The 72,089-nt window shown below is 38.4% G+C and overlaps 1 protein-coding gene and 2 pseudogenes across 4 annotated transcripts; 1 reads left to right on the forward strand and 2 right to left on the reverse strand.

Annotated features, from left to right (window-relative positions):
* Positions 1 to 7,970: 7,970 nt before the first annotated feature.
* LOC308413592 (vomeronasal type-2 receptor 116-like) lies at positions 7,971 to 30,659 on the reverse strand (the record flags this gene model as incomplete). 2 transcript variants are annotated; one of them, XM_080908651.1, is made up of 6 exons in its annotated part: positions 7,971 to 8,725; positions 11,335 to 11,458; positions 19,402 to 19,629; positions 20,985 to 21,794; positions 29,769 to 30,057; positions 30,463 to 30,659. In XM_080908651.1, 6 exons carry the CDS (start codon positions 30,657 to 30,659, stop codon positions 7,971 to 7,973), a joined length of 2,403 nt encoding a protein of 800 aa, XP_080764777.1. The 2 variants fall into 2 exon arrangements, with proteins under 2 accessions (XP_080764777.1, XP_080764776.1); XM_080908650.1 differs by having other exon boundaries at positions 7,971 to 8,875.
* Positions 24,757 to 25,664, forward strand: LOC308413599 (acyl-protein thioesterase 1-like; annotated as a pseudogene). The gene has a single exon. The product of its transcript is annotated as an acyl-protein thioesterase 1-like (transcript).
* Positions 30,660 to 34,429: 3,770 nt separating the features above from the next.
* On the reverse strand, positions 34,430 to 41,649 carry LOC308414122 (vomeronasal type-2 receptor 116-like; annotated as a pseudogene). The gene is made up of 3 exons: positions 41,404 to 41,649; positions 37,779 to 37,902; positions 34,430 to 35,146 (listed from the first exon to the last, which is right to left on the reverse strand). The product of its transcript is annotated as a vomeronasal type-2 receptor 116-like (transcript).
* Between the last annotated feature and the right edge of the window lie 30,440 nt (positions 41,650 to 72,089).

Genomic DNA, 72,089 nt, shown 5'->3' on the forward strand with positions numbered 1-72,089 from the left:
CATACTCATTATAATTGGTAATGTGTTATCAGGAGAGGGTGACCAGTTGTGAACCTTCTTAGGCTTCCAATGGAGAGGAAAGTCCTTCTCTTTAATGGTTAGAACCACCTTGGAAACTGCCTGTTTCATCCCTTGACTGCCATGGAGACTAATAGTGCTGTATTTCTCCATCAACCACAGACTTTGGTTATACTTTTGCACCACTAGTTGCTTTTTTCACTGTACTTGTAAATGTGCCCCTTGTAATAAACACCAAATACCCTGAATAGTCACTGTATGGAATCAGCTCACTTCCTCCAAATTCTGACTCACCCAGTATTTCAGGGCATGAGCACAATAAGAAAAATTGGGGCAAAAATATCAACCAGATTTCTTCCAGCTTAATTTTTGCTGGAGTGTATTTAAGCAGAAATAATTTGGCCTTGAAGTACTCTACCTCCATTATTATCAACTCTCCAACTATCCATGTCATGAAGAACAGCCAAGTAAGCTGCATGTCCAACTTGTCTTTGACCATCTAAAGTCCTGCTTTCCACATCTACCCGGGAACAAGATCACTGTTCAGCTACATTTTGTCCTAATTGAATCTCTGCTGTTGTGATTAGAACCTCTAACCATAAACAGCTCCTGCAATAAATGGGTTCGTATGGACAATTTCCATCAGATCACAGTTCATCACTTTGGGAGCTTAGGACAGAAATTCAAGCTACAAAATGAAGGAACCAAAACCATGGGTAGACATTGTTATCTGGGTTTCTCTCTGCTTTGGGAACTGCCTCATGCTCAGGAATCTGTATAATCAAGACCAGGACCACTTAGAGATATTTCCAACCTCAGTAGAACAGTCTTTCCACACCCATCACCAGTCAACACAAGTTCTCACAAACACAGCAACCATTCATTATGATGGGGATACACCTTCAATTGAGGCTCCCTCAGACAAAATGTTGACAATTGAAGCTAATTAGGACAAAGAGACAAAATATGTTTAAAAATGTTTTTTTAAAGAATCAAACCAACGTGTTGAGCATATCAACGACTTCAAAAGCAAAAACAGAAACATTGAAGGCTGTGGTGACTGAAAAACATAGATGTCCCAAGAACAAAGAACAGTAAAGCCTTTATAATCAAGAAGAATAAATTAAAACTTTCTCTGTAGAAAGTGCCCGAACCAACCAAAACTGAAAAAACTAATAACACAATACTGCAAACTTTCAAAGAACAGAAATAGGTAAAGGTCTATCGTTTTTTTTTTTTCCAGAGAAACAATACTATAATTAAGTTGTAGTTAGTAAAACATGTTGTATACAACATCACTGATAAAAGGAGACACAAAGGTAGGCCTATAAATACAATAGTCCTTTAACAACAACAACAAAAACCACAGGATTATAGTTAAAAATCAAAGTCAAAGAATTCACAGACCATCACTCACCTCATGCACCTCAGTTCTTTCTTATGCCCGGAGTAGATAATGTATGGTGGGTAGAGGGATATTCTGATTGGAGAGATTTCCTTAAAACACTCAAATATTTCAAAACTCTGACGTACCACAGCTGTCCCTGGGAGCCTAGTGGATTCAGAACCCATCACACCCACCCCCCTAAAATCTCCGAATACCACTCCCCTTCTTCCTGGGCCCTTCTGCTGGTACAGACTGCTATCTAGTCAGCTCTTCTGAAGATACCTCATCCTGAGGAATCCCAGGAGCTCCACTATACTCATGGGCATCAGACACCACAGCCTGAGGCATCCTAGGAGATCTACTGCACAGAGGGCAACTGAGAAATGATGCCAGCTTGTCTGCACCCCTGAAGACATCACAGCTTGAAGGCATCCCAGAAGCTCCTCTGTACAAAGGGCAACTGGACAACCACAGACTGAAGACCACCTGGAGCTCTATGGCATGAGGGCAACTGACCCAACAGATTGAAAGCTTTCCTAAAGAGATGGCTCAGCGGTTAAGAGCACTGACAGTTCTTCCACAGGTCCTGAGATCAACCACATGGTGGCCCACAGCCATCAGTAATAAGATATGATGCCCTGTTGTGGTCTGTCTGAAGAAAACTACAGTGTAGTTATATATAATAAATTAATTAATTAAAAAATGAAAGGCTCCCTACAGTTCTGCGGTTCCTAGTACTGACTAGAGAACAAGAGAGTCAGCTTCATTTTTTGTCTGTGCCTTCTGTGGATTGCTAAGATTATCTCTCCATGGACTTTTTTTCTCCCACTCTTCAACACCAGCAATCACAACAGCAAGGTAGGTCTATAAAAGTGGCAACATTCAGCCAACACAGTCTCTGAAACCCAGACAGCAAATATAAACAGAGGAAAAAAACTCTCACCCAAACAAGCACAAGCCAGAAATCAGCACCTACACCTATAATCAACTCGGATGCCTAGACAACAGCACAGGGAAATAGGTCACCAACAGAGCCAAGCTATCCTATCACAGCAGGTCCTAAGGATTCAAAAATAGCTGAAAGCACAAGACTGACATCCTTAAACTAACTATATGGAGATGATAGAGGTCCTTACAGAGGACTTGAATATATCCCCTAAAGAAATCCAGGAAAACATAATCAAACAATTGCAGGAAAACAATAAATCACTAAACTAAAGCCAAGGAAAACCAAACAAACTGTTGAATGAACCGCACAAAAGTGCTGAAGAACTAAAAATGGAAACAGAATTGATAAAGCAGAATCTGAAGGAGTTCAGGAGAAACAACAGAGGCAAGGTTCACCCACTGAGTAGAGATGCCAATTGGAACTTCAGGCCTTGAAGTTAAAACAGGAAAATGGATTAGTCAAAGAAAATGTTAAATATACAAATTTATACTGGCACAAAACATCCAGAAACTCTGAGACATTATATGAAGATGAAACCAAATATCAAAACAAAAAACAAAACAAAAAAACATGAATTACAGGAATAGAGGAAAGAAGAATATCAGCTCAAAGGTCCTGAAACATTTCAACAATATCATAAACAAAAATGTTCCTAACCTAATGAAGAAAATGTCTATCAAGGTACAAGACGCATACAAAATATCAAATATATTTGACCATAAAAGAAAATCCCCTTACCACATAATAATAAAACACCAAGGATACAGAACAACAACAGGAATATTAAAAGCTGCAGCAGAAACAAAACAAACAACATAAAGAAAACTAAGGAACAACAAACACAGCCCTATACAGTGTGTGAACTAAAAACCCAGCCAGAGAAAATTACCTACATACATAAAAACACAGAAAATGAATATTCTTACATTAAAGGACCCTAGGGGCTTTCACCAGCCTTACACCTCCTGGCTTAGGTCAAAGCTAAGCCTAGTGTCGTTCTCACCCACAGTTCTTGGAAGAAGCAGGAACATTCTTGAAAAACACCAGAATGAACTGACTGATAGTCACCTGACCCTTTGGTCCCATGGCCTGTCACATGCTTGCTAGCCAATAGATTCAAAGGCCAATATGCTTAGCCATTGAATTTAAATTATAAGCTTGCTGATGTTTGAGGCTGGTTCTTTGATATGAGGAAGGGCCTAGTGGGTGTTTGTAGATCAGAGCAGTCTCGTTTCTTATGATTTGGAGCACACTTTCTGGACAGTCCTACTGAACAAATATGTGTATCCTAGCAGCCTAAACTCTAACAGGTCTGGCTGACATATGGCTTATCTGTGGAGAGTTTAGGAGGCGTTCCTTCCTCATCTAAGTTCTACTTGGTGTTGCTAACTATCTCCTGATCAAAGTGATTCCTGGTCCGGTCTTCCAGTACTGTACTAGACCTTTTTGAGTTACACAGAGGTTTGCATTTCGGTAGCACTTGGGCCTGACTTTCAGTAGCCTACAGTCAGTCTTCCCATCCAGCACTGAGAAGAACCCACCCCCTCAGCTCAGGCCACTCAGCAGCCTGCTCCTCCCCTTAGTGAACAGTGACCCTGAGCTCACTAAGTTGGGGAAACCAGAGCTTGGTTGCACTCCCTTTACTTCACTCATTAGGCACCCCCACCCCAAAGCTGTCAATGCAAGGTTGGTTATGTAATGTAATCCGATCTTTTCTGAGTTGTTCTCAAATTAACTTGTAAGCATCACCTGCCCAGCAACAAGGTAATTTCCAGGAATGCGGGGAATTGAAGTTCTTTGTGGCAACACGCACTTATGGGAAAGTTCGGTGGCTGAATTAATTATAGCCTAAATCCCTGTAACAGGGGACCGCGGGTTATTCTACCTGGAAATTCCCAGGATTTTTCTGACCCAGATCCATCTCTTGGTCAGTACTTAATATTTAATAAACGGTTACTTTAAATTTGGACCGAAACATATGAGTTTGTTTTTCGTGTAAAATTCAAGAGTAACAGGGAGGCACATAAGGAGATAACTGGCCCAAATCGCCTTTGTTTCTGGATAATCGAAAGGTGGGCTGACCAACCTGATCCAGGGTCTCTGGGAAATGCACTTGAATGAACTGCAGACTTGGAGAAAAGCACTAAGTTCCTTTTGGTTTCTGGGTTCTGGTAAAAGGTACAGTGTCTGATGAACTGGGAGAACTTGATGGGTTTTTACACTCGTTCAGGGAAAAGGGAGACGCCTAATTTTTGTTTGTTTGTTTGTTTTGTTTTTCTTTGGTTGTTTGAGCGATTTCTGGGTAATTGTGAGTTCATCCAAGGCCATCAGTTATTTTCTGATCCATTATTTCCATGGAAATGCCCTCTTGTTACACTGGGAGGCAGAAACTTCAGTGACCCAGCACTTAGTGACCTCATCTGTGTTCCAATGCTTGGCTGCCCAATAAAGCAGAAGTTTCCAAAGGACACCAGACAGTCCAGGGATTAAAAAAGCTGTTTGCAACCTGCATTTTCTCTGACTGTTGTGTCCATGTTTTCTGTGGTGTCTTCTGCACCTGAGATGCTCCCTTTTATCTCTTGTATTCTCTTGTTGATGTTTGAATCTATGACTTCTGATCTCTTTCCTCGGTTTTCAATCTCCAGGGTTGTCTCCCTTGGTGATTTCTTTGTTTCTATTGCTAATTTTATAACCTGAATAGTTTTGTTCAATTCCGATAACTGTTTGGTTGTGTTTTCTTGTAATTTATTTAGAGATTTTTGTGTTTCTTCTTTAAGAGCTTTGACCTGTAAATGTATTTACCTGCGTTTTATTTCTTTAACAGAATTATTTATATCCTTATTAAAGTCCTCTGTCATTATCCTGAGACGTGAATATAAACCTGAATCTTGACTTTTGTGGTATGATGTGGTATCCAGGTCTTGCTGTAGCTGAGAACTGGGTTCTGATTATACTAAGTAGCCATTGTTTCTGTTGCTTAGGTTTTTGTGCATGCCTCTCACATCAGGTTATATCTGGTTTATCGAGCCTTACTGTCTCTGACAGGAACCTGACCCCTTTGTGATCCTGGTGTTATCAGATCTACTCAGAGTGCATCTGTCTCTAAAACTGTGATTCTTCTATCCCGTGATTCTGAGATCTGTGTGTTATAGTTCCTGGGAGTCAAGCTGTCTCTCCGATCCCAAAATTCTGGTGTAAAGAAGTTCCTGAGATTCTATTTTATCTGATCTCCTGAGAGTAAAGCTTTCTCTGAGTATTGTAAGAGTGGGTGGGAAGCCGGAGCTCTAGGTTTTCTCAGGAAGTTAGAAGGGACTCATACCTCTGGCTGTGTGAGGGTTTGTGTTTCCATGGATCCTGTGGGGGTCCCAGATATGCTGAGTGTTGGTAAATATGTTGAGGCCTCAACTGTGATGCGGAGTGTGTCAGAAGTCCAGTGATCCTGAGTGTATTTTCTCATCTGGGAATTGAGCTTTCTCTGTGATTGTGTGAGTTCTGAGCTCAGGGTACTGGGCTATCTCTGGGTGTTGAAGGAGTGGTTGCAGAGCCAGTTCCTCAGGCTTGCTCTCAGTGCAAGTTCACAATGGAATAAATCTGTGCTACTGGCTGGGCACACTGAGGGCAGTCTATGAGAAAAATCTGGATTTGTCAAATATCAGATGTTTTACCAATCCTATCCAGAACTACAGTATAATAGCAGGTTGAATTATCTACAAGCTCATTTTATTTTATTATTCTTTAATGTATTTTTTATACTCCAGTTGTTATTCCCCTAATGGTTTATGGCCTGACTCTTTCACATCCCCTACCTCAATCCTTACTTCCTCTCCCATCTCCAAGAGGACATCTCTTCTCTCCAAACCTCAGACTTTCCCAATCTCTTGGGGATCAAGTCTCTAGGAGATTAGGTGTGTCTGCTCTCACTGAAGCCCAATGAGGAAGTCCCATGCTGCATATGATCAGGGGCCTCATATCAGCTGGTACATGCTACCTGGCTGTCTCAGTGTCTGAGAACTCTTGGCTGTCGAGGTTAGTTGAGACAGCAGGTCCCCCCCCAGGGTCACCTTACCTTCTACTAATTATTCCCTAATTCGGCTGTAGGTGTCCCAGCTTCTGTCCATAGTTAGATATAATATGTTAGTATGTGGGAGCAGAAAAAGAATCTTTCCTCTTTAGACAATGGGCCAATATCTTGAAGAGCAGCTGATAAACCAGACAGTATTTTGTCATGTATGTACTCCTACTGGAAGCCAGTGAATGTGTTCTGATTTCATCTTTGTTGATTCTTTAGTTTATCTGATTTATTGATTGATTTGAGAGATGGTTTTTATGATAAGCCAGGTCAGTCCTGGAAACTACTTTCTGTAAGAGCTCATAGATTTAACAGCTATATCACCTTTTATGTAAATTACTAGGAGAGAAAATCTCCATGAAAGCAACATGATGACTAAAAGTGTAATAATAATTTGAGAAATTGCAATCTCATTAAGTCCAATTTCTTGATCCGTGTTCTTAGAGAACAAGCCATTGGTTCATGAAAATTTCCCCTGTGCCTATGTGTTCTAAGGTTTTCCCCACTTTCTCTTCAAATAGTTTCAGTGTAGTTGGTTTTAAGTGGAGATCTTTGATCCACTTGCATTTGGGCTTTGTACAAGGAGATAGGAAAGGGTCTATTTTCACTCTTGTGCATGCTGTTTGCAAGCTGAGCCAACAAAATTTGTTAAAGAGGCTGTACTTTTTCCGTTGTATATTTTTAGGTCCTTTGTCAAAAAACAAGTGACTGTATGTATGAGGATTCATTACTGGATTTTCTATTTTGATCCACAAAAGAACCAAGATGTCCTTCAATAGATGAATAGATACAGAGATTGTGGTATATTTACATAATAGAGTACTACACAGCTATTAAAAATAATGACTTTATGAAATTCCTAGGAAAATGAATGCATCTAGAGAATATCATCTTGAGTGAGATAACCCAGGCACAAAAGAACAGATGTAATATGCAGTCACTGATAATTGGATACTAGCCACTGAAATCAGGCCATATTAAGCTCAAGAATAACAAAGGCCAAATAGTGAAAGCCTCAGCCCTTCTTAGGAAAAAAAGTAAGTGTATAGCACCCGCTCAGAGTGTGGTTCAACTAGACCTTAAATTATGAATAGCACAAGAACTAGGAAAATAGCACTGTGGCAACTTTTGGTATTCAAGGATCATTATGTTTAATCTATACACACCATGAAGACTCTGACTGTTTTCATGTTACATTCTGTTCTACATGTACTTTATGCTTATGCTAACTAGTGGGATTTCAATGCATGTTATCAAATCTCTAAAAGTATTGACAAATGCTTTTAAAAATCTGTTCATGTATCTCCCTTCTTTAAATAGAGTTGTAAAAAAATAATTTTAGAATTTTAGATCTCCCAGAAGACACTAAACACGTGAAGTAGTGTAAGAGTTTATGGACAGTGCACACAAGATGAGCAGATATGATATTTCCAGACATCACTAGAGGAACCAGTGAGAGGTATGGTAAACTAGATACATGCACTGTATCCCAATATTTGGTGGGTACGTACCAACTTTACATTTGACAGAATTCCTGAAATATTTGTTCAGAAATATGATTTCTCCCTGATCTTTTGTATAGAATTTCTGTCTGGTCTCACTAAAATGATGTAGATCTTTGGTGCAAAGATGCATCCAAGCATCCCTGCACTAGAAGCCAAGATGGAGAAGATCTCCACAGCAACCATGACCTTGCCCTTGGTGCTATGGTACACAGGAAGGAAGGTGACCCAGACACTGCAGAACACTAGCATGCTGAAGGTCAAGAACTTGGCTTCATTGAATGTGTCAGGCAGATTCTTGGCCAAGAAAGCCACAGTGAAGCTTCCAAAGGCCAGGCAAGCCAAGTATCCCAGTACAAAGTAGAATGCAGTAACTGAGCCCTTGTTGCACACAATGATGATGTGGCCATGTTCAGAGTGTTCATCAGTATCAACAAAGGGAGGAGAAACTGCTATCCAGGTTGTACAGAGAATACATTGAAAGAGGGAACATATGGGAATAATGTAGTTGGGAGTCCCTGATACCAGAAAGTTTCTAAACCTTCTTCCTGGGTCTGTGACTTTGAATGCCAGAATCACAGTTACTGTTTTGGCCAGAACTGTGGAAACAGCCACAGTGAATACAATCCCAAAGGTGATTTGCTGTAAGATACAGGTTACTCTGTTAGGATGGCCAATGAAGAAAAAGGAGCACAGAAAACAGAACATGAGTGACACCAGCAATAGGTAGCTGAGGATTCTGTTATTGGCCTTCACAATAGGAGTGTCATGGTGCTTCACAAAGACCCAAAGTACCAGAGCTGTGAATGCAGAGAGACAGAAGGCTAGTAAGGCAAGAGCCATCCCCAAGGGGTCTTCATAGCTTAGAAAGATCACATCTTTCTGAAGGCATTTGTTGTGTTGTGTGTTGGCATAGTGGCCTTCTGGACAATTCACACACTGATCCATATCTGATGTGCAAAGGAAAGTTAGGTTAGTGCTGCTTTAGGAATTTTATCGGCAAGGTATTTCAAGTGAGGGTGTTGAGAGAAGCCTTGCAATGCTGCCTTTGATAATGAGAATACATTTGAAAGACATTATTTCACAGCATTGCTTTAAATTTTTAATGTTCATAAGGTTTTAAGTGAAAATCAAACCAAGCAGTTATTTATCTATTTAATTTGTTGGTTATATCATTTATTATGTTATCAGAATGCAAAGTTTTCTGAAGCATGTGTTGGTTCTAAGTTCATATCAAGCAGATTATTGAAGTCTGAGAAGATATATTCATTAACTACAATGAGGTTGGGTATAATTTCTAACTACAAAACTCTACACAGATTCTTGAGATCATTGAGAGCAATATTATTTCTGTCCCTGTGACATATTGAGACTCTGACTTCTACAGAGACAAGACCTGTAATATGTCCTAGAGAATTTACTAGCTCAATCTCCCTGACATAGAAAAAACACTAACTTGAACAGGTAGGCTGCATGTATGTTTGTGTGCATATGGGTGCATGTCTGTGGGCTTGTGTGTGTGTCTGTGTTTTATGTAAATGTAACAACTGTATTATCAAATTTGTATGATTCCTGTCATAATTCATTAGAAGAACGTAGACAATATAGGTAATATAATATAAATATTTGAAAATTAAAAAACATTTAAAAATGAGTCCTCAGAATATCCTCATCTGGCAGTAAGTAAGTAAACATTTTGGTTATTGTTCATGAGATGCAGTAGCACTGAAGAGGAAAAAAGACCTGTGTAGATACGTTGTAGTAAAAAGTTCTCCTTCAACTCAATTCTTCATTTGGAGTGCTGAGCACTTTCATCCTTGCCTCATCTCCATTCCTAGGGGACTCAGTGTCTGTGAATGCACTCAGAGATGAAATCAGTATTGACAAACAGAATGAGAAACAGAACAGAGGAATTCTCCAGCTAGAGTGGTAACGCAGATGGTTTGTTTAAGCAATGGTACCCCATTCCTAAGTTGTCATCCTGATCATGGCCACAATATGAACTGATTGTAGTTTCACTTCATATTTATGTCATTTCAGGAAATGCTGATGTGCTTTGTTGGTTTTCAGAATTTTTATCTACAGCAGTGCATTTGTGGAGACCTATTATTTGATAAGTTGTTTAAAAGACTAATAAGTTGGATTAGGTATGAGTAGAACATTCTGGTCTAAGAGAACCTGAGTTCAGACACATCAGTCATGTCAGGTGTCTCACAAGTGCATGTAAATGTACATACAGGGCTATTATTTGCTCCTATGTGTTCCCAACATGTGTTACCCGTCCCACATATGTAAGCAATTAATTTAATAAAATACATTAGGAAATTTTTTGTGGAATCCATCAATGTAACTATTAATTCTTATTTGTTTTTACATATAAAACAATTTCAGTGTACTTTAAAAAATTATTTTTGAGTATAGTATATGATCGAGTTCATCAATTCAAAAGACATCTCCTGAGTAGGTTGCTTGGTTCAATGTACCTTGGGAAAAGGCTTAGATAGTAAACCTTAGCAAGGAATGATTCAACTGTTGAACCATTGCACAGGCATGACATGTCTTCTAAGAACTTTCATTCATTACATGGAATGAAGGGCAAAATGAATAAAAAGTTAATTATAAACTTTCTGCATTTTGTAAACCCTAAATAATTATTTTAATTATGGGAGTGGTATGTAATATGCTGATATGATTCTCTTTGTGTATTCTACATCATGGGTCAACTCTTGCCCTTTATATCCTGGATTCAGATCACATCTGGCTTTGAAGATAGTCCTCTGAATAAAACATACTTAGCAGTTTCTCATAAATTTGCAAATACTTTACTCTTCTGTATTAATCTTACAGAGTACGTAGGTCTAATACCTAGCTGTCTCATGATTAGTTAAGTTACTCTATAATAGTTTTCGTTTTTAGAGGCTCCTATATGTACATGTTTCCATAATGTTATGTTGGACAGAGATATTCATGAAATAACACTAAATTAATTCTTTTTTATCTATTGTGAATAAATAGAAAATATATGTAGTTTTATAATAGATTAATTATTGGGGAAATCTTGTGGATAATTGCCTCAAATAGCAGTTTTATTTTCTAAAGTATTTCTTTGTGAAAATGTAATCTTCCATTAATTCAAAGAGTCAGCGTGTATGTAGGGTAAGAAACAAGGTATGTTTGCTTGTATATGTTTTTGGCAGAATTTCATTAATGTTCTCTCAATTACATATGTATATATATATATATATGTGTGTGTGTGTGTGTGTGTGTGTGTGTGTGTGTGTGTGTGTATGTATGTATGTATCTATATAACTAGTAAATTAGAAAAGATGTATATTTTATACTCAATTATTTCAGTGTAGCACAAGAGGAATATATATTTGCAGGATTTATCAGAGCAGCAAACACTCACTTGTCTCATTAGAAATTTCATTTCCACTACAACGGCTACAAAGAAAACAGCAGGCTCCCATTCCCTCCTTCCAGATTCTTTTGTATCCAGGACTACAATCTGCACTGCACACCGAGGATGGCATCTGAGGTAAATTAGACACATGTGGATATTGAGTTTTAGCCATTTCTTTTATGTTTTATATTAGCACATTTTGAGTTCAATAAGGTTTTTTCATGTACAGTAACTGATGGACAGTTCACCTTGTCCTTTGTTTAATGACCACATGAATATTGGAAATAAACTGGATAATGATAAATAGTTTCTGAACACCTACTAACTCAGGAAAAAGAGGTGATAGTGAGCTGTGTGCAAAATCTACAGAAATTGCAACATGATATTTTTTGGGTAATTATTTTCAATGTGGCACTAAGTACTGTGGACCAACGGAGGGAATTTTGAAACATTTTCTTATCCAACACTACCTGTCCTCAGAACTTTGAAGCATTCTCTTAATTGGTAGTTGATATGGGAATGCCCATCTCACTGTGAGCAGTAGTGCCAGTAAGTAGTGTTCTATTATTAAAATAAGGTTCTTTAAAATTAATTAATGATTTGAAGAATATTTCCCATATTTTTGATATAGCTGAAACAGGGTTTTATCATGATGTATCAGTAGATTAATATTCTCAATGAAGATCAGAGTACATGTTCTCCTTTTGTTATCTATAATTTTCTATAAGTTTGTGTCAACTCTGTAATATTTTAAGGACTGTGTTAAGTCATTGTAAGGAAAATGGGCATATTTTTGTACTTGATATTAATGTATTTTCAGGTAGTGTCTTTATATAACTTATGGATGGTTTGGATTCCCATATATGGCAGACTGGTACGAAAGAGATAGAGATTTTCACACCTCTGCCTCTAAAGTGCTGAGATACAAATATGAACCAAAATAACTATCTTACTTTTAACTCTGACAATAATGGATAATACTATTCTCTGCATGTATTGTAGTACTGTCATTGGGTTATTAAAAAAGAAACATCGCCATATCAACATGTTGTTTTGATGTTTTATCACTTGTTTTGTTTTGTTAACTCTGAATGAACCAGTATTGGGCTTGTAAAAAGCTTCTAACACAAAACATCTGAGAAATCTAGGACAAATGAGATCAAAAGTAAGGATAATAGGTATAGAAGAGAGTGAGAACTCTGAAGCCCTCAAAGTGCAAGTGGTTTTATGTCCCCGTGCAAGTGGTTCTGTGTCTCTACCATGAGCTCTGAGGGTGGTGCATGTAAGCTTGGAAGACAGGAAATGCTGACCCTGTGCTACAGTTCTCTGTATACAGACAATGCTTGGAAAAGCTGGTCTTCTAGGAATGCCACCCACCTCAAGAACAAGGAAGACCACCACTTCTGCACTGAGGGGCCCATCTGGAGACCTCAGGACACAGTACCTGAGGAACAGTCTGGACAGGATCCTTCTGGTTTCTGACCATACCTGGAGCTGAACCTGTGCTACAGCTCTTTTTACCCAGACCCAAGTAGGATAAATCTGGTCTCTCAGGAGTGCTAACACATGTAAAAACACAGGAGAGACCAGTTCTGATCAAATTTCTGGCCTAAGAATAACCCATCCAAACATTCAGGACACAGGAACGAAGGAGCATTCTGAGACAGGTTCCTTCTGGTTTCAAGTTGAACCCCGAGCTGCCACAGTAATACAGTTCTCTGTACCCAGATTTTGCTGGAAGAGAGCTGGCTTCCTAGGAGTGCTGTTACACCTCAGAGCACAGGTAAGACCACCAAATCTGCTCTAATGGACCTGCCTTAAACCGTCAGAACACAGGAATCTAAAAGCATTTTGGGAGAGATCTCCTCTAGTTAATGTTTGTGCACTGAGCTGACCCTGTGCCACAGCTCTCTTTACCCAGAACCTGTTGGGAAAGAGCTGGTCCTCCAGTAGTGATGACAAACAGAAGGAACAAGCCACTGTCAGAATCAGCAACACCAGTTAACACCAGAGGTGAATAGATGGTGTTAGGCAAGTCAAAGAACCTAAGCAACAGAAATCAAAGCTCACAGCATCATCACAACCCAGTTATTCCCCGATCAGCAAGTCCTGGATACCCCAGTACACCAGGAAATCCATATTCTGATTTAAAATCACAACTCATGATGATCTTAGAGGGGTTTAAGATGGCCATAAATAACTCCCTTGAAGAAATTCAGAAATACACAGGCAAACAGTTAGACGCCCTTGAAGAGAGCAAGAGAACACACATACACACACACACACACACACACACAGACACACACACACTCACACAGGACCGAAAGAGGAATACAGGACTACACAAAACCCACAGAGAATACAGGGAAAAGAACAACCATCCAGGTGAAGAAATTGAGCAAAACCATTCAAGATGTAAAAATGGAAATATAAACAATAAAGAAATCACAAAGTGAGACAGCCCTAGAGTTAGAAAACCTAGGAAAGATATCAACAGTCATGGACAGAACCATCACCAAAACAAACCTGGAGGTCGAAGAAAGAATCTCAGGGGCAAAAAATACCATAGAAAACATTAATACAGCAGTCAAAGAAAATACTAGATGCAAAAAGGTTCTAACCCAAGATATCCAGGAAATCCAGAACACAAATAGAAGATCAAAACTGAGGATAATAAGTATAGAAGAAAGTGAATGTTTTCAACTAAATGGACAGTAAATATCTTCAAGAAAATTACAGAAGAAAACTTCACTAACCTAAAAAAATAGATGCACACAAGCATAAAAGAAGCATAAAGAACTCCAAATAGATTCTATCCAAAAACAAATTCTCTCCTTCACATAAGAGTCAGAACAACAAATGCACAAAACAAATAAGGATTATGAAAAGCATTAAGGGAAACAAGTAACTCATGAATGCAGACCTATCAGAATCACACTAGACTCTTCAACAGAGACTATGAAAGCTAGACGATACTGAGAATGTGTCATACAGATCCTAAAAGAAAGAAATGCCAGGCCAGGAAACTATCTCCAGCAAAACTCTCAATTAACATAGATGAAGAAATGAAGGATACAGGAGAGTGACTGCTATCAAGACTCAGGGCTTGCCTTCACAAAACTGAGCCTGCAGAGAAGCTTGCTGGAGCTTTCCAACCAGAGCTCATGGAGACAGAATAGAGTCACTGCAGTCAGAACTCACTACCTGACCTCAAAGAGACAAACACCCAGAAGCAATTTCCTTCCTGAGCCTATGGGCCCTTAGATCCACATGAGAGACAGGCTCCAGTCAAAGACAACAAGATCACCTAAAATTACAGACAACCAGATGTGAAAAGCAAAGGAATCTAAGCAATGGAAGCCATATAACTTGAAGCAATCCCATTGAAATCAAGGCTGCCCACTCTTACCCTAACTATTCAAAATAGCACTGGAAGTTCTTGGCAGTGCAATTAGACAAGAAAAATAAATCAAAGTGATTCACATTGGAAAGGAAGAAATCAAAACATCACTATTTGCAGGTGATTTGATTGTATACTTAACTGACCCCCAAAAATTCACCAGAGTACTTTTGAAACTAGCAAACAACTTCCAAAAAATTAACTCAAACAAATTAGCCTCCTTATTCTAATCAATGGATAAACAGGCTGAAAAAGGAATTAGGGACCTGACACCCTTCACAATAGCCACAAAGAATATACAATTACTTGGGGTGACCCTAACCAATGAAGTGAAGGATCTGTATGACAAGGACTTCATGTCTCTGAAGAAGGAAATTGAAAAAGATCTCAGAAGATGGAAAGATCTCCCATACTCGTAGATTGGCAGAATCAACATTTTAAATATGGCTATCTTTCCAAAAGCAATTTACAGACTCAATGCAATCTCCAATAAAATTCCAACTTAATTCTTTACAGAGTTAGAAAGAGCAATTTGCAAGTTCATCTGGAATAACAAAAACCCTAGAATAGTGAAATTTATTCTCAAGAATAAAAACAATTCGGGGGGAGTTTTCATCTTGATCTCAAGCTATATTACAAAGCAATGGTGGTAAACACTTCATGGTATTGGTACAGAGATAGGCAGGTAGATCAATAGAACAGAATTGAGGACCCAGAAATGAACCAACACACCTATGTTCACTTGATCTTTGAAAAAATAAGTAAAAACATCCAATGGAAAAAGCATAGCCTCTTCAACAAATGGCGTTGGTTCAACTGACAATGAGCATGTAGAAGAATGAAAATCAATCGTTTCCTAACTCCTTATACAAAGCTCAAGTCCAAGTGCATCGAAGGCCTTCACATAAAACCAGGTACACTGAAAGTATTAGAAGAGAAAGTAGGAAGAGCTTAGAAAACATGGGCACAGAAAAAAAAAATATGAACAGAATAACAATGACTTATGTTCTAAGATAAAGAATTGACAAATAGTACTTCATGAAATTGCCAAGTTTCTATAAGGCTAAGGACACTGTAAAGAAGTCAAAATGGCAGGCAACAGATTGGGAAAGTATCTTACCAATTCTACATCTGATTGAGGGCTAGTATCCAATATAGAAAAAGAAAAAGAAAAAGAAAAAGAAAAAAACCTCAGGAAGCTAGATAATAGAGAATCAAATAATCCTATTAAAAATAGGGTACAGAACTAAGCAAAGAATTTTCAGCTGAGGCATACAAAATGTCTGTCAATCATCTCAAGATATAAATGCTCAACATTCCTAGTCATCAGAAAATGAATATCAGAACAACCATGAAATTCCATCTTATACCAGTTAGAATGGCAAAGATAAAAGCACTCAGTTGACAGAAGATTTTGGGGTTGATGTGGAGAAAGAGAAACACTCATCCATTATTAGTGTGATTGTAAGATTGTACAACTCTGGAAATTAGTCTGTGGTTCCTGAGAAAATTGGACATATTGCTACCTGAAAATCCAGCTATTGCACTCCTGGACATATACCCCAAAGATTCTCCCACATATAACAAGAACAAATGTTCCACTATGTTTAAATCATCCTTATTTATAATTGCCTGAAGCCAAAAAGACCCAGATATCCATCAACAGATGAAGGACCCAGACAATGTGGTACATTTTCACAATGGAGTACTAGTCAGCTATTAGAAACAATGACTTGATGAAATTTATAGGCAAATGAATAGAACTAGAGATTGACATCCTGAGTGAGGTAACCCCATCACAACAGAACACACATGGTATGTACTTACTGATAAGAGGATACTACCCCGGAAAGGTCTGAATAAGCAATACCCAAGAAACAATTCATAAACATTACAAAGCTCAAAAAGAAGGAAGGCCAAAGTGGGAATGCCTCAGTCCATCTTAGAAAACAGAACAAAACTCTCATGGGAAGAAATGCAAGGTCAAATAGAGGATCAGGGTTTGAAGAAAAGATCACTCAGAAGCCTACTCACCTTAGGATCCACCACATGTGCAGTCACCAAATCCAAGAACAATAGCTGAGCCCCAAAAGTACTTACTGCCAGGAACCAGTCAGACATGCCCCTAAGGAACTATGCTAGAGTCATATGGGTACAGCTGAGGATGCTGGCAGCTAACCATCTCTGAACTCAGGGACCCAATGAGGTTGCTAAAGAAAGGACCTAAGGAACTGAAAAGGGTTGCAACCTCATGGGAAGAACAACAGTATCAACAAAGCAAACTCTCCAAATCTTCCATGGAGTAAATCTCTAACCTTTGTGCACCTATTGATTCAGTTTGGAATGTAGCTGAAGAGAGAAGTGTCTGTCATCAATGTGAGAAGAGGCTTTGGTTCCAGGGAGGACATGTTTTCCCTATGTATGGGGAATGCAAAGGCAATGGGGTAGAGAGGGTGATTATGAGAGAGTGCACCTGTGTGAAGGCAAATGGAGGGAAAGGTAGATGTAAGCAGGGCTGTGTAAAGAGATAACATCTCAAATGTAAATACAGAGGATATAATGAAAAAGACAAAAAAGAAAACAAAACATTTTATAACAAAACCAGATTTACACAATATCTTTAAAAAATCCAGGCATACAAAAATTAACAGATGGAAAACCCCAACACAAGGAAAGAAACTGCACCCTAGAAAAGGTGAGAGAGTGTCTTCTTTCAACTAACACAAAAGAAGACAGCCACACAAACACAACTACACCTCTAGCAATAAAAATTAAAGGAAACAACAATCATTGGTCCCTAATATCTCTCAACATCAATGGATTCAATTCCCTAATGAAAGACATAGACCAACAGACTGGATAAGTAAAAAGAACCCAGCCTCTTTTCTGCATACAGGACACACACCTCCATGACAAACACAGACACTACCTCAGAGTAAAAGGGTAGAAAGCAATTTTCCAAGTAAATGGTCTCAAGAAAGAAGCTGAAGTAGACAGTCTAATATCAAATACAATTGACTGTCAACTAAAGTTATTAAAAAAAATAAGAAAGGAAATTTTACACTCATAAAAGAGAAATTCACCAAGATGAACTCTCAATTCTGAACATCTATGCTCCAAATTTAAGGGCACCTATATTCATATAGGAAATCTTACTTAATCGCAAAGCACACATTTCACGTCACACAGTAATGTGGGAGACTTCCACACCCCACTCTCATCAATAGACAAATCATGGAAACAGAAATTAAACAGAGACTTAGTGAAACTGACAAGTTATGAACAAAACGAATTTAACACACACACACAAATATGTATATAGTATACACATATATACACGTTTATCCTAAAACAATAGAATACACCTTTTTCTAACCACATCATGGTTCCTTCTTTAAAACTGAACATACAATTGGTTACAGAACAGGCCTCAACATATACAAGAAGATTGAAATAATTCTCAGTGGAGTTGATGATTTGTAAGTTGAATTTTAATACAACACCTTTCTATTGAATTTAGAACAAAATAATCATTTATTTCAAAGAATTCCATTGTGAGAAATGTAACCATATATTACATAGAAATATATAAAATCATACATAAAGAACGAAACAACTTTCAAACTGATAAAAAGGGGGGCCATTTCTGGACACTCTTAGAAAATCATGTAATTCTGTGTTGTGTGGTGTTTTACACTTAATGGGTGTGCAAATGTTGAACCTTACTTGCATTCCTGGAATAAATTCTTTCTTTGCCCAGAGACTGAATTTTGTGTTGTATGTTCTGTTTTTATGGTACGTGTTTTTGTCAGGAATGAATCTTACAGAATTATCAAAGAAAATTTTCTTTAATTTACCTTATTCCCTGTTATCGTACGTTATATTTATTTCCACTTCTTTTATAAAGAAAAGTTTTTCTCTTCTATGTGAATGAGCCTCTATATTCTTTGCATGCAACCAAGAAATGTCTTAAAAAATAAATCAGCCTTGTTTTGATTTCATTTTGAGACTGTTACTAAAGTATTTAATTATAACTGAAAATTATTTGCCACCTTTGTCTGGTTGTGGTTATTGCCGATTCTGATGTGTTTTTAATAGTCATTTCTTTGGGTTCTAGTGTGGTCTGTGCGTTCCTTTGTTTGACCTTTTGTTTACCTCACTGACAAGTGTGAAGGAGTTCTTCAAGTTTATGTAAAACTGATTTTCTGTGAATATGAGTTTCTGTAATTGTGTTCATTAATGAATTTTGTAAGTGTCCTTCTATTCTATGGTATGACATTTTGTGTATAATAACAGTAGTTAGCAATCGGGACACTTAGTATTTCATAGCTGTAACATTAACCTCACCCATATCAACATTGGTTCCAGAGGTGTGTGGTAATGGAGGACATTACTGTGTAATAAGGAAGAGAATATTGTTTAGTTTAAAGGAAAGAACATCAAACGATGGTAAAAAAACAATTTTGTAATTATTAAATTTTGGAAAAAGATTTTGATATGACAAAAGTATATTTTATGCATGTATGAAGTCTTCAAAAAATTAGTAAAAGTATGACCCAAGAAACAGAAACCTAATACAGGAGCGTAGGAATTGGTTCCTAATGTGACAATATATTTCATTTCAATATGTTTACTGCTGTGTATTTTGAATCAAAAAGTTAGCATACACTCACCCTTCTATGTCCTGTGGCCAACTCAGTCATTCCTGCAGACAAACGAAGGAGTTGACCATGTGGAAAATATGGGCTGAACTGTCCTATCTTCACCTTAAACGCAACATGTTGTGAGAAATTCCAAATGTGAAAAATGTCATATTCTTCCTGCAGTGTTTCTCTATGTTTCATAATCACCCTGTCCCCTAGAGGATTAGTAAAGTTGACTTTTCTCAGAAAGGAATTTACCTGAAAGACAAGGATCATTCTATACTGTAGTATGTTCCTTCAAGGCACACAATGGATTGTGATGACTTAGAAATGGCAACATCATTTAAAGAATGAAAGAAAAATCATAAAATAAGCAAAGGAAATGAAATGATAATATTCCAAGAATTTCAGTCCACTCAGAGAGACTGTCAAACAAAAAAAAATGCAGAACCAAACACAGATATGCAGCACACTCACACAAACAGTCATACACAAACACACACCGACAAATAAACACAGAGAACCACTCACATGTTTTCTGAGTCACACATATAATACAGCTATACAATTTTTTACACACAAATGTACATAAATGTTGACACATATATGTAAATAATCTGACAAAAAGAAAGCTATATAGGCACTCACATAAAAACATAGATACATAACACAAATTACATACACTGGCACACACACAAAAACATGTACACACACAATCAAATACACAAACACACATTCACAGTGAAACATGGGAAGATGCATAAATATATAAGCACCAGTCCAGAATGATATTGAGACACAGCGATATTTATACTCAAACCTAATGACAGTAATGCAGGAAGGCCAAGGGAAAGACACACACAAAAAAATATAGGCAAACACACCCACAGTACAGTAAACACAAATACAAATGAACACATAGACACACAAAATATTTAAGTTGGTATACAAAGAAAAATACTCAAATAAATGGACAAAGAAATAAATGTGCATACATAAACATGCTTATAAAACAAAGTCATACATAGAACAACATTGTTTCTTACTTCCACAGTTATATAGAAAGGTAAACATATATGTAAAAAAACACAAATATAAACACAGATACACAGAAAGAGTAAAACATATACATTTACTCATTAAGAAAGATAAATTCACACATCTATAGATGAAACTGAATACCAACACTATTTCTTGTTTACTTACTCTGAGAAAACCAAGTATGCTCCACAGAGCCTACATTGGGGCAGAATAACTGGAGACACCTAAAGAAAAGCATTCCTTAAAATAATTTTCTTATAATTGACAAATAAATACAAAAACTCATCTTCCCATCATGAAGAAATTTCAAGAGGAAAGCCTCTATATCCAATATGAGAATATGCTGACGGTTATTCAGGTGCTCATTATGAAACCACAAATGATACCCTGAAGATTCTTTTTCCATTCACATTCATACCAGTCACTAGATTTTCTTTTTCTTTATGAAAAATGTACAGAAACCTATCTATTTTATAAAATATTTCCTATTTCACTAAGTGTAGGCATCTGAGAATCTCTAAATGACTATGCAATTGAAAACAACAACAATCATCCAACAAAAGAAACTCTACCTTCAAGCATGAAGAAATGACTCCATTCCCAATGTCTGTTGCATGATTATCAACTTGTTGCAGATTCATCTCATGTAGTGCATGGGCCACGGCATACACAGCATTGTATATGTTATGACTACCATCACTAAAGACCATGTTAAACTTCTGCTCCATTAGCCATTCCAGTGAGACATTGGATGTAGACTCCTCTAGTATTTTACAGTCAGATGCTGAAGATTCATTGGTAAAGTACTTCCAATCTGGCATTACTAGATATAAATCTTTGTTTTTGGGATGGTACAATGTCTGTACAAAATTTTTAAAGCTAGAAATCTCACCATGGTGGGGCAGAAAAGTAAGAGTCCCATAGAATGTGCCATGAGTTAAGTCTCTGTTACTGGTAGGGAAATTATATTGTTTTGTGGTGACCCATATTCTCTGTATAACTGGAGATTCCCACATTCTGAAGCTCAATTCAATAATACTGTCTGCTTCCCCATGAATGATAATAACATTAGTAGATGACATCACAATTTGTTTGTGGAACAGTTCAGTTTTGTCATAAGCTGAAATAATATAGATTAATATGTTCACAAAAGCAAAGCAAATTCCCTTATCTTCACTCTCTTTTATCATCTCTGAGAGAAACTGATGACCTTGATCATCATAGGTAATGACAAGGCCGACCCAGTTCCAATTGAAGTAAAGTAAGAAGGAAACCATTGCCAATGCTAGAGATGTGTGGCTTGGGTCCATCTGGTAGAGAAAGGGAAATTGTTCATTATCTCTGAAGTCGGAATGGAAAGGTCCATAGTTCAGCTGAAGGAGCTACAACACAGAGAACAGCATGAGGTACAGTGCACATAAAAACCTGTGATCATATTTAACTGCAAACAGTGATTACCTGTGACTTATCCTCTCATCTCTGATTCATATGAGCAATTGTGGAAGCCTAGCACATATTTCTAATGAGAGCAGCAAGCATGGCTGTTTAAGAAAGGTGAAACAAAATGTATTTGCATGTTACAATAACTGCCATTCTGTCTTTCAGCTTCTGTCTTGATATCTGTGTTTTTCAAGTTTGGAGGGATTTTAATATATTTACAACTTGAGGATATTTGACTATTGTTAAAAGGCATTTATTATGACTTAAATCAGAAATAATTCTGATATTTATCAGGAAATTTTTATGAATACTACTGCTTTAGATTTTAAGATAAATATCCGAATCATGTATACTACAGGTTGTGATGCACATAAAGATGCCAGAGTCTCCTTTTTAGAACAAAGCTCCAAAATACTGTGGGATTATCTGCCTTGTACCCACGCAGGAAAGAGAAAAATGAACAAAGTAAAATAAAATTGTAAACAAGTTTTGCCAGCCTAAACTGTTAACAGCAGAACAGATTTAAAAACATCCTACTAAATACCCAAGTATTTTGGGGGCAATTATGTAGAACTCATAATTTGTAACTCTTGAGGAAAATACAGAGGAACAAAGTTAGATTGGATGGGGTTATTTCCTTCAAATGAAGTGTTTTATAATGAAGGAAAAAAAATCATGTGTAAAAATATGAAAGAAGTAGATCAGAACCACCAAACCCTTCCCTCATAAAAAGTTCACTTATGAGGCCTGGTCAGAAGTTTATCTGAGTAGCCAGGGGGCAGAGAGATCTCTGCCGAGTGCGCATGAAAGCACACCGCTGCCCTGACTGATCCAGGGACCATGAATCCAGCATTGGAACCTCTGTTCCCACCCAGCAGCTTTGGGGCATAGGACAGAACTCAGACCATCCGCCACCTGGACCAGCGGAGATCCAGGGACACAGACCAGGTACAAGGGAAAGGCAAGAACATATCACTGAAAACAAGATGGCAAGTGGAAAGTGAAAGAGCATATTCCAAGGAAACCAAGACAACCTGACAACACCAGTACCCAGCTCTCCCATCAGAGCAAACAGAGGAATGCCAAACACTCCATAAAAAGAAGATGCAGACCTAAAATCACACCTCAAATCGATGATAAAGATCCTTAAACAAGAACGGGAGGAAAAGCAAAAAGAATCAGAAGCTTCTAAAGAGGAAACAAGAAAAACACTCAAAGAACTCAAAGAACTAGAGGAAAAGAGAACCAAAGAGATGAAGTAATGGAAGAAGGAATTTAAAATGGAAATTGACACAATATGAAAACACTAAAAGAGACAACTCTGGAGGTAGAAAACCTAAACAAGAAATCAGGAGTCACAGATGCAAGCATTTCCAATAGACTACAAGAGATGGAAGAGAGAATCTCGGGGGCCAAAGACAACATTGTAAACATAGACAAAACAGTCAGAGAAGATGCAAAAACCAAAAAGCTCCTAACCCAAAATGTCCAGGAGATCCAGGACACAATGAGAAGACCAAACCTAAAGATAATAAAAATAGAAGAGGGAGAAGAATATCAACTAAGAGGCAGAGTAAATATCTTCAACAAAATTGTAGAAGAAAACTTCCCTACCCTTAAAAATGAGATGACCACGAGCATAAAAGAAGCCTTCAGAATTCCAAATAGGTTGGACCAGAAAAGAAATTCCTCCTGATACATAATAGTCAAAACACCAAGTGCTCAAAGCAAAGAAAGATACTAAAATCAGTAAAAGGAAAAGGTCATGTAACATATAAAGGCAGATCAATCAGAATCACACCCAATTTCTCAACAGACTATGAAAGCTAGAAGAACCTGGACAGACATCATGCAGACCCTAAGAGAAGACAAGTGCCAGCCCAAGCTGCTATACCCAGCAAAACTATCAATCATCAAAAGTCTCTGAACCAAATAAAGCCCAGGTCCAGATGGGTTCAGTGCAGAATTTTATCAGATAGTTATTGTGGACGTAAAACCAATACTCTCCAAACTATTCCAAAAGATAGAATCAGATGGAATACTACCTAACTCATTTTTTGAGGCTACAATAACCCTCGTTCCTAAACCACACAAAGACCCTACAAGGAAAGAGATCTTCAGACCAATCTCACTTATGAACATTGACACAAAAATACTCAACAAAATTCTTGCAAACCGAATCCACGAACACATCAAAACAATCATTCACCATGACCAAGTAGGCTTAATTCCTGGGATGCAGGGATGGTTTAATATAATGAAATCCATCAATGTAATCCACCATATAAACAAACTCAAAGAACAAAATCACATGGTCATCTCACTAGATGCTGAGGAAGCATTTGACAAAATTCAACACCCCTTCATGATAAAAGTCCTGGAAAGAACAGGAATCCAAGCTCTATACCTAAAAATTATAAAAGCAATATACAGCAAACCAACAGCCATCATCAAACTTAATGGTGGGAAACTTGATGAAATACCACTCAAATCAGGGACTCAACAAGGTTGCCCACTTTCCCCTACCTATTCAACACAGTACTGGAAGTCCTGGATGGAGCAATTAGACAGCAAAAAGAAATCAAAGGGATACAAATAGAAAAGGAAGAAGTAAAAACATCACTCTTTGCAGATGACATGATAGTGTACTTAAGTGACCCCACAAATTCCACCAGAGAACTTCTACAGCTGATAAACAAGTTCAGCAAAGTGGCTGGATATAAAATTAACTCAAACAAATCAGTAGCTTTCCTATATTCAAAGGACAAACATGTGGAGAAAGAAATTAGGGAAAAGATACCCTTCACAATAGTCACAAAAACTGTGAAATAATTTGGTGTGACTCTAACTAAGCAAGTGAAGGACCTGTATTCAAACCTCTAAAGAAAGAATCAAGGGGCTTCCGACGCGCAGTCCGCCAGCCGGTGGATGTGCGGCAACAACATGTCCGCCCCGATGCCCGCCGTTGTGCCCGCCGCCCGGAAGGCCACCGCCGCGGTTATTTTCCTTCACGGATTGGGAGATACTGGGCACGGATGGGCAGAAGCCTTTGCAGGTATCAAAAGTTCCCACATCAAATATATCTGTCCACATGCGCCTGTTATGCCAGTCACATTAAATATGAATATGGCGATGCCTTCTTGGTTTGATATTATTGGACTTTCACCAGATTCCTAGGAGGATGAATCTGGAATTAAACAGGCAGCAGAAACTGTAAAAGCCTTGATAGATCAAGAAGTGAAGAATGGCATTCCTTCTCACAGGATTATTTTGGGAGGATTTTCTCAGGGAGGCGCCTTGTCTTTATACACCGCTCTCACCACACAGCAGAAACTGGCTGGTGTCACTGCACTCAGTTGCTGGCTTCCACTTCGGGCTTCGTTTTCACAGGGGCCTATCAATAGTGCTAACCGAGATATTTCTGTGCTCCAATGCCATGGGGATTGTCACGCTTTAGTTCCCCTAATGTTTGGTTCTCTTACTGCTGAAAGACTGAAGGCATTGGTAAATCCAGCCAATGTCACCTTCAAAATCTACGAAGGCCTGATGCACAGCTCGTGCCAGCAGGAAATGATGGATGTCAAGCACTTCATTGATAAGCTCCTACCTCCAATCGACTGATGTCACAAAGAGGCCTTGAGTAGAAGCTCACCAGCATCACAGTAATAAGAGTATAAACCTTTTCCCATGACTGATCATAAAACTTCTAATGTTTGCAGTGTTAAAATGTTTTGCAAATACATATCAATGATACAGAGTAAATGCTGTTGCCCTCATGGGAAATGTATGATCCTTTTAAGTTTCTATGCATATATTTGTATTATATGGTTCAGAATATACTAGTATTGCAGTAGGTAAGTGAAGCAACTTGCTTCTTTGTCATTCATTTAACAAAATAAGATAACACAGCAGAATTTATTACATCATTTAAAAATTACTATACTCTCTGAAAATTTGTTCAGGTCTAAACAAGCTGCTAAGATGTAAGTGACTTCTTAATTCTCTGAGTTAGACTACAGTTTTACCCCACAGGTGTTCAGTCACCATGCAGTGTGTGTATTTTGGTTTGTGTTCATACATACGTTACTGTAATACCTACAAATCCCATGGTATTACATTATCCCTAATAACAGGGACAATGCTTTTAAGTGTCAGAAAGTAAAACCGCTCTCTTCAATTGATGGCCCTTCTATTGGGGACCAGGCTTTCCCCCCCCCCCCCCATGTATGTAATTTTTCTCCTCAAGAGAAAAAAAAAATAGGTTCTTTTTTGATTTTCCACAGAAAACTAATATTGCCTGTCATTAAAAAAAAATCTGTCCACATATATTATATTGACATTCTTAAACACAGACATACAGTATTTCCAATATAGGTAATGTGAAAAGAAACCAAACATTACTTAAGCTTACATATTTCAAATAACTGCACCTTTAGGCTGTAGAGTTATGAGAATCTTCAGCCCTGGTAATAATTCTGTGGTTTTATTTTTCTGTAAAAAAAAAAACTTAAAAGGGTAAATAATATCTTGGCATGTTTAGAAATACTTGTGACTGAGTTTAAAATATAATTTCTTAAACATCTTATAGCAGAGTTTAAGTTTACATTTTCTGTACATGTTATGCTTAAAACCAAATACTGTTCAAAATGAACAATCAAAGTTTTGTTTTATTTTTATCTGGGTAACATACTAATTAGAAATTTTCATCTTAAGTAAAGGAGCTTTTGATAATCAGTCTCCTGTGCAAACATTAAAATAATAATTATGATTTTAAATCATCTACATATTCAAAATACTGGTGAAAATTATTTAATTCATGGGTAATAAGGACTGGTTAGAACTCACATATATAAAACCCATATTTATAACTGTTACCACACAATTGAATATGTTGTAAAAATTAAGGTTATTTCAGAACGGTTGCTTTCCCTGCTGTTTTCCAACCGACCAAGAAGAAGCATCTTTATAAACAGGTGCTAACTGATGGAGATCATTTGGTATGTCCTGGATAGAATGTTGACAGTAAGGCCAAATGCTTATGTCTGGATTTAAAACAATTTCAAACAATCATTTACTATTTTGCTTTACTTTGAAGAACATAAATATACTTCAGTTATTCTATCTGTAAAGATTTATTTGGGGTAAGAAATATTCCGTTAAATTTGTGTGCTGTAATGTGGGAAAATGTCATGTTTTTCACAGTTTCTATCAATGTGAAATAAAATTTAATTTTGGCTTAAAAAAAAAAAAAGAATCAAGGAAGATCTCAGAAAATGAAAAGATCTCCTATGCTCATGGATTGGAAAGATCAACATTTTAAAAATGGCCACGCTACAAAAAGCAATTCAGTGCAATACAGATTCAATGCAATCCCCATCAACATTCCAAACTAGTTCTTCATTGAGTTGGAAAGAACAATGCGCAATTTCATCTGGAATAACAAAATACCTAGAATAGTGAAATCCATCCTCAACAACAAGAAAACATCTACGGGAATCACTATCCCTGACGTCAAGCTATATTACACAGCAATTGTGCTGTAAACTGCATGGAACTGGTACAGAAATAGGCACGTGGATCAAATGTATAGAATAGAAAATCCAGAAATGAGCCCTCACGTATATGGTCACCTGATTTTTGACAAAGGAGCTGTAAACATTCAATGGAAAATGGACACCCTATTCAACAAATGGTGCTGGTCCAACTGGCACTCAGCATGCAAAAGAATGAAAATAGACCCTTTCTTATCTCCTTGTACAAAGCTCAAGTGAAGTAGATCAAAGATCTCCACATTAAACCAGATACACTGAAACTATTAGAAGAGAAAGTAGGGAAAACCTTAGAACACATAGGCACAGGAGAAAATTTTCTGAAGAAAACACCAATGGCTCAAGCTCTAAGGTCAAAGATTAACAAATAGGACTTAATGAGATTGCAAAGTTTCTGTAAGGCTAAGGACATTTTCATGAAACCTAAATGGCAGCCAACAGAATGGGAAAAGTTGTTTACCAACTCCACATCAGATTGAGGCCTAATATCCAAGGTATACAAAGAACTCAAAAAGCTAGACACCAGAGAATCAAACAACACTATTAAAAATTGGGTTACAGAGCCAAACAAAACGTTCTCAATTGAGGAATATGGAATGACTGAGAAACATCTAAGGAAGTGCTCAACATCCTTAGCCATCAGGGAAATGCAAATCAAAACAACCCTGAGATTCCACCTCACACCAGTCAGCTTGGCCAAGATCCAAAACTTAGATGACAGCAGATGCTGGTGAGGTTGTGGAGAAAGAGGAGCACTTCTCCACTGTTGGTGGGGTTGTAAACTTATACAACCACTCTGGAAACCTGTCTGGCGATTCCTCAGAAAATTGGACATATTACTACCTGAAGATCCAGCTATTCAACTTCTGGGCATATACCCCAGAGACACTCCAATATACAACAAAGATACATGCACCACAATGTTAAAAGCAGCTCCTTGTATAATAGCCAGAAGCTGGAAAGAACCCAGATGTCCTTCAGTAGATGAATGGATACAAAAATTTTGGTACATTTACACAATGGAGTACTACTCAGCTATCAGAAACAATGACTTAACCTAATTCATAAGAAAATGGTTGCATATAGAGAATATTATCCTGAGTGAGGTAACCCAGTCACAAAAAACAGACATAATATGCAGTCATTGATAGTGGGATGCTAACTCCAGAGGCTCGGACTGTCCCAGAAACAACACACAGACTGTGTGAAGCTCAAGAAAAACAGAAAACAAAACAAAACAAACAGAATAAAACATTATGCTCAATCCTTACACACCAAGATAACATTGACTAATTCTGGGTTACATCCTGTTTTAAATGTACTTTTTGATCATTGTAACTAGTAAGACCTTAATGCAGAGTAACAAACCTTAAAAAAAGAAAAAAAAAAAAAAAAGCCAAGCACTGACAAAAATGTATTTGTATACATTTATGCCAAAATCTTTAAATTTTTTTTCTTTTATCTTTGTTTGTTAAAGTAAAGTTTAAAAGAAATGTTCACTTATGAAAGTCCACTCTTGTATCTTATGATGAGGAAACAAAAGAAAAACAAGGTAAAATATAGCAATAATTTCCATGAACATTTGAAATATCATTAATTATAAAATAAAATGACTTATAATAACTATACCAGTACGTTATTGAAATTTTTGCCAGTGTTTCTTCGGACAGTTGGCACTCAGTACATTAATGGTCAGTAATATATTCACTGGTAGTAAAATGTCTAACTCAACAGACTGCAATGGAGGTTTTCATTATATCCAGTGCCACTAAAATATCATGAGCTGCCAGTTTAAGATTAGTCTGCCATGCCTTTGCAAAAAATACACTAGATACTTAAAAGTTGGTTTATTGAGAAAAATTGTAAATAAAATTCTGTTCCATTATAGTTTATCACTGATAACTAAACTTTTAACAGCTCCATGAGTGTAAGTGATCCATGATTGTAAGTGATAACTCTGTTATTTCATGGTTTACCAATGATAATCTAAACATATGACCAAGATAACACATATCTGGGGACAGAAGTAATATTTTCTATGTTTTGGATTGACATGAATAAATCTCTGCTTATTGAGATTTCTATGAATAAAACTCTGAATGCTAGTCTGTCAAGGCTCTAAGATTCTCTCTACCACCAAGCCAGACTCAATTCTTCATGACCTCCTCTATCTCTCCTTTCTAGAAACTGTCAACTTCTGGAGGTGGCCCCTAGCAAAAGGCCTATCATGTCTCTGATTAGTAAGTACTATGGAACTGCATATATTGACATAAGCATGGATCCAGTCTCATCCACTGATTTCTTAATTGATATCAAATTCCCACAAAGAGACGTGACTTTAAGAATTCCTGGCCTAGGAAAACTCACATGTGGAGATATGAAGATGTCCAGGTATAACCCCAAATATAAGGATATCCTCCAATCAGGTCCTGTAAGCAGAAATGAACACATAGTTTCTTCATCACATATATAATTAGGCATATGAATATGTGTTCCATTATAGCCATATAGTACAGGTGTTAGAGTATATCCATCACAGTGGCCCAAAGTGTATTTTATAGTCAAAGTCATATTTGGCAAAAGGTCAGGATTCCTGTTGATTTCATCCACTGTAAAGGCTAATGCCAAAGCATATTTGTGGTATTTAGTTGTTTCTCTGTAAAAGAGAACAGTGTTTATTGTGGACAGATGTCTAGGTATGATCACTTGTACTCAATAGATGCACTGTCCTGTACAGGAAAAATGTGACCAATTTCAATAAGTCATTACTGTCTAGAGTGCAACATAAACTGTTATGAGGAGGGCTTTATGTGAAGGATCCATGTACACAGTCCTGTATACCTTAGCTTCTAGGATTTAGGTCAGGTGCCACCTAAGAAAAGAAAATTTTATATTGCATTAATAAAAAGGAGAAGATTGGATTGAATGTGTAAAAGTATTAAGCTTGTTTTTTGTTCTTCAGACTTAGCTACAGGAGGGAAGATTCAAGGATTTGCCTAATCTTCATCTTCAGAGCACTTAGGAAATGTACATTTACAAGGAATAATATAAATGCACTTACAGGACATTCAGAGTCTGGTTAAAAACTTCTTTCTCCATAGGCTTCTGAACTGCTCCAAGGATGAAGGAACAAGTTGGTCCCAAGTACTTATCCTTGACCTCGTTTAAAGTTATTCTCCAAAAGCACCTGGGATCAACGACATTTGCCATGAGAAGTGGAATGTTGAGGAGGGAGAAGATTATCATCAAAATGAACATATTTCCTATCTGAAATCTGTGCAGAATGGATCGTGAAGTGCCATGCATATCAGCACATCAAATCTCTAACAGCTTTTATTTCTCTGGGCAAAGGAAATGTTAGTTGCATACTCATGATTCATTTGTTTTTCAAGTTGTTCCTGAGCCCTGGAGAAATATTAAAACACTTTCTTCCCTGCGGCTCTGCAGCTGGTCTCCACAGCCCATGTAATAAACAAGGATAGGTAAACACTTAGGAGAATAAAAACTTCTCAGACTCTGTGACATCACTCATGATTTTGATGCCTGGAAGGAAGCTCTTTTGTTCATATTTGGTCCTTTCGTTGTTTCAACAAGGTGATTATATGAACAAGATTAGAAATGATGTCAGTGGATTATATCAGATGATTCCTATGAGACATTAGTAATAGTACAAGCAGAGAATCTCTAGATACACAGCAAAATGTATTACAATGTACAAGTCAGAGAGAGGCAGGACATGTTTATAGTCAGGGAGTGTCACAGACTATGAAGTGTATGGAATATGTCACAAGAGTCACAAGCACAGATTAATTGAGGCCTGTGTTTCCAGTGTTTTGAGAATCATAAACAGACCAATTTAGAAATATATTAAATCCTGTTTTATCAAAAATTATACAATACAGTTCTTAACAGATCCACAGTTAATTTGCATGATAAAGATTGTGTTTAAAAGGTTCAACAAGATCCAGACAGAATGCCATGCTGTGTGCTTTCTTTTCTCTTCATTCTATTGTTTTTATATAATAACATCTTACATTTTATCCTGTTCCCACTTTCTTCTCCACAAACACCCGATTCCCCTTTCTCTGCCCTCTATGAAGTGCTCCCCTACCTGCCCACCTATTCCTGCCTTAGCACCATAACATTCCTCTACCCTGCATCAGTGAGCCTTCACAGGACGGAGGGTTCCCCTTTCAGCAGATATGGAAGATAAAGCTACATATCCAGATGGAGGCATAGATCCCCCCTCTTTGGTTGGTGGTTTACTCTCAGGGACTCTACCTTCTACACTAATGAGAAAGTAATATTAACATTTGGATTCCAAACCATGATCTTCCTCTCTGATCCTCAGGATTATTTTTTAATTTAATAACATGCACTGACCCATCCATTCTTCATTATCTTTGTTTTCCTACATAGTTTTTGCTCATTGTACATTGCAGAAGTGATGGGTCTTGTTTGTTTGTTTTTAATTTGGAAAGGATTTATTGAAATAAGTGCAATCTATTTCCTCTTGATTGTAGTAAATATGCAAAAAGTTAATTAAAATGCCAAGAAAGATTAAAGGTCAAGGAAATGAGACAAAAGTAGAATTCTGGGAGGTATAAAGCAAGTAGATGAATGGCAACTGACTCATCCAAATGGAAGGTATATTTAGGTTAGAGAGGAAATCACTGGCCATCTGCTGTTAACAACGGGAGCTGAAAAGCAGCACTACTCAAAGGGACAGATGTTGCTTGAAGCCTAGCTTCAAGTAGGACTTCCTTTCTTTTTTGCATTATTTTATTGAATATTCTCTGCATTTACATTTACATGTTATACTCTCTCCCCCAGTCTCACCGCCCCCTTCGTCATCATATTACCTCCATAAAGGCCCTCCATCTCTCTACTACCCTCTTCCTTCCCAGCACCTTGGCATTCCTCTACACTGGAATAGGAGCCTTCCCTGGACCAATTTCTCTCCTCTCATAGATGCCAGAGAATGCTACCTATGCTCCATATGCACCTGGGGCTACGGTTTCTCCATTTGAACTTACTGGTTAATGTTTTAGTCCCTGGGAGCCATGGTGGTTTTGGGTAGTTAGTAAGTTTGTTCTTCCCATAGGGTTGCAGATCCTTTCAGCTCCTTCCGTCATTTCGGTAGTTTCTTCATTGGAGTCCTTGTGTTCAGTTCCATGGTTAGCTACAAGCATTCTCCACTATATCAGTTTTGCTCTTGAAGAGCCTCGAGGAGGCAACCATATCAGAGTTCTAGCAGGAAGAACTAGATGGCATCTGCAATAATGCATGGGATTAGTGGCTTCATAAGGGATGGATCCCCATGTGAGGCAGTCTTTTATTTCTTTTTCTTTTTTAATGTATAAAAATACATTTTTGTCAGTGCTTGGCTCTTTTTTTCTTTTTCTTTTTTTTTTCTTTTTTTTTTTTTTTAAGGTTTGATACTCTGCATTTAAAACTTACTAGTTACAATGAGCAAAAAGTACATGTAAAACAGGATGTAACCCGGAATTAGTCAAAGTTTTCTTGGTGTGTAAGGATTGAGCATAATGAGTTTTTTTGTTAGTTTTGTTTTCTTTTTTTCTTGAACTTCACACAGTCTGTGAGTTGTTTCTGGGGCAGTCCCAGCCTCTGGGGTTAGCATCCCACTATCTGTGACTGCATATTATGTCTGTTCTTTTGTGACTTGGTTATCTCACTCAAGATGATATTCTCTAGATGCATATACCCCAGAGACACCTTAGTACACAACAAAGTTATATGCACCACAATGTTCATAGCAGCTCTATTTATAATAGCCAGAAGCTGGAAAGAACCCAGATGTCCTTCAGAAGATGAACGGATACAAAAATAGTGGTACATATACACAATGGAATACTACTCAGCCACCAGAAACAATGACTTGACCAAATTCTTAAGAAAATGGCTGCATCTAGAGAATATCATTCTGAGATAACCCAGTCACAAAAGAACAGACATAATATGCAGTCACTGATATTGGGATGCTAACCCCAGAGGCTCGCACTGCCCCAGAAACAACTCACAGACTGCATGAAGACCAAGAAATAAAGAAAACAAAATAAAACAAAACAAACAAATCTTTATACAACAAGAAAACTTGACTATTTCCATGTTACATTTTGCTTTACATGTACTTTATGCTCATTGTAACTATTAAGTTTTCAGTGCATACTATCAAACCTTTAAAAATATCAAGTACTGACTAAAAATATATTCATACAGTTTTATATAAAAATTATTTTAAAATCGGAAAAAACTACTGATAAAAATGTATTGTATAATTTTATGCAAAAATGCTTAAAATCTGTACATTTATCTTTGTTTTGTAAAATAAAGTTGTTAAAAAAAGAAAAAGACTGCTGGTGCTCCCCTAGGGTCACCCTCCTCCTCAGCTTCTACCAACTATTATTCCCTAATTTGACCATAAGGATCCCAGCTTCTTTCCACAGTTGGATATAGTATGTTTCTATTTGGGAGCAGAGAAAGACTATTTCCTCCTTGGACTATGGGCCAATAGCTTGAAGAGCAGCTGAAAAACCAGTCAGTATTCTGTCATGTGTGTAGTCCTAATGAAGCCAGTGAATGTGTTCTGATTTCATCTTTGTTGATTCCTTAGCTGGTCTGAGTGATGGTTTCGTCTGATCGATGGTATCGAAGTGTGGCCGGGTCTGTCCTGTAACCCACATACAATACGAGCTCATATATATATATATATATAAGCTATATCACCTTTTCTTGGAAGATATTATGAGGGACAATCTCCATGAAAGCAACATGATGACTAAACTTTTAATAATAACTTGAAAATTTTTGTACTCCAAAAGAAAACCAAGCAAGTGAATAAAAGGAAGATTTTATGGACAATGCATACTACATCAGCAGATATTACATTTCCAGACATCACTAGAGGAACCAGTGATAGAGATTCTAAAACTACAAACATGCACTTAACCCAATATTTAGTGGGTAGGTTCCAACTTTACATTTGACAGAATTCCTGAAATATTTGTTCAGAAATATGATTTCTCCCTGATCTTTTGTATAGAATTTCTGTCTGGTCTCACTAAAATGATGTAGATCTTTGGTGCAAAGATACATCCAAGCATCCCTGCACTAGATGCCAAGATGGAGAAGATCTCCACAGCAACCATGACCTTGCCCTTGGTGCTATGGTAGACAGGAAGGAAGGTGACCCAGATACTGCAGAACACTAGCATGCGGAAGGTCAAGAACTTGGCTTCGTTGAATGTGTCAAGCAGTTTCTTGGCCAAGAAAGCCACAGTGAGGCTTCCAAGGGCCAGGCAGGCCAAGTATCCCAGGACAAAGTAGAACGCAGTAACTGAGCCCTTGTTGCACACAATGATGATGTGGCCATGCTCAGAGGGCTCATCAGTATCAACAAAGGGAGGAGAAACTGCTATCCAGGTTGTACACAGAATACACTGAAATAGGGAACATATGGGAATAATGTAGTTGGGAGTCCCTGATACCAGGAAGTTTCTCAACTTTCTTTCTGGGTCTGTGACGTGTGGAAACAGCCACAGTGAATACAATCCCAAAGGTGATTTGCTGTAAGATACAGGTTACTCTGTTAGGATGGCCAATGAAGAAAAAGGAGCACAGAAAACAGCACATGAGTGACACGAGCAATAGGTAGCTGAGGATTCTGTTATTGGCCTTCACAATAGGAGTGTCATGGTGCTTCACAAAGACCCAAAGTACCAGAGCTGTGAATGCAGAGAGGCAGAAGGCTAGTAAGGCAAGAGCCATCCCCAAGGGGTCTTCATAGCTTAGAAAGATCACATCTTTCTGAAGGCATTTGTTGTGTTTAGTGTTGGCATAGTGGCCTTTGATAATGAGAATACATTTGAAAGACATTGCTGCTCAGCATTGCTTTAAATTTTTAATGTTCATAAGGATTTATGGGAAAATCAAACGAAGCAATTATTTTTCTTTTTAACTTGTTGATTATATCATTTATAATGTGATCAGAATGCAAAAATTTCCTAAAGCATCTGTTAGTTCTAAATTCATATCCAGTAGATTATTGAATTCAGAGAAGATACGTTCATAATCAACATTAGGGTTGGGTACAGTTTATAAATACAAAGCCCTAGACTGTTTCCTGAGATCAATGACTGTTCTATTATTTCAGTCCCTGTGACCCATTGAGACTCTGACTTCTACTGGGACAAGACCTGTAATAGGTACCAGAGAGTTTATTGCTCAATCTCGCTGACATAGAAAAAACACTAAAATGGACAGGTAGGCTCCATGTATGTGTTTGTTTATGTGACTGTAACAATTGAATTTACAATTTCTTATCATAATTGTCTTAACATATTGGAAAAAGGCACAAAATGAGAGGCAATATAGTATTAATATTTGAAAACTTGAAAATATTAAAGAAATAAGCCCTCAGAATATCATCTCGCAGCAAGTAAAAAAAATATTCTGGGGGGTTGGAGCGATGGCTCAGAGGTTAAGAGCACTGGCTGCTCTTCCAGAGGTCCTGAGTTCAAATCCCAACAACGACATGGTGGCTCACAACCATCTGTAATGGGATCTGATGCTCTCTTTTGGTGTGTCTGAAGACAGCAACAGTGTACTCATACATGAAATAAATAAATCTTAAAAAAATTTAAAAAAATATTCTGGTTATTGTTCATGAGATGCAGTAATATTAGCACTGAAGGGGAAAAAGACAACTGTAGATACTTTTTAGTAAGAAGTCCTTCACCTCGATTCTTCATTTGGAGTCTGAGCACTTTCATCCTTCCCTCATCTCCATTCCTAGGGGACTCGGTGTCTGTGAATGCACTCAGAGATGAAATCACTATTGACAAACAGAATGAGAAACAGAACAGAGGAATTCACCAGTAAGAGTGGTAACCCAGATACTTTGTTTAAGCAATAGTACCCCATTCCTAAGTTGTCATCCTGATCATGGCCACAATATGAACTGATTGTAGTTTCACTTCATATTTATGTCATTTCAGGAAATGTTGATGTGCTTTGTCGGTTTTCAGAATTCTTCTCTAGAGCAGTGATTTGTGGAGAGCTATTATTTGATAAATTGTCTAAAAGACTACGAAGTAGTATTAGGTATGAATAGAACATTCTGTTCTAAGAGAACCTGAGTTCAGACCCATCAGCCACGTCAGGTGTCTCACAAGTGCATGTAAATGTGCATTCAGGAGTATTATTTGCTTGTACGTGTATCGAACGTGTCTTACACATCCCACATATGTAAGCATTTAATGTAATTATTACATAATATTTGTGGAATTCATTGTTGTAAATATTAATCTATTTCAGTGTAATTTTAAAAATTATTTTCGAGCGTAGTGTATGTTAGAATGCATAACTTCAAAAGACATCTCTTGAGTAGGTTCCTTGTTTCAATGCATCTTGGTATGAGCTCAGCTTGTAAACCTTAGCAACAAATGATTTAACTGTTGAACCGCAAAACACACATGACATATCTTTTAAGAACTGTAATTCATTATATAGAATGAGTGGCAAATTTTTGGCATTTGTCAACCCAAATTAATTATTTTAATAATGGGCATTGTATGTAATATGCTGAATATGACATTCTTATTATATTGTACATCATCAGTCAACCCCTATCCTTTACTTTCTGGACTCACATCAAACTTGGCTTTGAAAATGGTCCTCTGAATAATACATGCATTTGCAAAAATTTTCTTCTTCTGTATTAATCTTACAGAGAACATGTGTTTAGTACCTAGCATTCTCATGATTTAGACAAGTAGACTCTATTATATTTGTTTCCCAGGGATTCATATATGTACATGTTGTCCATAATTTTATGGGGGTTTAGTAACTAGTAGTCTCATGATTTAGTAAAGTAAATTCTACATTATTTTTGGTTCCCAGGAGATTCCTATATGTACATGTAGTGCCTAATTTTATGTAGGACAGATATATTCATGAAATATGACTAAATTCCTTTTAAAATATTGTAACTGAATCTAATATATGTAGAATTACAATAGATTAATTATTGAACTAATCTGGTGGAGAATTCCCTCAATTATCAGTTTCATTTTCTAAAGTATTTCTTTGTGAAAACTTAAACTTTCATTAATTGGCAGAGTAAATGTGTGGGTTAAACAACAAAGTGTGAGTGTCTGTTTAGTTTTTCATCAACAAATTTTTGATAATTCATACATACACACATGCATATATGTATATATATTATATATATATAACTAGTAAATTATACAAGTTATATATTTAATATTTCATTGGCCTTTTAGTTGTCATCATCATCTCAGTCTGGTACAAGAGGAATATATATTTGCAAAGTTTATCAGAGCAGGAAACACTCACTTGTCTCATTAGAAATTTCATTTTCACTACAAGGGCTGCAAACAAAACAGCAGGCTGCCATTCCCTCCTTCTAGATTCTTTTGAATCCAGGACTACAATCTGCACTGCACACAGAGGAGAGCATCTGAGGAGGAAATTAGACTCAGGTGGTTATTGAGATTTAGCTATTTCTTTTATGTTTTATATTAGCACACTAAAATTTCAATAAGCTTATTTTATGTATAGTAACTGATGAACAGTTCACCTTGTCCTTTGTTTAAGGAGTACATGAATATTGGAAATACACTGAAAAAAATACTGGATCATTTCTGAACATCTACTAACTCTGGAAAAAGAGCTGATAGTGAGTTGTGTGCAAAATCTACAGAGGTTGCAATTTAATGGTTTTTTAGTTAATTATTTTCAATTTGACACTAAGTACTGTAAACAGACCGAGGGAACTTTGAAATATATTCTCATCAAAAACTGTCTGTCCAAATAACACTGAAACATTCTCTTAATTGGTAATTGATATGGGAATGCCCATTCTCACTGTGGACAGTAGAACCAGGAAGTAGTGTTCTATTAAAATCTATGATTTAGTTCCTCTCTCTAGATATCTACCCTTGTCTTTCTATGAATATAAGTCACATCCATATGACAAATCACCCCTTCCTCCTCACACTGCTCATGATCAAAGTTTATTTAAAGCAACAGAGAAGCAAGTTACTACTTGAAAACATTTGAAAAAAGAAAAATATGCCCTTCAGTCACTGGTAGGAAATATTATCTGGAATAAATTAGCATTGAAAGTATAAAACATTGTATACAAAAAAGTGGAATATACAGACACTGGTTTAATAAGTTGCAAATGATAAATTGATGTATAGTGCCCTTAAATATCCAGTGTTACATGAGGTCAAAATGATGTACACTGGCTGCTAATACTGGAAAAACCTAAATAAAAATTAGGTTTTTTAACGTTAATTGAAGTTTTGAAGAATCTTTCATATGCTTTTTCCTATTGTTGAAACAGAATCTCACCATGAATTTTCAGTAGATTAATATTCCCAATGAAGATCAGAGTATATTTTTTTCCTTTTGTTACCTATGATTTTCATCATATTTGTGTCAACTCTTTGCAATATTTTTAAGAGTATGTTATGTTAGAATAAGGATAATGGGCATATTTTCGTACCTTATTTTATTTTAAGCTAGAGTGTTCATATTACATATGGCTGGCATAGGAAACACAATATAGGGCATACTGTCTGTCACAAAAGAGATAGAGATTTTCAGACCTATGCAGCCTCAATCTTGGAAGACAGGAAATGCTGACTCTGTGCTATAGCTCTGTGTATGCAGACCACGCATGAAAAATCTGGTCTCTGGGAAGTGCTGACATACCTGAAAGCACAATTAAGACCACGACTTCTGCTCTGAGGGAGCTGCCTGGAACCTTCAGAACACAGGAATCAAAAAGCACTTTGGGACTGGATTCCTCAAGTTTCTGTCTGCATACTGAGCTGACCCTGTGCCCAGCTCTCTGTATTCAGACACTGTTAGCAGAGAGCTGGTTCTCCAGTAGTGCTGACACACAGGGGTACAGAAGGGACAAAACATTGTCAGGCTGAGCAAAAGAAGTTAACACCAGGGATGAATGGATGGTGACGGGCACATCAAAGAACCTAAGCAACAGAAGCCAAGGCATGTGGCATCATCAGAAGCCAGTTCCTGCAGCACAGCAAGTCTTGGATACCCCAATACACCAAGAAAGACAGATTCTGATTTGAAACCACAATTCATGCTGATGTTAGAGGGGTTTAAGAAGGGATTAATAACTCCATATAAGAAATACAGAATTACACAGGTAAATAGGTAGAAGCCCTCGAAGAGGGGACACACACACACACACACACACACACACACACACACACAAATTCTATACAGAAATACATGACAGAGAAATCCCATAGAGAACCATAGAGAAATACAGAAAACCACAGCGAAACAGGTGAAGAAATTGAGCAACACCATCCAGAATCTAAAAATAGAAAAAAAAAATCAATAAAGAAATCACAAAGGTAGACAACCCTGGATAAAGAAAACCTAGGAAAGAGATCAAGAGTCATGGACAGAAGCATCACCAAAAGAATACAAGAGATCAAAGAAACAATCTCGGGGGCAGAAAATACAATAGAAAACATTGACACAACAGTCAAAGAAAATACAATATGCAAAAAGGTTCTAACCCAAAACATCCAGGAAATCCAGGACAGGATGAGTAGATTAATCTTATAGGATAAAAGTATAGAAGAGAGTTAAGATTCCCAACTGAAAGGCCGGTAAATACCTTCATGAAAATTACAGAAGGAAAATTCTCTACCTTAAGAAAAGAGTCTATAAACATAAAAGGAGCCTGCAGAACTCAAATTATATAGGACCCTTGAATAAATTCATTCCTTCACATCATAGTCAAAACATTAAATAACCAAAACAAAGAAGGAATATTAAAAGCATTAAGAGAAACAAGTCAAGTAACACATGAAGGCAGACCTATCATAATCACACTAGACTTTTCAACAGAGACTATGAAAGCTATAAGATTCTGAGAAGATGTCATACAGATCATTAAAGAACACATATTCCATCCCAGGCAACCATATCCATCAAAACTCTCAATTAACATAGATGAAAAAACAATGATATTTTATAACAAAACCAAATTTACACAATATCTTTTCAAAATCAAGCCATACAAAGGATGATAGACAACTCTAAGACAAGTGGAGAAAGTACATTCTAGAAAAACCAAGACAGTAATCTTCTTTCAACTAGACCAAAAGAAGACAGCCACACATATACAATTTCACCTCTAACAATAAAAATAAAAGGAAACAACAATCATTGGTCCCTATATCTCTCAACAGCAATGAACTCAATTCCCTAATAAAAAGACATAGACCAACAGACTGAATAGTTAAAAAGGACCCAGCATTTTCTTCATACAGGAAGCCCAGCTCAACAATAAACACAGACATTATCTTAGAGTAAAGGCTGGAAAAAGGTTTCCAAACAAATGGTACAAAGAGACAAGCTGGAGTAGCCATTCTCATATCAAATAAAATTGACTTCCAACCAAAAGTTATCAAAAAAGATAAGGAAGGATATGTCATACTCATCAAAGAGAAATTCACCAAGATGAACTCTCAGTTCTGAACATCTATGATCCAAATGTAAGGGCACACACATTTAAATAAGAGATCTTATTAAAGCTCAAAGCACACATAGCACACATTGCACATCACACAATAATGTGGGAGAGTTCCATACCCCACTCTCATCAATGGACAGATCATGTAAACAGGAACTCAACAGAGACACAAACTAACAGAAGTTATGAACAAAATTAATTTAACACACACACAAATGCAAATGAAACCCCAAATGTCATTGATACCCTGCCCCTCATTATTCCATTCACATTTATACCAGTCACCAGATTTCCTTTTTCTTTAGAAAAAATGTTCAGAAACCTATCTGTTTTGGAAAATATTTCCCATTTCATTAGCAGTGCAGATGTGAAAGTCTCTAAATGACTATGAAATTAAAAACACCCAGCATCCTCCAATAAAAGAAACTCTACCTTCAAGCATGGAGAACTGACTCCTTCCCCATTGTCTGTTGTCTGATTATCAACCTGTTGCAGATTCATCTCATGGAGTGCATGGGCCACGGCATACACAGCATTGTATATGTTATGACTACCATCACTAAAGACCATGGTAAACTTCTGTTCCTTTAGCCATTCCAGTGAGACATTGGAATTATAGTCTTTAAGTATTTCACAGTCAGATGCTGATTCATCAGTTAAGTACTTCCGATCTGGCATTACTAAATGTAAATCTTTGCTTCTGGGATGGTAAAATTTCTGTACAAAATTTTTAAAGCTAGAAATCTCACGATGGTGGTGTTGAAAAGTAAGAGTCCCATAGAACGTGCCATGAGTTAAGTCTCTGTTACTGGCAGGAAAATGAATTTTTTGTGGTGACAAAAATTTTATATTTATTCTCTGTATAACTGGAGATTCCCACATTCTGAAGCTCACTCAATTCAATAATACTCACTGCATCCTCATGAATGATAATAACATTAGTAGATGACATCACAATTTGTTTGTGGTACAGTTCAGTTTTGTAATAAGCTGAAATAACATAGACTAATATGTTCACAAATGCAAAGCAAATTCCCCTATTTTCACTCTCTTTTTTCATCTCTGAGAGAAACTAGATGACCTTGATCATCATCTGGGATGACAAGGCCAACCCAGTTCCAGTTGACGTAAAGTAAGAAGGAGACCATTGCCAATGCTAGAGATGTGTGCCTTGGTGCCGTCTGATAGAGATAGGGAAATTGATCATTATCACTGAAGATGGAATGGAAAGGTCCATAGGTCAGCTGAAGGAGCTACAACACAGAGAGCAGCATGAGGTGCAGTGCACATAAAAACCTGTGATCATATTTACCTGCAAACAGTGGTTACCTGTGACTTGTCCTCTCATCTCTGATTCAAATGAGCAAATGTGGAAGCCTGGCACATACTCTTCTAATGGGAACAGCAAGCATGGCTGTTTAACAAAGGTGTAATGAAACGGATTTGCATGTATAATAACTGTCATTCTGTCCTTCAGCTTCTGTCTTGATATCTGTGTTTTTAATGTATGAAGGGATTTTAATATATTTACAACTTGGGGATAATTGACTAATTTTCAAAAGGCATTTATTATGCCTTAAGCCAGAAATACTTCTAATATTTAACAGGAAATTTCTATGAATACTATTGTCTTAGCTTTTAGGAAAAATATCCTAATCATATATACTACAGGTTGCGATCCACATAAAGATGCCAGAGATCTCCTTTATAGAATAAGGCTCCAAAATACTGTTGGAATATCTGCCTTTGTACCTACTCAGGAAAGAGAAAAACAGAACAAAGTAAAATTAAAATAGTAAACAAGATTTGACAGCCTAAAGTAGTAGCAGGAGATCAGATTTAAAATCTTCCTACTCAATACCCAGCCAATTATAGGGCAAATATGTAGGACTCAGAGATTGTATCTCTTGAGTACAATACACAGAAACAAAGTCAGATGGATAGAGTTCTTTCCTCCATATGAAGTGTCTTATAACAAAGGAAAAATAATCGTGTGTAAATATATGAAAGAACAAGCTATCAGAACCACCAAACATTTCTCTCTTAGAAAGGTTCACTTATGAAGGTCCACTTTTGTATCTTATGATGAGGAAACAAAAGAAAAACAAGATAAAACATAGCAATCATTTCCATGAACATATGAAATAATCATTACATTATTAAAGCAAATTACTCATAATAACAATAACAGTATGTTGCTGAGATTTTTTCCAGCATGTCAACTGACATTTGCACTCACACCGTTAATGGTTAGTCAAACATTCACTGGTAGTAAAATGGCTAACTCCACAGACTGGACTGGAGGTTGTCATCCTATCCAGTGTCACTGAAATGTCATGAGCTGCCAGGCTAAGAATACTCTGTCATGCCTTTGCAAAAAATACTCTAGATACTTAAAAGTAGGATTATTGAGAAAATGTTTGTAAATATAATTCTTTTCTATCATAGTTTATCGCTGATCACAAAACTTTTAACAACTCCATGATTGCAAATGACCCATGAATTTATGTGATAACTCTGTTACTTCTTGGTTTACCATTGAAAATCTAAAGTTATGCCCAAGATAACACATGTCTGGGGACAGAATTAATATGTTCTATGTTTTGGAACAACATGAATCAATCTCTGCTTACTGACATTTGTATAAATAATACTCTGAATGGCAGTCTGTCAAGGCTCTAAAATTCTCTGTACCACCATTCCAGACTCAATTCTTCATGACCTCCTCAATTCCTCCTTTCTGGAATCTGTCAACTTCTGGAGGTGGCCCCTAGCAAAAGGCCTATCATGTCTCTGATTAGTAAGTACAATGGAACTGCGTAGATTTACATAAGCATGAGTGTTCCAATGGCGATGGGCTGGCTCTAATTCTGGGTACCGATGGAGGCTCGAAGGAGACAGACTCAAGCAGTAAGTAGTGTGATACCTGCACCCTGACAGTTCCCAGAGGTCTCTCCCAGATATTCATTGGAGAGTGTGTGGGCCTACCCATGGTTTGAGGAAGGAGAGCTCTCCTGCATCCCCTTTGGTGCTCAGTCCTCTGCAGGCTGTGAGTCTGGTTTGCAGTATGCCTGCTCTGTCTGTGGCTCCACAAAATACAAAAATTAGTAATGACTGTTCACTGATACTTTTCAATATCAATGGTCTCAATTCCCCCAATAAAAAGACACAGGCTAACAATGGATGGTAAAGCAGGATGCATCCTTCTGCATCATACAAGAAACCCAGTTCAACATCAGAATTACACTACCTCAAGACACCACATTGGACAACTGGACAAATACACTCCAAATGAAGGGACTTAAGAAACAAGCTGGTGTAGAAATTTTAATACCTAAAAAGAAAAAAAAAAGAAGGTAGAGGGCTCTATAAATTACAAAAAGAAAAAGAAAAAAAAAAGAAAAAATCCACAAACATAACATTTCAATTCATAACATCTAAGCCCCCAAAATAAGAGCAGCTACCATTGTAAAAGAAACACCTTTGCAGCTTAAAATATACACTGACCCTCATGCATTTATAGTGGGAGACTTCCATATCTCATTCCCAACAATGACAGGTCCTGCAAACAGAACTAAACAAAGAACAACTCGAACTAACTGATATTAAAAAGCCAATGGACCTCACTTTTAACACATTTCACCCAAACACAAGAGAATATACTTTCTCAGCAATTCCTAATAACGTTCTCCAAAATTAATGACATACTTGAACCAGTACAAGTCTCAACACTTACCAGAAACTGATATTCCCCTGCTAGATCCTATCAGACAACCATGGATAAAATCTGCACGTCATCAAAGACAAATATGACAGAACGGTAAGAAACTCATAGAAACTGAAAAACTTTGCACTAAATAAAAATGATCAGACAGTGGTAAAGAAAGAAATTAAGCAATTGTAGACTTCAATGAAAGTGAGTACACAACACATCCAAATTTACAGGACACAATGAAAGTTTTGGTAAGAAGACAGTTCACAGCACTAAGTGCATACATTTAAATCAATGGAGTTATCTTTTATTAGCACCTTAACAGAACACCTGGATGTTCTAAAACAAAAAGAAGTCAGCACACCTCAAAGGAGTAGTTAGAAAGCAACTATCAAATTGAAAGACAAACCCAAACTGAGAGTAAAATACAGCAGCAACAACAAAAATTAGTGAAAAAGAAAAACAGCTCATTCTTTGAGACAATGAAAAAAATAGTCAGCTCTGATCCAAACAAACTTAAAGAATATGCAGATTTAGAATATCAGAAACAAATAGCAGCATAACAGCAGACATTGAAGAAATTCAGAGAATCATAAAGATATACTTTTAAAAGACGAAATAAAATACAGGAGAAAATACAGAGACCAAGTGTGAAACAGAGACTGAAGAAAAGATCACCCAGAGCCTGCCCTACCTCAGATCCATCCCATAGAGTCTCCAAACACAGACACATTACAAAAGCCAAATTGTGCATGCTGACAGGAGCCTGAGATAGCTGTCTTCTGAGAGGCTCTTCAAGAGCCTGACAAATAGAGGTGGATACTCACAGCCAACAATTGCAGTGAGATACCCCATCCTACCACAAAGAGACTTACTCAATTGATGTTCGTAGTAGCATTCTTCATTCAAGCTAGAAACAACAGTTGTCCCTCAATGGAAGAATGGATAGAGAAAATGTGGTACTTTTACAAAATGGAATGTTTATGTCTAGCTGATAAAAAATTGGCACCATAAAAATCATAAGATGCAACTAGAACTATGACCCTAAGTGAGGTAACCAAGACCCAGAAAGACAAACACCGTACTCATTCACTTATAAGTAGATGCTGGCTATTAGGTAAATGATAAATGAGCTACAATCCACAGACCCAGAAAGAACTGTAAGGAGGAGAGCTATGAGGAACCATGGATCTCCCTGGAAGAAAAGAACCATATATTCTGTGAGTGGACTGGGCATTAGTGGGGACTGAACTTGGAGGGCAGTTGGGAATGTGGAGGGAGAGAGTGCAGTGCAGGAATGGCTGGAATCAGGGGGCACTTGGGGACTGGTAGACAAACTCAGTTACCTTCTTGGGACCTATAAGGGTGACTCCAGTTAGGACTTAGTGACCTTAGAGGAGTTATGTGACAATAACAAGTCATCTGTGTCACTAAAGTCTATACTCAAGTCGTCTCTCCACGGCTTTGTAGATGATCTCATAACAGTCTGAGTTTCACTCTCCACTGTTTACTAAATGAATTTGGAGGTAAAATATCATTTCCTCTTTTATGCTGCAATAAACAGTCCCAATGACATGAAATATGTTCAAAAGAAAAATATGCTGGGCATGTTCAATTTGCAGCATAAATTTAATACAATGCAAAGAAACTCCTAAGAATTTACAACAGGGAAGCTGACTCTAAAGCTTTGTGCCGGACTGTAGGGATGGTTCAGTGGTTACGAGCACTGACTGCTCTTCCAATGGTCATGTGTTTTATTTCCAGCAGCCACCTGGTGGCTCACAACCATCTGTAATGGGAACTGATGCCCTCTTCTGGTGTGTCTGAGGACAGCGACAGTGTGTGCTGGTTTACATCTGAAAAAAAGTAAAACAAACAAAGAAAATCTACCTGATTGCTCCTAGGTATAGGGCAGTGGGAAGTTTATTAGAGATAAAAGGGAGGGCACAGGCAAAGGCACGGACATCTTGGAGAGTCCAGAGTTGTCATGAACCTGAGCCATGAGAGAGAGGGAGGAGGGTGAATCAGACCAAAAGAAAAGAAGGGAAATGGTAGAGGAAAAGGACCAGAAACCAAACTGGTTAGATTCCATCAGGAAGAGCTGCACATGGAAGGGCAGCCCAACCACTGGGCTGGGGGGATGGGGGAGGGTATGACAGCCTTATCCTCTAACAGGAAGACACTTAGGGATGCTGGAAGAACCTGACAGCCAGATCCACTGTCCATTTGTCTGGCCATTTGTCCTCAGAGTGTGAGGCTTAAGAGTAAGGAGGAATGAAAATGTAGACGTTATTTAATTATGATCTAAAATCATTTTAAAATGTTGAAACAGGCCTTGGGGTCTAATATTCTCTAGGGACTAGATGGAAGTCTCAGAGCCACCAGGTCTTACCTCTTTCCTCTCCGATTGTGCATTTTCAGACAGGAATAATAATACTCCTGTTAGAAGGAGCCATACAGTGTGCTCTTATCTTCTGTATTTGTTAACATGGTAAAAATACAGAATTCAGTTTCTAAAAATGAGGTCAGTTCCTTTTCCAGATTTTTAATTGACCTGGTGCATGAAACCAGAGAAATCGTCAAGCAGAACTTTTACTGACGATAAAAAATTGATTACCTGACTATTTATTGTTAACGACACCCAAATATTATTCAACAGGAGAGCTTTTCCCTTCTTTATCTCTACCACTCTCTGTGCTGTGAAGACACCAGCATCAGAGTTCCTCAGAGAACTCAATCCTACCTTGAGTCACATTTCATTTTTCAGTGCCCAGTGAAAACCATGGAAGTCAGAGGACACCCATGCGCTGGTCTCTTCCTTCTCACTAACTAGTAAGGACCAAGCATGAAAGAGCTGCAGGACTGTCTTCACGCCACTAGACCAAAGAGGCAGGATTAGGTGTAAAAGCAATTTTTACTCTCATAGCCTGAGGCAACCATGAGCTTCAGAAGGCATTTCTCTAAAGAGAAACAGATATCAAAGGACTTTTTAAAGGAATGAGATTCTTAAAGAGCAGGAAACATTGCAGAATAGATAGAAATAAGAGACTGGAGCAGGGACATGTTAAAGAAAGTGAAATTTAAAAAGTAGTATCAGCCAGGTGGTGATGGCACATGCTTTTAATCCCAGTATTTAGGAGGCAGATTCGGGTAAAATTCTCTGAGTTCAAGACCTGCCTGAATAACAGAAGGTCCGAAATTACCAGCTCCTCAAACAGAAAATTTGGACAAAAGAGAACAACAACAACAACAAAAAAAAGTCAATATGGCTTTGGTTCCAATAGCAACCTACAGACTCAAAGCAATTCCCTAAAAAATCCCAACCCAACTTTTTATAGACATTGAAAGAGGAATTCTCAACTTCATACGGACAAAGAAACCCTCTCAGCTATAAAACAATTCTGAATACCACAAGCTGTTCTATATAGCAATGGTGATAAAAACCAAATGGTATTGGTATAGAGACATACAAGTAGATTAACGGTATATAACGATAGACCAGAAATCAATCCACACACCTATGGACACTTGATATTTGACTAGACGCAAAAACCATACAGTAGAAAAAGAAAGCATCTTCAACAAATGGTGCTGGTGTAACTTCTAGTGTGCATATAGAAGAATCAAGTTGATCATATTTATCATTCTGCACAAGGTAGATCAAAGACTTCAACACCAAATTTAATAGAAGACCAAGTGGAAAATACCCTTGAGTTCAGTGAAACAGGACAGAATTCCCTGACTAGAACACAAATAGCTCAGGCTCTAAGATCAACAGTTGCTAAATGGGATAAATTGAAAACAAACCATTTGTGAAAAGCAAAGTAGACTGTCAATAGGACAAAACAGCATTATACAAATTGAGAAAAGATCTTCAATAACTTTACATCCAATGGCTAATATGTAAATCTATAAAGAACTCAAGATGTTATATGTCAAAATACACATTTACAAATAACCTGAATAAAACTGGGATACAAAGCTAAACAGAACTCTCAACAAAGAAATCTCAAAAGGTCAAGTAGCACTTAAATAAATGTTTAGCATCCTTAGTTATCAGGTAAATGTGAACCAAAATGATCCTGAGATCCTACCTTATATCAATCAGAATGGCTATAATCGAAAACTCAAGGGACAGGAGCACATTCTGGCAAAGATGTTGAGAAAGATGAACACTTCTCCATAGCTGGTAGGACTGCAAAACACTCTGAAACACAATCTGGAAGTTTGTTAGAAAACTGAGAATCAGTCTATCTCAAGACCGAGGTATACCAGGCCTAGGCATATGCCCAAAAGATATTCTACCATATCATAAGCACACATGCTCCACTGTGTTCATACCGGACTTATTTATAATAAGCAAAATGGTTCATTTTAAAACTCTATTGTGGGGCTGGAGAGATGGCTCAGCAGTTAAGAACATTTACTGCTCTTCCAGAGGTCCTGAGTTCAATTCCTAACAACCACATGATGCCCTCTTCTGTTGTGCCATAAGTAAGGTACAGTGTACTCATATACATTAAATAAATAAAAAAACTCTTATTGTGGTATAGCCCTTCTACTTAGGAGTTTAGAAAGTTTAATGAAGAGGAAAGCAAGGTCATTGCTTTGGGATGAAAGACTGGGGGAAGGCCACCTGAGTCAACACAGATTTTCTCAGAAATTTTTTCCTAAAGGGCTAAAGATGCAGACATTCTAGACTCCATGTGCCTTCACAGAGAGCCATCTCTACAGACACAATGGAAACATAAATAAAAAATATCTCTTTAAACGCACATGGCCTGATCTGAGTCCCCTGGCACATATGTAGCAGAGGATTATCTTGTCTGGCCTCACAGAGAGAGCTTGAATTAATCCTGGATAGAGTTGATGCCCCAGAGAAGAGAGCTGGGGGAGAAGGAAGTTGACCTGGGAGAGGGAGTGGGGTAAGGTTGGGGGAGAACACAATCTTGGAAGCAAAGGGATAGATTGAAGGACTTTTAGAAGGGAAGCCAGAAATGAGGCAACATTTGAATTGTAAATTTAAAATATTTTTTTTCAAAAAACAAGAATGTTGAGGTAGCTCAGCAGTTAAGAGGTCTTTTAGAGGTCTGAGTTCAATCCCGAGAAACTACATGGTGGCTCACAAGCATCTGTGATGGGATCTGATGCCCTCTTCTGGACTGTGGATGTATATGCAGCAGATCATTCATACATTAAATAAATGTAAAAAAAAGGAAAAGAAATGTATCTTTAATAATAGCATGCGTCCAGCACAGAATGATAAGAGGAGCCAGCCTAGAACAGATGTTCACTCCACAGGTGCCGTCATCCTTAATTTTCTTTTATATTCTGTTTCAAGGTTACACTTTGAACGATTTTAATAGGAACAGAGGACTTCAAGTCTAACAACTTAGGCAGAGGGGACATTTACACAGCAAACGTATCCCCGGAAGTATTTTTAAAGTACACCAGAGACCTGAAACAGTGACATACTGCTAAGGGGACGATCCAAAAGAATGAAAAGGACAAGAAAACTAGAAGGTCAATGTACAGAAGTTGGAATGGGGAGGATTCGCACAAGCTGTATCTTACGCCTGGTCACCTTAAGAAAAATATCATCTTTTACATTACTCCTAGAGGAGGGACGACATTATGAAGTCAGCAGACACTACTACACGATGGGTAAACTCGAAGGAGTCTAAAACAATGCCACACAGCTTAAAATTGGACTGCGACCCAAGACAAAAGGTGATGTTTCTCATATTGGCTACAGTTATCTTATATCACAATGTTAAAGTTCAAAAATTGTGAAGATACAGTAGAATACAGGCATTTCCGCGATTCTCAACTTGCCGAGACGTTTCAGCACACCAGCCCATGCTCCAAATGCTTGTGCAGATGCAGTTACTCGGAGGTCACCTCCATGCTCTGGGAGCAGCTAAGACCACAACCAACCTCACAGGTGGCCATGTCTAGTTGCGGTTCCCTCCCAGCCCCAGGGAGGACTCACCACACTAGCTCCAGATGTTCAACCGCCTGCCATTCCCACTGGAAGCATCTGCCATATACTCACCATGTCGTGAGTTCAGAGCTCGCCTGAACTCCCTGACAGCATCCAGAGTAGCAACACAGAACAGGACAGAGGAACACTCAGCTGCCTCAGCACAGCAAGAAACTAGCAACCTTGCACCCGGAAGCATCCTCCTCCACTTCTGACTGGCAGGTCAGACTGCAGACCCTGATTGGTCAGCATGTCTTGAGTGACATTAGCACCTTTCTTAAGGTTAGAGTCTCATGAGGGGGACACAGAATAATGATTCCTGGCCCAGGCTTCTCTGATCACAGGCCAACCCTTTTTCAAAAATGTAGGGTGTGTGTGCTCTGAAGGGACAGGGCAAGGTGGTTCCTGTACCAGGCTTCCATTCCAGAGCTAGACCTTTTCCAGGTCTGGAGAGATCTAAAGTTCAGTAGTGCTTGTGCCTGTCCTCTAACACCCCACCCTCCTCTCTTCCAGAACTTCCTCTTCCTCCTTCGCCCCAGGGGATGTGTGCTAAGAATAGTGACAATTAAAGAGAGAATTTTAGGATTCTCTTAAGATTTTTGTTCTTTGGGTTCATTGCGGGTCAGGTAAGTTGCAGCCATTTTTCACCTGGTAGGTCTGAGACTTTACACACCCCATGAGAAAAGCAGGAAACCGAGGACAAACACTAAGGAACACCATTGTTAGCCAGCACATCTTCCTCAGTGGGAAGGGACAAGAAAAGCCCACAAAGCTGCATTAATAAACATCTAGAAAAGAACTGAGAGAACGGCTCTCTCCGTGTGTGTAGAAAGTGGATTTATTGGAAAGGCTTGCAGGCTGTGGTTCACCTAGTCCAACAATGGCTTCCTGCAAATAGACAGATGAAGATACAGTAGTGGTCCATTCCATGTGGCTGGATGTCTAGGCTGGTCTTCAGTCTATACCAGAATTACGAAGACGTAGCTCTAAAGTCACTTTAAAAATGTACTTGCTACAGATGTAGGACATGAAGACAAGGACAAAGAACTACACCATCTTCAATGACCTTGATAAATGTGGCCTAGATTAAAGGTATTTCTTATCACTTCACAAAGATATTAATTTTTTTAATGGCGTTACAACTTATAAAGCTATAGTCAAGAAAAACCCACCACAGTACCAAACTCTTGGAGTTGTAGTTAATTCCATGTACAGCAAATTTGACTACCAAGAATAACCATCAAAAGGGACAAGACAGAAGAGCTGAGAATGATTCTCTTCCCATTACAGAAAAAGAGAACATGGGAGTAATTTCCAAAGCAATGCTTTAAAATATATAGATTTTTGTTCTTTAATTCCTTAATCCTCTTTTTACAGTCCAGACTCTATCTCCCTCCTGTTCTGTCTCCTGACCACTCCCCATTTTATACCATCTACCCACAACCCCTTCTCCACAAAGATTTCCCCACCCTGCCAGGCCTCCCCATCCTAGGGATTCAAGTCTCTTGAGGTTCATCTTCTCTCACTGAGGCCAGACCAGGAAGCCCTCTGCTGTATGTGTCAGAGCCTCATATCAGCTGGTGTGTGCTGCCTGGTTGGTGTCTTAGTGTCTGAGAGATCTCAGGGGTCCAGTCCAGTTGAGACTGGTGGTCTTCCCATGGAGCTGCCCTCCTCCTCAGATTCTTCTAGTCTTTCCCCAGTTCAACCACAGGTGTCCAGGGCTTCTGTCCATTGGCTGGGTGCCAGTATCTGCATCTGACTCTTTCAGATAGTTGTTGGGCCTCTCAGTGGGCAGCCATGCTAGGCTCCTGTCTGTAAGCACACCACAGCATCAGTAACAGTGAGGGGGCCCTGGGCCACCCCATGACCTGGATCCCAATTTGGGTCTGTCTTTGGACCCTTTTCCTTTCATGCTCTTCTCTGTTTTTTCACGGCAGTTTCTTCTGACAGTTATAATTCTGAGCCAAAGGTTTTTGACTGTGTGCTGAAACCCAATCCCTCCACTTGTTCACCTGTCTTCCACTGAAGGTGAGTTCTACAACTTCCCTCTCCCCAGTGTAGAGCACTTCGTCCCAGGTCCCTCCCTTTTAGTTCTGAAAGGCTCTCACCTCTCAGGTCTCCAGTACACTCTAGAGGGTTCCCCTACCTCCTAGCTCCCATTTTTTGCATCTTCTGGCTATCAGAAATAACGCACCTCGGAACATAGTAGAACACACATGCCCCTGTGTCTTGGTGGGTCATCTTTCTGGTATATGTACAGCTGGGTTTTAAAGTAGATCTATTTCCAATTTTCTAAGAAACCTCCAGATAGATTTCCAGAGTGATAATCTGTTTACAATCCTACCAGTAATAAAGGAATGTTCCTCTTTCTCCACACCCTCACCAATTTGTGCTATCACCGAGTTTTTTATCTTATTACACCATTCTGATTGGTGTAAAATGGAACCCCAAGGTCATTTTAATTTGCATTTCTCTAATCACTAAGGACTTTGAACAATTCTGTTTCACATACAAACATTTTATTATTGGAAAATTGCTGTACTTACATTTCAGATGTTATCCCCTTTCCCCCATTCCCATCTCTCCTTCTGGTCCCATTGCTTCCATGAAGTTGCTCCATCTCCCAACCACCCTCTCCCACTTCAACTCCTTGGCATTCCCCTACGGGGGAGAACAAGCCTTCCGTGGGCAAAAGGCCTCTCCTCCCATTGATGCCAGAGAATGCTATCCTCTGCTGAATAAGCACCTGGAACCATGGGTCTCTCCATGTAAACTCAGTGGTTGTTGTTTCAGTCCCTGGAAGCTGTGGTGGGCCTGGATAATTAATAATTTTGTTCTTCCCATGTTGTTACAGACCATTTCAGCTCCTTCAGTCCTTTCTCTAACCCCTTCATTCAGGTTCCCCTGTTCAGTCCGATGGTTAGCTGCAAGCATCCTCTTTTGTATCAGAAAGGCTCTGGCAGAGCCTCTGAGAAGACATCCATACCAGGTTCCTGCCAGGAAGCACTACTGGCATCAGCAATAGTGCATGGGTTTAGTGGCTGCATATGAGATGGATCCCCAGGTGAGGCAGTCTCTAGATGATTTTTTCTCAAATCCCTGCTCCTGTATTTGTCCCATTATTTCCTCCCTTAAGTGTTTGGTTATCCCTTATAAGAAAGACGGAGGCATACACCTTCTGGCCTTCCTTCTCTTTGAGCTTCATAATTTCTGTTAATCGCTTCATGGGTATTTCAAGCTTTTGGGGCTAGAATCTGCTTATCCGTGAGTACATACCGTGAGTGCTCTTTTGTGACCGTGTTACCTCACTCAGGATGATAGCTTCAAGATTCACCCATTTGACTAAAAATTTCATGAGGTCATTGTTTTTAATAACTGTGTAGTACTCCATTGTGTAAATATAGCACAATTTCTGTATTAATTCCTCTGCTGAAGGATATCCCGGTTGTTTCCAGCTTCTGGTTATTATAAATAAGGCTGCTATAAACATGATGGAACCTATGTCCTTGTTAGATGTTGGAGTTTCTTTTGGGTATATGCCCAGGAGTGGTATAGCTGGGTCCTCAGGTAGTACTATGTCTAATTTCCAGACTAGTTATACCAGTTTACAACCCCACCAACAATGGAGTGTTCCTTTTTCTCCACATCCTCACCAGCATCTGCTGCCACCTGTGTTTTTGATCTTAGCCATTCTGACTGGTATGAGGTGGAATCTCATGGTTTTTTTTTTTTTTTTTTTTTTTTTTGTTTTGTTTTGTTTTGTTTTGTTTTGTTTTGTTTTGTTTTGTCTAATGACTAAAGATGATGTACATTCTTTAGGTTCTTCCTCAGCCATTCAGTATTCCTCAGTTGATACTTTGTTGTTTAGCACTTTACCCCATTTTCAATAGGGTTATGACTCCTGATGTCTTTCCTAGGTTTTCCAACTTACGGGCTGTCTCCTTTTGTGATTTCATCATTGGTTTTATTTCTGTTTTCAATTCACCTGTTTTGGTGTTTCCTATTTTTGATTATCCCATGAATTGGCTTCCGGTGATTGCAGCCCCTTAATTCTTAGGAGGCAGCAAACAGACATTTTCTTTAATATTGCAAAAGAATTCAGAGATTGGGCTGCCGCTGTAAGTACGATAAATTAGCCAGGTAGGACCTCATCCTGAAATTACCATTTCTACTTCACCTGGGCTTTCCCTGTCACAGGCCAGCCAACAAGTCAGGAATCTGTCCTTGTAAGAATAAAGAATGGTTGGGGTCTCCTATGATCAACTATCAGGAGCCATAACGGAACAAGCTAATAACTAGCAGGTGATCATCCTGAGATGACCACCCTCAATTATGTAGTCTGCAACTGGTTCACCCTTATTCAACAAGGTTGTAAGGGATTCATTTTTGGAAAGATGCCTGTTTTGATATGCTTTTCTTGTTATTACTAAACATATATAACAATCATTAATTAAGTAATAGCACACCCCTTTAGAGAAGATCTCTGCAGATCTGTGAAGATGTACTGCCTTGTAGTGATGCTATATAGACATATAAATAACTTAAGCTTTAAGGATGATCCTATAAGAATTCCTCAACTTATAACTGATTATTAAGCTCTTTTATAGTGAGACTGTCATTAGGTCATTTCTGATATCCAAACTAGCAATGAGAACTTTGCCAGTCTCCCAAGTGACGCCAGTTAATTACTCTTAGATAATCCAGACTTTCTCCTACTCAGAGCACATTCCCACAGGTTGTACAACAAATAACCAAAGGTCTTAAAAAGGGAACCAATGATTTATTATAGGTGCTAGTGAAAGGAAATTAAATTCAAGGTCTGATAATCCTGTTGCTGTTTTTTGGTTTTTTCTTCATAGTATATTTTAGTCTTTAATAATTAAGACCTTCCACAATCTGACAGTCTCTAAAATGCTGAATTCTCTCTTTAAGGAGAAATAATGTTTCCTATACTTTCCTTAGTTGTAGTTGTCTGAATATGATATTTTTTAGGCTATCTCTTATACAAGGAGATGGAATGCCCGGTGAACAGAGAGAGAGAAGTATCTTGTCAGTTGTTAGCTAGGAGATTTAGGGCTTAACTGCCTTCTCGGGATACCTGGGCACCATGGATTGCAGAGCTCTGGAATTCAGTCATTAGCGAAGCTGTAACATATCTTGTATAAACACGACGTGCCTGGGACTGCAGAACCCCAGAGTGTACTTAATTCTTATGTAGATAGCAGGGCCTTGGGAAGAATCCATGCTCTCACATAGGGGGAATGGGGTGAAGAGGTCATTGTGTGGGGCCCTTGCTCCTGACTGATTCCTCTGTCTCCTGCGAGAGATACGTGTCAGCCCAGAGCCCCGTCATTAAACTACCTCGTGCAAGGTCTCTTGCATTTCATAGGGTAACCCCGTGTCCCGAGACTCAAGTAAGGTTCCCCGATAGGGGATCCTACACTAGGACAGAGAATAAAATATTGACTGCGTTTATCTATACAAAACTTCACTGATAACTTAGTTATGGTTTTAAACCTTCAGTGAACCTGTGGAGCTGAGACAGGTGATGGATGTTTAGCCAGATAATTACTCCTAATGGATATGCATGTAAACATTCTTTTTGTAAACTTCTATTTCAGTTTATGATTTGACTTTTTGTGTGAACTTGTGATTGAAAGACCCCCTCCTGCTTTAGCTGCAGTAACGCCATTTTGTGCTAGGCCCAGAACAGGCAGGGATGGAAAAATACTGAAACAAAAGTGAGCCAGAGGACAGCCCAGTCCCTGTCAAAACAAGATTTCTGCGGTTGACCACCTGGACCGGGGTAAAGACACAATATTTTAAAGACACAATATTTTGCCATACGTGCTGAGACAAGGACGAAAAACAGCACCCTGTCCCAGAGGAGGGTCCAAGGCCACCCTTTCCGAAGGCTTGTCCCCAGTTCACCCTGGTTTCATTTAAATTAACCAATTAAAACCCTGTTGCTATGCTTCTGCTTCTGTACCTTGCTTCTGCCCCCCAAGCCCTATAAAAAGGGGACTGCCCCTTTGTCCAGTGCACAAGTCCTCCGAGAGACTGTGTGCCCACAGGTACCTGTGTAAATAAACCTCTTGCTACTTGCATCCGAAGTGAGTGGTCTCGCTGTTCCTTGGGACGGGTCTCTTCAGACAGAAGATACCCTCTGGGGGTCTTTCATGATGAACTTTGTAACATGTGATCATGTATTCAGAAAGATGTATAAGAACTGAGGACAAAGACAAATGTGATCTCTCTCTATCTGTCTATCTCTATTTCTCTCTCTCTCTCTCTCTCTCTCTCTCTCTCTCTCTCTCTCTCTCTCTCTCTCTCTCTAGGCTTTAGATGGCTTTCATAGGACATATTTACTACTTTATAATAAACATTCTAAGTGTCCCTTTTTCTTACTGCGACTTCCTACTACCTGACTAAAAGTTAGAGCCCAGCAGTTTCAGTTGAAATAGTACAAAGTCTATTTACTTAATCCCTTGCTGTTTAGGAAGAGGTGCTAAATGCCAGGGACTGCAGTCTCTGGCCTCTGAAGATCACAGAAGGCAGGTCAGCTACAGTAGCATAGTAACGTAGACTTAGAGAGTAAACTTTTATTGTACAGCAACCCTAAATACCTTGTAAGACTTAGTCTTACCTCCAAAACTCATAAGACCAAGTCTCACCCTCTGCTGATGCTCTTCCTCAACTGCTGCCTCAAGAAGAACCTACAAGAAAGAAGAACCCCCACACCGGAACTGGCTCCTGGCAATCACCACTCCCTATGTCTTTTTATCTCCTTCCTTATCCTCCTGACAAGTTGACTCAGCTTACATGCTTTAGTTTCCCTTGATTTGTGAAACCATTCATATAGATATTGAATCCTCATTTCTTTGAGAAATTATATATTTTTGAACCCATGTTTTTAGAGTTCTTTTCCACAGCCTCAATGGCTATCCAGAAAGTCTTAGCATTTACCAGTTTGTTGAGACACTGGCCATACCTCCCAACCCAAGAAAGCACAGAGCCAGATGGATTTAATAGAAATTTCTACCAGACCTTCAAAGAAAGCTAATACCAGTACTACTCAAAATATTTCACAAAATATAAACAGACACTACCTACTTTGTTTTCTGAAGCCATAATTACTCTTCTAGATAAACCACACAAAGGCCCAACAAAAAAAATAGAACATTAGCAAATTTTGCTTATGAATATAGATGTAAAACTACTCAATTATATCCAAGACCACATCAAAACCATCATTCACATTGAGTGGCTCACCTTGAGCTTCACCCCATGGGGAAGCACCAAATCCTGACACTATTTCCCTTTCTATGTTGTACCTGTAGAAAGGAACCTAGCCCTGATTTCCACTGAGAGGCTTGAGACAGATGCATAAACTTAGAGCCACCCAATGGACTGAGGTAGCAGACGCCAATGGAAGAGTTAGGGGAAGGTTTGAAGGAACAGAACAGAATCTCAACCACATAGGAAGACTAACTTTGAACCCGGGAAGTTTACAGTGCCTAAGCCACCAACCATAGAGAACATGAGCTGGTCCAAAGCCCTTGGCACATATGTAGCAGAGGACTGCCTTGTCTGGCATCAGTGAAAAAGGATGTGCCTAATCCTGGACATACTAAATTCCGATTGGAGGTGAGATGACCAGGGTATGATCTGGGGAAGGGCACTCACTCAGAGGCAAAGGGGAGGGTGTGAGGAACTCTGGGAGGGAGGACCAGTACAAGGCACAACATTTGAGATATAAATAAATAAAATGATTAATTTTTAAAAAGAAAAACTTACGAGGTTAACCCCTCCCCCGCACACCCAGAAATTGTCAAAGTTAAATAAAATAACTGCCATTCATTTGTAGTTCTGAGGAAGTGTTTTGAACAAGTGTCTGGTCCCCAGAATAAATAACACAATTCAAAAGAGACAGAAATAGTAGTATGTTATTTTCGCTTGAAAATAGGATGTATTCAAATTGTCTTTACTTCCCCTATACTTGAATGAAAATATGGTAACAATCTGAAAAGAAGACAATGGTTTACTGATGTAATGTATCAACTATTCTTCTTTGAGCACCAATGAGTCAACCCAGTAAGAAATGCCTCTTATGTACAAGGCCTGCAACCTGACCTTGAGTGCAATATGAAGATGTCCAAAAGAGGATCCCACAAAGTTGTCTTCTCCTTTCCACGAATATGCTGCAATGGTCTATAAATCTGTAATCAGACACACACACACACACACACACACACACACATACACACACCAGAAATGTTTGTTAAAAAATAAATCTCAGTACAGTTACATATCTGTCATCTCCAGACAATGACTATAAGAAGCAATACTTCAAAATGAAGTGTCAATTAGACAATAAAGACATTTAGAAACATGGAACACCCAGTTATCCTTACATGTACATAGTTCATCAAGCTCTGTTATGAGGTATTCAGTTGATTGCTTATTATCTGCTTATTACATATCTTCCTCTAATCTGCTGGCCGCCCTTGGGAGCAACTCCTCTCCTAACACCAAAGACATCAAGAAAATACTAGACAGCGTGGACATCGAGGCGGACGATGACTGACTCAACAAGGTCATCAGTGAGCTGAATGGGAAAAACATTGAGGATGTCATCGCTCAGGGTGTTGGCAAGCTGGCCAGTGTGCCTGCTGGTGGGGCGGTGGCTGTTTATGCTGCCCCTGGCTCTGCAGCTCCTGCTGCTGGTTCTGCCCCTGCTACAGCAGAAGAGAAGAAAGACGACAAGAAGGAGTTGAAGGGTTTGGTGAAAATTCTATCAGACCTTCATAGAAGACCTAACAGCAATACCATGCAAAGACCCAACAAAGAAAGAAAACTTCAAACCAATTTCCCTTATGAACACTGATGAAAAATACTTAATAAAATCCTTTAAAACAGAATCCAAGAACACATCAAAATGATCATCCATCATGGTCAAGTAGGTTTCATCCCAGGGATGCAGGCTGGTTCAATATATGGAAATCCATCAACATAATCCACTATATAAACAAACTCAAAGGAAAATAAAAACAGGATCATCTCATTAGATACTGAGAACAAACTTGATAAAATCTAATGCCCTTTTCTGTTAAAAGTCTTGGAAAGATCAGGAATTCAAACCTCATACCTAAACATAATAAAAGCAATATACAGCAAAGCAGTAGCCAACATCAAACTAAATGGAGAGAAACATGAAACAATCCCTCTAAAATCAGAGACTAGACAAGGCTGCCCACTCTCTCCCTACCTATTTAATATAGTACTCAAAGTACTAGCCAGAGCAATTAGACAACAAAAAGATGTCAAAGGGATGAAAATAAGAAAGAAAGAAGTCTAAATATCACTATTGGCAGATGATATGATGGTATCATTAAGTGACCCATAAATTCCACCAGAGAACTCATACAGGTGAGAAATTACTTCAGCAAAGTGGCTAGATATAAAATTAACGCAAATAAATGAGTAGCCTTCCTCTACCCAAAGGATATACAGGCTAAGAAAAGAAATAGTGAAATGACACACAACCCAATAGTGACAAATAGTATAAAATACCTAGGCATGACCCTAACCAAGCAAGTGAAAGTTCTGTATAACAAGAACATCAGGTCCCTTGAAGACAGAAACAAAAGAAAATCTCAGAAGACTGAAAGATTTCCCATACTCATGGATCGGCAGGATTAATATAGTAAAAAATGGCCATCTTGTCAAAAGCAATCTACAGATACAATGCAATCCTACATCAAAATTCCCACTCCGTTCTTCATGGAATTAGAAAGTACAATTTGCTAATTCATTTGGAACAACAAAAAAACTCAGGATAGTAAAAAATAATCTCCACAATAAATGAAGTTCCAGGGGAATCACCATCCCTGACCTCAAGCTGTACTACAGAGCAATAGTGATAGAAATCACATGGTATTGGTACATAGACAGGTGGCAGGAAGATCATTGGAATAGAATTGAAGACTCAGAAATGAATCTACACAAATTTGTTCACTTGATCTTTAACTAAGATGCTAAACCATCCAGTGGTAAAACAGAGCATTTGGATGATTGGAGTTTTCCACTTCACGGAGCCATCAAGGGCCTGCCTGGGAGAAGCTGCAAAGCTGTCTTCCCAGGACTTGGCTTCAGGGGCAGGACTGGGTGCTCCACGCAATTCTTAACTATGAAACAAAACCAAGCCTGCAACACATGAGACATTGCCCTAAAAGCAATAATCAAAAGCATTGTAAAAAATGGAAAGAAATTCTCAATGACCAAAATCATTGGAGAAAAAAATTAACTAAGAGATAAGAGCAGTGATTTCCTGGCAGAAGAAATGGTATTCAAAGTTACTTGATCAACCACACAGCTACAGCCAATGGCAGGGAGTTGACCTATCAGTGTAAACAGATTAAGCATATCTAAAAAGCAGTGTACCCTAGCTAGAAATTCAATGTTCACTAGAGGAAGCAGACCTCCCCAAATAGTATACAAACCAATCTGCTCACCTTTTGCTCACATAACATGGAATTAATTCATACTGGGAAATTTTTTAAAAAACCCTGCCACTTTCAGGTCCTTTTTTATAATGGTGACCCCAAGAGCTGATTGTCTACCCTGATTACTCCCAGTACTGGACACAATAAACTATTCTTACTCTGGTTTGAAGGCAAAACCCATCCTCCTCTTGTAAATCATTTGTGTGTGCCTGTGTGAGTGTATGTGTGTGTGTGTGTGTGTAATGGACAATTTGTCTACCTGGCTCAGGGCTAGGCCATCATTGTAGAGAATACTGTTCTAAGCTTTTCTCTTATGTATGTGGGTGTTTCCATGCACATGTCTGTGCACAGTATCTACAAAGTCCATCAGATCCCTTGGGACTTGTTACGTGAGACGATTAGCTACCAGGTCATTTCTGTGAGTAGAAACTGCTTCCTACTTTCTGCAGCTTTTTACTTTGCTTTTTTCCATTTTAATTAAAATGTTACATCACTTTCTCCCTTCCTTGTCCTTTCTTCATACCGCCAAATTCTTGTTAAGTACGTGTGGATATGAATGCTCAGCAACATGAATACAATGCGATCGATTCATTTCTGTTGGGTGTGTGCATACACTTTTACAGCTGAAACCTGTATATGCAATTAAGGATTTCATCACCGCCAGAGGCTAACTTTTCTCAACTGCAGGAGAATTCCACTGCATTTAAAAGTTTTTTATTGCTTATTTTGTTTATTTATATTTCAAATGTTTTCTCCCATCCCAGTTTCCATTCTGAAAACCCTCAACACCCTCCCTCCCCAAGGATACACCCCATACACCCATGCCCACTCCATTGTCCTGGCATTTCCCTATGCTCGGGCACCAAGAATTCACAGGATCAAGAGCCTCCCCTCCCACTGATGCCAGGCATGGACATCCTCTGCTCCTTGTGCAGCTGGAGCCATGTGTACTTTCTGGTTGGTGGTTTAGTCCCTAGGAGCTATTGGAGGGTTTGGTTGGATCTTTAGTGAGCTACAGGAGTCTGAGAATGAAGTAACCTAGCCTGACATGGACAAAAACATCCAGAATAGAAAACATGGCATGGTAAATGCCTCAGCTAACACCTTGTGGTGTCATGGCCTGAAAGTTTTGGAGGTGCAGGGAAGATTTTGGACATTGCTATGAGCCAATCACATTCTCCCTTGATTCCATGGGCCTCTCCCCACAACCCATTAAACATTCTTACCTCGAATGATTTTGAAATTCCTGCCTCCACTTTCTAAGCACCAGGACTACAGGCCAGTGTCACAGTGCCTTAGATGACTTCAATGTCATTTACTGGGTCATTAGAATGATGGGATAAGATGAGCAGATACACAAGTATGTTGCAAAACAACTGATCTGGGTGAGTCTGGGTCTCACTAACTGTGGCATATGGACACCTTAAGGCTAGTCCTTTGCTGAGTTAGAACGGAGTCAATGAGAAAGGAGAACTATATTGCTCAGAGTTGGAAGAAAGCAGGAGGGCTGCGTTAGATGGGAGCTTCCTCCTGTTCATTGAGGTTACCCATACCACAGGCTCAGTCACTCATTTGAATCAAAGCAATTAAAAGAACCATGTTATCTAGCTGGGACATAGGCATCTGTAATGCTGTCACTCTGGCAACATGGAGGGCAGTTCCCTCTGATGTCAGACTGTGTTTAGGACCTGCCAGAGATCCACAGAAAGGTATTCTTCTAGAGAAATCAATGGAAAAGAATAACAAATTATAAATGAAAATTGGACACGTTAATGCATTTATTCAGTGTGACTACTCTGAACCAGGGTTGAAGAAATAAATGAACTAACAGTCTATACCTAACAGGTATAGATAGCAGGTATGGTATATGCACAAATAACAAATCTGACCAATCTGTGCGAATTTTTCTCACCTATAAATCCCTTCTTGATTCTCTGCTGCTTGCTTATCCAACAAAGATGTTCATTTGGGAGAATTACTCTTTCTCTGACTGAGAGTTATGGAGAAATTCAAAATCCATAGGGTGCACTGTTTGAAGACATGTTAGCCAAAAGGAGATACATAAATGTTCTTTGGGGGCTGGAGAGACAGCTCAGCAGTTCAGAGCACTGACTGCCCTTCCAATGGTCCTGAGTTCAATTCCCAGCAATCACAAGGTGGCTCACAACCATCTGTAATGAGGTCAGATGCCGTCTTCTGGTGTGTCTGAAGACAGTGACAGTGTACTCACATAAGATAAATCTTTAAAAAAGAAATGAAAAAATAAATGCTCTTTAGAATATCACTATTCCTACCAGATACATAGGTCAGTGACGACAGGACTGGGGCTCAGATTAAGGTACAACTGGATACTGCAGCTGGTGGACTTTGGGGTGATGTCACTGATGGCTACTGGTAGTTGAAAAAACTGGAGGACCAGGAAGGAGGCTGACCCAAAAACATCTGAGTGGATACAGAAAGTACAACAGGAGCTAGTGTGTCCTCTGGTGCTCCACAAGCATCGCTCTTTGACTTTGATCCTCTGGCTTTCACACTTAAAGCTCCCTCCCCGAAGTTCACCAACACCCCAGAGCTCTCTGTAAACATCTGACATCCCCAGCCTTAAAGTGACTTCTGATTCAGTCTTGGGTTCCTGACAAGCTCCATGTCGTCAGGAGTCAACACCCTCATGGCTGCTAAATGAGTGTTTGCTAGGAAGCAGAATGTATCCCATCCTAACAAGTAGGTCTTCATGCCTGGAGGTTCTTTTCTCTCAGTACAGGAGTCGTAAACTCCAGCCAGGGTAATCTTAACAGGTGTCCTTGTAAGCTCAGACTGCTGCTGATTTACCACCTGTGACATAATGAGTCGAGTGGCTCTGATCAAGCAGTGAGCCACTTTATAAAGACATGTCAGTTTCTCCTCCTATCATTCCTTGCACTCTTTCCTCATTAACTGGAGATTTGTGCTGGGAAACTTAAGCATCAAGTTTCTGATGCTCTCAATCTTAGTTCTTCAGGGTCAATAGAGCTGAGATCAAGATGAACTTGGGATCAACCACTCACAACTTACTGCTATGACATGTTCATGGGGATAAACAGATAGCTCAGCCCCTACGAGAACTAGTGGTTCATCCACAGGGCCATATTTTGATTCCCAACACCTACAAGACAATTGGGTAACTATTTGTAGTTTCCGACATGGAGGATCTGAAGCAACATTCTGGTCTCCACTGGTACCTGTCATGCACCTTGTATATCGTGCTAAAACTTTAAATATGTAAGATTATATTACAAAAGTTTCCATAACTTGAGATATGTTCTTTATGAGACAGGATAGCCTACATAGCCATGGCTGCCCTGTAACTCGCTATGTGAACCAAGCTGGCCTCAAACTCGAGACAGATCGGCCTACCAGTATCTCCCAATTCTGGGATTACAGGAAAGAACTTGTAAACCCAGCTGAGACATGCATTTTAAATGACTTATCTTTGAATAAAAGAAGGATGGGTTAAAATAACATTTAAAAAGAAGCCATCATCGTTTTGATGAATGGTAATATTTCCTGCTATTCAATAACTTAAATGGACCAGTCACTTCATGCAATCTCTATAACTGGGCTACTTTCTTTCCTCTGTTAATCTTAACTCTCAAGAATGTTGGGACTGTGGTTGTGTCTCCCATTCCACGGTGTGTCTGTGGCAGCGAGAGGACAACTTACAGGTGTTATGAACAAGTGTTTACAGCTCAGAATAAACTAACACAGCCTGAAACAAAGCATTCTATGATTTTCATCTGCAAATACAACTTATAATTTACACTGTTCTGTTTTCCTCCATCCTTACAGCGCAGTATGTTTCTAATCTGAAGACAATAATTTACTGATGTAATATTTCAGCTAATCTTATTTGAGCATCAGTGAGATGGCTCAGCAGGAAACATCCGTGGAATGCAAAACTGGCAATCTAACTGTCATTATCATATAAAGAAGGCCAAAAGTGGATCTCAAAGTCTTCCAGCTACCACATACCTGCCATGGCCTAAAAGCCTATAACCACATCATACACAGACACACAGACACACACACACACACACACACACACACCAGATTTTAAAAATAAATCTTATTCCTGTTACACTGTCTATCATTTCTAGGTAATTCTCTTCAAAGTCAATAGTTCAGAATGAAGTGTTCAATGGATAACTAATAGGGGCACGGAGAAGCATGGAACACTGAATAATATATGCATATCAAGCTATGTTGTGAGATATACATTTGATTGCAGATTATCCTCCTTGATTACATCTCTAACAGATAGGAGAAAATGTTACTTTATATACACATTATGAATTTAACTTTTATATATTCTCTTCTATTAAGCATTTTAACCTTAAATGTGCCAAACTGCATAGAAAAAAAGAGGATATATTGGGGGTTAATGTTCTGTTCTTGGACTGGTACTCAGGAGGGTGACACATGAATCTACAGTTTTATGCAGCCATAATGAATTACTGACATCCAATCCAGGCTGAAGAAGAAACAACACCTCTAGGAAATTTGTAAAAATATACAACAGAACCAGGGACAAGAAACCCCACCTATTCACAGACATCCGTAATAAGAAAAGCATAACCACGTGCTGTCCAGTATTTAAATAAACAATGGACCGCTCAATTGACAGACATTATGTTATATACATTGAAGCCAAAAGGCATCTTCCACCAAGTAAAAGCAGGATAGAAGACACCTGTAGCCACAGAAGCAATGTCAGGTCCATCAAATTAGCTTGAATAAAGGGAACTGTCATCACACACACAGCACACTTCACAAACTTCAATACAGTCACAATAGAAACCGCACACAGAACTATGAACCTGCAGACTTGTGTGAACTTGACAGATTATTTATTTGCTTCAAGGCTACTAAGAAAAAAGAGGCGCAACAATAATTTTTCAGGTGATTGAATGTGATGACTAAATATTTACCAAATCGACTGTAGGAATAGGATTTTTCTCATGTTTAAATGTTTCTTATTACCTGATATCAACATAATACATAAACACTTTCAAATATTTACAGGGCTAGAGGCATGGCCAAACATTTAAGACAAGTGTATTTCTAGGGCTAAGGGTCAGGTTTTTCATGACATCCTATAATTCCTGCTCCAAGACGACCCAAAGGGTTCTTGGAACCAGCATGTACATGCACACAGTCATATAAGACTACACTGACATCACATAATTAAAACTAAATCATTAACCAAGTTAAATTTTTACTCACTATTGGTTTTCTTTTGTAAGCATTCACTCCTGTAACAAATGTGTTGAGGCCTCTAAAGTCTTACCTACTGTTTTTCCTTATCATGGTTCGATTCATGTAAGAGAAAACAAGAATTTATGTTTCCAGTCAGAAAAATCAATCCCTCTAAGTTGATTGTATCATTTGGGAAGATTTGAGAAATGCTGCCCTGGTGGAGGAAATATGTCACCAGGCTTGGACTTGAGAGTTTACGTCCACTGCCATTACTAGTTCCCACTCCTTGCTCCACGCTACAGGTTGAAGATGTCAACTCTGAGCTTCCTCCTTTGGCTGCCATGTCTCACAACTGATACTGATGGTGTGGAGTCATAAGCCAAATTAAAACTGCTTTGTAAGTTGCCTCACACATTGTGTTTTATCACCGAAACAGAAAAGTCATTCATACACACCCGTAAAGTTTTTTGCCTGGATGAGGTTTTGGGGCAAAGAGAAGTGTGACATCCAAAGGTGTTATTGGCTTAAGTCAATTGTGGTTTTGTCCAGCTGACTTTTCAGGTGCATTTAAAATACAAAGGAGCATTGTGCTTGAATAGATGGGTGGCATCTGTCACATTTTCTCCAGAATAATCTTGTATTGCTGAATGTAATGATCTTACCAAACCCTTTATAGTCAGAGTAGCATCATTATGAGTTCTTTCACATCCTCAAACACTACTGGGATATGCAAAGGCTTTAAAAGATTGGTTATACACAAATGTTTCACTCTTATGTAAAGAATGAAGTGAAATGTAAAAGTTTAACACATTTAACTACATTTATGTGGTTTCTCTGCATATTGATTTCCTTTTCTTATGAAAAACTGCTATATTCAAAGGCACTGCTTACAATGATAGTGTTTCACTCCAGTTTATGTTTTGTCTATAATCAAAGACTACTCTGAGGTGCAAACTTTTTACCACACTGAGTCCATTCATGAGGTTTCTCTCCAGTATTATTTTCTTCATGCACTTGAAGATGACTGTGATGTGAAAAGGCTTGATCACATTGCTTACACTTAGGTTTCTCTCCAGTATGTATTCTTTCATACATCTGAAGATGACTATGAAGGCAGAGGCTTCACCACAGTGACTAAATTTACAGGGTTTCTTCAGTATGGCTCCTTTTATGGACTTTGAGAGTACTTTGATGTGCAAAAGCTTTACCACACTGATGACATTCATAGGGTTTTTCTCCAGTATGAATTCTTTTATGCAAGCGCACAGTACTGTGATGTGCGAAGGCTCTACCACATTGATTACATTCATAGGGTTTCTCTCCAGTATGTGTTCTTGTGTGCATTTGGAGAGTACTGGTTTGTGCAAAGGCTTTATCACAGTGATTGCACTTGTAGGGTTTCTCTCCAGTATGTGTTCTTTTATGCATTTGTAGACTAGGGTGTTGTGAAAAGGTTTTATCACACTGATTACACTTGTAAGGTTTCTCTCCGGTATGAATTCTTACATGGGATTGAAGATGACTTAGAGATACAAATGATTTATCACAATGATTACATTTATAAGGTTTCTCTCCAGTATGTGTTCTTTCATGTATTCGGAGATGACTGCTTTGTGAAAAGGCTTTATCACAGTGATTGCATTTGTAAGGTTTCTCTCCACTATGTGTTACTTTATGTGTTCGGAGATGACTTCCTTGTGCAAAGGATTTACCACATTGATTACATATGTAAGGCTTCTCTCCAGTGTGTGTTCTTTTATGAAAGACCAAAGGGGACAGGTGTGCAAATGATTTACCACACTGATCACATTCATAGGGTTTCTCTCCAGTATGCCTTCTTTTATGAATGCTCAAAGTGTACAGGTGTGCAAAGGATTTACCACATTGATCACATTTGTAGGGTTTCTCTCCAGTATGTTTTCTCTCATGAATTGAAAGATAACTGTGTTGTAAAAAGGCTTTATCACATTGATTGCATTTGTAGAATTTCTCTTCAGTATCTGTTTTTTTATGCATCTGGACACTACTATGACCTGCGAGTGCTTTACTAGGTTGAAAGCCTTCAGAGGCTTTATCTTGAATTTTTCTCTTGAGAGTTTGAATTCTTTCATGCTTTTGACGATGACTGTGATATGTGAAGGCTTTATCACATTGTGTATTTTCATGGGGTTTTTCTTTAGCATGACTTCTTTCATGCCTGCAATGATAATTGGAACAGGTAAAAGTTTTATCACATTCATTACACTGATTAACACTTTTTATCTGTACAAATTAATTTTTCAATTTGGTTTAATTATAAAGTCGAATCAGATCTTGAGGGTTTATCACATTGTTTACAGTCTTGGTGTTCCCTTCACTGTGGGTTGTTCTCCATCCTTAGAGATACCTGTGATGGTTACAGCATTTATTACATGGCTCACATTTATACCAGACATTTTCTACATGAAGTTTTTTAGATATTTAAAAAAAATTCAAGAATTCACAGATTTAATACTCTAATTACATTCATAAATTCCTTACATTGTGAGTCACACTATATTTAAAAAGTGAAGGACAAACAGAATATCCACATCCCTAATGCTCATGACGATTTTCTGCAGTTTATATTTCTGCATATGCAGTATATGATGTTGAACAATGAAGTGACTACAAACTTGTATCACATTCAGAAAGTCTTCTCAGAGAGGGGACCACCATATATCATCTAGTAGTTCTAGGAGAGGTACTCTGCTTCTTTCAATGTCCCTGTGCTCTTACGGCCTACATCCATCTTGGAATACAATGTAACTACTGAAACTTTACATTCACACAGGTTCCCTTTCATCTTTCCTCATAGGCATAAGATGTAAGGTACAAATTAAGGTTTTTCCAAAATAAAATTCTTAATTCTCATAAATTTACCCTTTCGCTAAATTTAGCAAATTTTCATCAAAAGCACATTTGAATGAGGTTTCACAAAAAATTACCTTCCGTGTCTTCTATCACTTTGACAATATTCTTGAACATTATGGTCTTCCCAATTGTATCCTAAAATGTAGCACCAGAAAACTTATGTATGATATATTATAAGCCAATAAACGATTATATCTCAGTAAACCTGACATCCATGCCCGCTGTATTCAACTCATTATTTCGCATTCGCATTCAGGAAAACAGAAGAGCATCAATAACCAAGAAACACATGTCTCACCCCCTTATTTTAAAACTTGAAGGAAAATTCAGCTTTACCTATAGCAAGGAGGTTCCAGTAGGTTTCCAGCATCACATCTTTGTAAAGTCCCTTCTGAGATGGATCCAGGAAGTACCATTCTTCCCAGGTGAAGTCTATGTGCACATCATCATAGGTCAATGCATCCTAGAACGTCCCACACGTGTGTACAACAGAAAGTGTCATAGTGATAATACTGTAATGAATACTTCACTGACAAACATTCATAGAATTCTGATGATTCCCACACTTACCCCAGGACAGAGAAATCCCACTGTAATCATGAAATCATTTAAGAGAACCAAACTATGAGGTTCACCTGCCATTGTTGTGCCCTTTGAATAGCATATGGACTAGCAAAAGAAATGCCAGTTAACAAAGAGAGACAAAGACACACACAGAGAAAGAAGCAAACATATTAATACCACTGAGAAATCAGAATAAATAATTATGTACTACAAAAAAGTATGAGCAAGAAAGATGCATTTGTATCTCATTGACCCTGACTTGGGTGGCACACTGGTCTATGAGACAAGTTCCAGGAAAGCCAGTGGTACCTATTATGGCCTGGACTCTGCTGCAAAAAACAAACAAACAAAAAGTCAAACCTAAAATAAATGAATAAATAAAAAGCAAAACAAACACAAAAAACCAACAGCAACAACAAAAACCCAAACAAGAAAGAAAGAAACACAGAGCTTTTTATTGAACTTCCTACCAAGAATTAAACATTCAGTGTAGTTGTGTATTTATATTTCAGGAACTTGAAATTACGCAACTTAAACTGTAACCTTAATATGATCTAAGTAAAGGTAATAGATGTTTAAAGTTACAATGAATAAATGTGAACATGAGCTATGTAAAAGTTGATCATAAAGAAACAATGTAGTTCAGGAGAGATGCTTCATGAATTAATAGCTCTTGCTGGTGTTAGATATAGCAGGACTAAATGGCCAGTACTTATCACAGAAGCTCAGAACTATTCATTACTCCAAGGTCAGGAGTTTAAAGGCTGTGTCTTTTGACTACTGTGAGGAACAGGCACACAGTTTCAAAACGGGACAAAATCATTTTTACTACTAAAAGTATCTCATTCTCTGACGAGAAAGAAAAGGGTATATGTTAGGCTCACTTAGAAATCATTTGTTCCCCTATGCAGAGCAGGGGAATGCCAGTGCATCGTGGTGAGAGAAGTGGGTAGGTGTGGGTGGGGGAGCACCCTCACTGAACCATGGGAAGGACGGATGGGATACAGGGTTTCCAGAAAGGAAATCTGAAAAGGGGAAAACATTTAAAAATCAAATATGAAAACTATCCAATAAAAGAAAAGTACTGGAGAGATGGCTCAGCGGTTAAGATCACTGACTGCTCTTCCTGAGGTCCTGAGTTCAAATCCCAGCAACCACACAGTGGCTCACAACCATCTGTAATGAGATCTGATGCCCTCTTCCGATGTGTCTGAAGACAGCTCCAGTGTACTCATATATAATCAATACATAATTCTTTAAAAATAAACAAGCAAATCTTGAAAAAAAAAAAGAAAAAGTCCACGATAACATATTATCCAGCTAATCTGCTGGTTTGTTCTTTGAAAAAAAAAAAAAAAAAAAGAGGTCTATCCTCAATTTCATGTATGCATTTGTATGTAAAGAGAGAATGCTTTCCATGTGTGTACGTACAGGTGACACATCATAGAAAAAGTTGTCATATTCCCTGGATCTGTCATAGCAGGTGGTAATGAGCCTCCTCACAGGAGTGCTGGGATCTGAATTCCACAGATTATTTACTGAGTGACGCCCACATAGTATGTTTTATCCCACAAACAAAAAATCTTTCACAGATCAACATCACAAACCTAAATGAATAAAGAAGTAAATAAATAATCCCTAGGAGCCTGATGTCTCAGTATTAAGATGGTGGAAAGAGGACAAGGTAGGATGCCTGCAGTCCTTCCCCACTCTGTTACCTCGGACCCAATACTCATGTTTGCTCCTAGTGCTGCAGCTTCCTCTTCTACTGTTATGCCTCAGGAGATACCACAGACACTCCCACCTTCCCATCCTTGTGGTCAACTCGACTAAATCTGGAATGAACTACAATCCAGACCTGGAGGGCTCACCTGTGACCCAGATCATGAGGCTGAAAGACGCAATTTTCTGACCTGGAACTTGGCATGGAGATAGTGAGACACAGTAGACATGAAAAGCTTAGGCCCAGGCAATGTAGTGCATGCCTTTATTCTTAGGAAATCGAGGCAAGAAGATCTCTGAGTTCAAGGTCAACCTAGGACAAAACCAATCCTGATCCAGGCATAGTGGCATACACCTTTAATCAGGACCATACCTCAGGGCCACACCTTCTGCTGCAGACCTACATAAGGACACTGGAAAAAGAAATATTCACTCTTCTTCAGCTGCCTGCATTTATTCTCCAGTCGATCTCTTGGAATCCACTTCTACAGAAGACCAGCTGAAACAA

Source organism: Micromys minutus (assembly GCF_963924665.1).
Source record: "Micromys minutus genome assembly, chromosome: 32".
Classification (NCBI taxonomy): domain Eukaryota; kingdom Metazoa; phylum Chordata; class Mammalia; order Rodentia; family Muridae; genus Micromys; species Micromys minutus.